The sequence below is a fragment of the Paralichthys olivaceus genome, chromosome 23, assembly GCF_024713975.1.
Source record: "Paralichthys olivaceus isolate ysfri-2021 chromosome 23, ASM2471397v2, whole genome shotgun sequence".
Lineage (NCBI taxonomy): Eukaryota > Metazoa > Chordata > Actinopteri > Pleuronectiformes > Paralichthyidae > Paralichthys > Paralichthys olivaceus.
The window spans coordinates 9,852,904-9,924,992 of NC_091115.1; the positions used below are offsets into that span (position 1 = coordinate 9,852,904).

A 72,089-nucleotide genomic window follows, 5' to 3' on the forward strand; every position below is an offset into this window, starting at 1 on the left:
AGTCCTCAGTGCAGCTTGTGGTACATACTGATATGTTATCCTTGCACACACACACACACACACACACACACACACACACACACACACACACACAACCTCTGCTTCACACCTGTCAGGAAGAATGGAAGTACTCTACTGGTTAATGGTAACAATAAGCCCTTAAAGTACTGAGTGCTAAAAAAACAAAGAGAAATACTTGTTTCTTATACATAAATAGGGAGCTAAATTCAATTCAGACAAAAAGAAACATGTTTTACAATAAAAATACAAAACGCACCTGACAAACAAATACACTACATATTTCTAAAAAACTGTTTATCTTCTGCATTTACGATATTATAAATCCCAGAAGTACAAAGAATTGTGTCCTATGCACACAAAAAAATAAATCTTCCATGGACAAAAAATGTATTAACTGCAAGTACAAAAAAAGATATTCTACAAGTACGGCACAAAAAATATCACGTTAATTTTGTCAATATTTTTCTGCTGTTGTGTCAAGCTCAAATACACACACACACACACACACACACACACACACACACACACACACACACACACACACACACACACACACACACACACACACACACACACACACACACACACACACACACACACACACCTTGCAAAACGCCCTGTCTAAACCCAGGGCTCCCTTGGGTCTGATTAATGCTCTCTCTGCAGGACTCCCACTGAGGGATCAGTCTCACACACACAAACACACACACATGCTGCCACACACTGAGGGTAAAGCATGGAAGCTGCTAACAATGTATTTGCCTCCAGTGCTAACAAGGCGGGGGGACAGTTTCTATATCGTGAAGTGTTACTCCATCAGTGTGTGTGTGTGTGTGTGTGTGTGTGTGTGTGTGTGTGTTTGTGAGAGAAAGAGAGAGAATTTGCACCATACTTCCCCAGCAAATAAAAATAACATGCTGTCAGACCACTCGGTAATAAAGTTACTGTTTCTTCCTCAAAGAGCAATTTCTCTCCCGCTGCTTTAACCAGAGTTACTGAATGGGATTCAGCTGCACTAACGCATATTTTCGAAAACGCGTCCACACACCACGAGAAGCCAAACTGTGGGAACCTCGTCATTCCGTTTTTTTAAGCTCATCTAAGAATGATTCATCTCACAAAGCAATGTGCAATTATCTCCCCCAGGAACAATCCCTGTCTGGGTAGTAAGAGGCAGTCAACAGTTTTTAACCGAGTGATTTGGCTGGATGCTAGAAACATACCTGTTTCCTCAAGAACAGATATTTGCTTCCGATGTATTTTAAAATAACTCAGATTGTTACCCGGATATCTTATTTAGAGCGGTCAGGTGTTTCATTTTCAGATTTTTGGATTCCTGACAGTGATGATGCTTTCACTCTCTGTGACGACAATTGGAAATAAAAAATGAACCCTCTGACGTCTTTTATTAAAATTACCCGCACACTGTTAAATGATTATAGCCCATGATTATAGATGAACATTTCAGTCAGCTTGACATCATCAGACGGTGGGGTATGCACCAAGGAAGAACCCATTGAAATCTGATGCGCATCTGGATCATGATCCAAATTTAGAAGTATTTTTAGGAGGGCTGATCTTTGTTGAGTTACTCTATGCTAAGAAATGCGTCTTTATTGGAATGGACATTTTGACTATTTTATTGAACAGTTTACAGAAAATTTGCTCTCAATACATGACTTCAATATGGTGATTAAGTGACAAATCAGCCGTGGTGGAGGTATGCGCTCTCCCATTGCCCTTCTCGTTTGTTTGTGTGGTTGTTTCTTTGTTTGCAGGATTATCCAAAAACTGTTGATTTTCACCAAACTTGGTGGAGGAATGGAGCCTGGCGAGAGCCCATTAAATTTAGGTGTCGATGCACATTAAAGGGGGAATCAAGCTTTCTTTCTTCTTTTCAGCGTTTTTGTAAATTTTTCAGTGAATACTGCAAAGATCCTGATTCCCCACTGTTAAGTAGTAGTTTTAGAAAAACTGACTAGACATGATATGCAGGAGTGTTCTGCCTTGCCGGAGGTACTTCCCTCTAAAACTTTAGTTTTTAAATCTTTCAACTTTTCTTAGGTGATGAGGAAACGACATAAACAACTCTGTGAGCATTAAGTATAGCAGTACAGTAGTTTTACTATAGAAACCCTTTTGTTACCATGGCAACACATATTTCATGAACATGCCTTACCCGTAAAACCCATGTTGAAGGCTCGTAAAGAAGACGAGACAGTGACTATTATGCATCAGGCTTTAATGAATAAGGAAAAGAATTGTGATTTATGTTATAGCCTTTTTTATTCATTTGATCATGGCACCCCATAAACACACTTTTCTCCAAGCTGAAAGTACATGTCAGGAGCAGCCATTATCCCTCGACTTGAGGAGCATGAACTCACATCTACACACAAGCACTTGGACTCTTCTTCCGCTTAAGAAAAATGTACAGTAGTTATTTCTTTTTCACTTCACTGTCTTTAACCCTCTTCCTGTCTACTGCTGCTAACAAGGCAAACGGGAGAAGAGACAGGCCTGTTATGGTTCACTAGCTACGAGGCAAGTGAAATGTGAGAGGATGGGAGTGTGTGAGTGGTATATACTGTAAGCGAGTATGTGTGTGTATATACAGTAGAAGACAGAACGGAGAAAGGAAGTCGGGCCTGTGTGTGTGTGTGTGTGTGTGTGTGTGTATGTGTGTGTGTGTGTGTGCAAAATAGAGAGAGCAGGTTGCCTAAGTCCAGTTTCCCTCATTGCTTTTTACACCAATTGATTATAACTTGAGTGACAAGTGAGAGGAAACAACACCTCAGCCTGCTGCTGTCAGCTTATGCGAATAACTGCCTCTCCACTCTCGCTCTCTCTCTTTGTCTCTCTCCCTCTCTCCGACATGCCCTCCTTCCTTTCCCTGTCACCGTTTCACTTCCTCATAACATTTCGGGAACCTTTCCTCCTGCCCCCGCCGGACACGAGGTTAGGTAAGAGGACACTTGAAACAATGAGACAGGCCTTTATTTTAAATTCCTGATCTGAAAGTCACACAGCAGTTTATTAAGAGCTGAGCATCAGAACGCAGAGTCAGATAGATCAATAGAAAGATGGTGGAGCTCGCCTGTCACCTTCAAGCCATCAGGCCTGTTACATATCATAATCGCCCGGCGTCGGCGGGTGCCTGCATACCTTGTTGGTGAGCAGAGCCAAGAGGGGGCGGAGAGCGAAAGCTGCTTACAATGGGACTGCTGTGTTGCCATGGTGACTGTCTTTGCATTGAATCAATAGAAAAAAGAGATTCTTGGATTTCACACAAGTCTTTCTTTCTCTCAGTCCTATAGTTTATTTCTTTCCTCCGGCAGGCTTTCCTTCTGTCTCGCTGCCTGTGATGTGTATACATTCAGGCACACACAAACACAACAACCGACAATCTTTTTTCTTCTTAAGGGACTGAAGGGAAAATACAAAGAATCAGGCCAGGTACAGAAATATAATATTTCTGGTATGGTTAAAAAAACTGATATGGACAAAATGGAGGAATGTCAAGGTGGCAGCAACTTTTGACACAGCCCATGGTCGCCTTTGAAAACTGGCAGGTCACGTCTCAAAGTCTTACATCAGAACCTCAAAGACCTCAGGTTTCCCCTTCATTCACTGTGCTACAAACACCTCCGTCTTTTTCTTCACCCGTTCCTGATGAGTAGATAATGATAAAAGTGTAAGGTCTTGTATGATGTGTCATTCCAATTATCCTTTGATGCAAATTAAGATGGAGTGTTAGCGATTAGCAGGTTCCCGTCATAGAATTATGGATGGATAGAAAGGATCCTCGGTGCAGGATCATGATAATTATTCCGTAGCAGGTGCCTGATCAGTGGGAATGAGATTGTTTTATGTGCTAAAGCCACTGTGAGACATATATTTTCAGAGCGCTACATGATTAACACAGCTACGACTTGGATGCTCGGCTAAATGAAACCTTCGCCATGGTAACAGATCAGTTTTGTGGGCTGTACCTTTGCCATGGCAACGTTGTGTAATAGTCTACAGTCACCACCTAATGAGTGCCAGCTAGTTGACCATTTTAGCTCTGTTAAAGTGACTGAAATACCGATGGAATTATTTCTTGCATGTGTAGGTGGAGAGGATGCAACAGCAGGTAGTTTTGTCTCGGAATCCTAATGACAGCAACACATTAAAGATTTACACACATACACAGACGGCATACAAATTCACAGACGGTACTTTTACTGCTATTGCAAAGGGTTCACTTCAGTCCAAGCTTACCCAGCAGCCTCTGTGACACGACAGATCGGGAGGGAGAGGGATTGCAAGACTAGCGGGCTGTGCGCACTGTATGCAAACACCAGGGGGAAATGAGATTTGGCCATTGTGGTGGCGACACTGACAGAACACTCGTTTACCTCCTTGACTGGCCCACAAATTCAAGTTGTATGAGTGGCATGTGAAAAATAAATATATTAATACGACTTCTGCTCTCAAATCTGTCGTCCTCGCTCACTCTTGCTCTCTATTTTTTCTCTGCCCTCTTTTTGAAAATGGGGGTTGGGGGGGAGGAAATTCCATTTGAACAAGTGAGCCTCTGCATCGCTCGTGGGGGAGACTGCCTGAGTAAGAACACACAAAAGAGAGAGAGTGAGAGAGAGAGGAGGAGAGGAGGGAGGGGGAGAACGTGAGAGGTGTCATCCATGCCCCAGACGTTGCGTCTGTAACAAGAACACGGCGGGCGTTCCGCCAATGGAAGCTCGCGCTTGGGCCGACGCACGGAGGGTTTCCACGGCTACCCCCTACCTTCCATCCCATCAGTCCTTCCCATTACCCTCTCTTTCTCTCCTCTACTCTACCCCCCGCCTCTGCCTCGGAATAAAAGTCAAATGGCTAATAAACACAGCGCTTGGCTGTTCCCGGTGACATAGCCATGGTTGGTCAATTTGTCTGGATTCACCCACGCAGCTGCAGACGTGACACACATGCACAAATACACGTAAACATGCATGATGTCACTCTCACTGAAGAGCTTCTTAGCTTCAGCATCACATCGACTGTTACTATAGTGTACAATATGGTCTTCAAAACTGGATACAGACTAGATCCATGTATTCTTGATATGAAAGTATATTGGAAAAAAAGGTTTTCAATTTACAGAGTGGAGTGAATACAGCTAAAAGGTCCTTTAAATGTCATTCTACAGAGTTACGCTGTGTCATGGCACACTGGTCCAGTGCACTGCTGGACAGTTGCCACCTCCTCACTCTCCGGCTGCACCCACTCTCTCTGCCAAGCAATCAAAGAGATTTAATGCTTTGAGTTTTTATTAAATTACATGTGTAGGCTACAGGCTTCTGTCCAGTGTGCAAGTCCAGTACTGCTCCCCCGGCAGTGACGTTGCATGCATTTAATAGTGTTGCCCTTTATCAAGAATATACAATTTACTACTTAAGCACTGTCCACCAGGAAAAGAAAAAAAAAATAACGCCACGTATTGTACACTGTATAAAGAATCTCTGGTCCTGTTTAAAAGATCTGTCTGTCCTCTACCACGTCTCTTTTAAAAAGTAATCTTCAAGTGCACCGTGTCCTTATCTCTGCATTTGAAATGTAAAATGAGCTGCTAGGTAGAATGAGATCACATCAACTGTGCAACGGTGTTTTTGAAAAAGTTGTGTGATATCATTTGAAATATGACAGCCTCAGGCATACAGAGTCAAATAAGGGTCACTAATATTTTGTGCTTGTGCAACGATTTCACAGCCTGCAGTTGTATATCATCTTTTTGTGTGTGTGTGTAAAAAAGTATGCGCAATTCTGAATGTGTGAATTTGTAATAAAGAAAAACACGCACCCACATGCAAATGAATGAAAGCCTTTTCACACGCGCACAAAGTTGTTGTAAAAGCGCTACATTTTATCATGCATTTGAATTTCACACATTCACTTACATTTGGGTGTATGCAATTTTTTACATGTGTATAATTGTTTATATACAATTGCAGGCTGCGAAATTATTCACAATAAATAAACACTGACCCTTATTTGACTCCTGAGAGGCAGCGGTCTGTGAAAATTAGTGTGTGTTCGGTCATACAGAAAATACTAGTCCTTGCATGACAAACAGAAGTGCAAGTACATTTATAGCTGTGCATGAGTGCGTGTCTATTTGTAAATACATGCAATCACAAATGTGATTACGCAGAACGCATACAAACGTTTGTGTATTGCTTGTATCAGGGTTTGCAAGCATATGTTTTTGTTTTTATTCTAGTGGATAAAATTCTACATTTTCACCTGCATTCGGATGTTTGATGTGAGTGCAGAGAGGTGGCCCGCTCGACTGCTGTGAGAAGTGGCACGCTGGGATCATTAATCAGACTCGACGGCACAGTGGGTAGCAGGCAGGCCACAGGAGAACGCTAATGCATGCAAATGTATACTCGTTTTGGGGGCAGGTTGAGCCAAGGACAGAACCTAGCCAGCAACAGAGCGGGGAGAGAGAGAGAGAGCGAGCGTATCACATATCACGGGTGTGGGTGCCTAGTCATTGTGCTGTGGTCCAGTGCAACTGAAGCATGAATAGGGTCTAAATCAACATGACAGTGGAGAAAATGTAAAACAGGCAAATCGTGCAGGAAACACAAAAGCTAACAGGCAAATCCAGAACAGGACCCTTCATTGCTTTAAAGGCTTAGATAAGATGTATTACGTTGTGATTTGGAATCACAATAACCTATCACATCTCATATCAGCAGCTATATTATCCCCCCCCGATGTCTTAGCATGCGATATGAGGATTGTCAAACAAGCTCCTTAAGCCAGACATCACTTAACGTAGCAAATGTCTGAGTAAGAGCTGATTTGCTGCCAACCGAGGCCACAGCTTAGTATCCCACCCCTTATTATTCTGCTCCATCCCTGAGCCTCATTATGGCTGGGATTGTACCTTGGTGGAGATAACCTTGTATGACTTTTTGAGATGAACCTTTTTACAAAAAGGAGCTTAGGAAAGTGAATGGAGCGATGATATCGATGCCGGTGGGCGTCAGCGGTCGCTCCCTCCCACCACCATCGATATCAGCATGTAACAGACGTACGATAAAACCTTTTCTCTTTGTGAGGTTTGACATATAATATAGGCGACATATAAAACTGAAGTTTAAGAGCCTGACAAATACAGAACAGTTTTTGAGACAATTCCTTCCATTTAGCTATTGAAATGTTATTGCTAATGTAAAAAAATCTCCTGGTGGCCCTCTGTGGTATAGCACTTTAAAGCACTTTTCAGATGATGGGGGTACGTCCATTTATGTATACAGCCTACGGAGCTATTAAGTTTAAGCTAATGCAAATGTTAGAACTTATTGAGTGTGTGCAAACTTTGTATCAAGCTGAGTTTTTAATGTTTGCAGATGATTCCTTTCCTCTGCATTTGTAATATAATGCTAGTTATGGGGCCATCACCCAATCGTTAATGTGCAAACTCCAAACTACGTCATTAGGACAAGATGGCAGCATTCAGGATATTTTGGCTTCATTTCTGGCTAATGGAAGGAAGTTGAGACGTGGTGTTCATCGTTATATAAACAGTCTACAGTCTTGTACCTGTACAAGGTGGGGTGGATGATAATGAATGCTCATGTGCATCATAACCTCCCAGTGTGTTGAGTTGATGCTCCGAAATAATGTTGCATTTTGGATTAGTTAATGTAATAGATAGATGGATTAATCTCAGCAGTACAGTTTGCTCTTCCTTGGCTTCCTGACTTCTTTGTTAGTCAATTATTATATGCCCCAGTGTCCCAGTGACATGTCCCAGGAAAATATCTATCACAGAGCTCATGGCTCATGTATCAAGGTTTCACTCTCACTTTTCCCTGGATACATGGAGAGATGGAGGAAGGGATGAAAAGATGGAGTGAATGAGCATTGTTCTGCTCTTGCAAACAGGCCATTTAGGGAGATACCCTGGAGAGCAGAGCTTTTTCAAGGTTGCATCCCGCTCCAGTAGCTACCTCAGTGTGTGTGTGTGTGTGTGTGCGAGCGAGCATGCCTGAGTGCATGTAGTCCTCTGGGTCTCAATAACGTTCAGTCAGGCTGATATCACTCTCCATGTGTGCGTGTGTGTGAGTGTGAGTTTGTGCTCGGCCAAGTGCCAGAGGTTCCCACAAGTCTCCCAGGTCAGGCTGGGGGTCAACAGCTGTTGGCTAAGAATGTTCTCTGTGTTCATGGTGCCTGGCACGTGAGCACGGCCTGGACATGTGGGAAGTATGAAGTCCATGACAGTAGCCTCGACAGTAGCCCAGTGTACGTAAATGATCAAGTGATGTGCAATTTTAGGAGTGTTAGTATAGATGTGGATTATTACTGATACGGAGGTCAAGACCATAAAAACATTGACGGAGATCATTATGGTTTCAAAGCGTTGTATTGAACCAAAAATGTATTTGTGTGGATGTGGCTTAAGATCACACAGTGGGGCAGCATTATTCCAGCTTTGGTTCAGTGTAAACAAGCTAAACCAGCATAATGAGGGCTCAGTATGGCTGGATCTCTGTTTAAAGGAGGCTACTGTTATTGTTCTGTGCAAAATGAATAATCCTTGCAAAGACTTATGGGATATGACTGTATTTGCTTGTATGATTCACCCAAGTTCACCCTCACAAGTAGCTGTGTGTTATTTGATAGAAAAGTCAATGCAGACAAACGACAGCATCGGTTTCAATGCGGCTGCTCAGTCATAAAACTCGACAGGAAAGAGAGACTGCAGCAGTTTGGTTGTGACTTTTAATCTAAGAGGTTAATGCAGGAGATTTCATTTCTGTCCGTGCACTGTTCTCTCCTGCTCAGCATTGTTAAAATATATTATTCCACCGCCCTCGCTCCTTGTTTTTATTGTTTGTTATTCGAGCAAGAAGTATATGGAAATTGGCCTGAAGGATTTCACGGGTTGGCAATTTGCATCTCCAATCAATGCCAGGACTCTACTAAATCTATGTGAGCCTTGTGTGCAAAATCATGTTTTTATAGATTGGAGCAAAGGCTTACGAAGAAACCAGACAAAGCAAAGTTAGAGCCATTATTTCTTTGCATTGTAAATATTTCCTGCGGGCAGAGATGGCAACACCATACAAATGAAGTCACAGGAGAAAGAAAAATTAATTAACAGAAGAAAGTAGGGGAAAAGAACAGTGCGGCTTCAGTTTGATGTTTTTCTTTTTTTTTAAACTCAAAAGACTTCTCCTGTGCTGTTGTGACGAGGCAGTGTGGATTACACTATTTAATCCCTGACATTGCTTCTCTCTCTCTCTCTGCGCTTCTGGGACCATTTTAAGGAACCTTACTTGGACTTGTCAGACACACACACACAAAACAACAATGTAAGGTGTAACACAAAGTGCAGACAGCCGGGCGACCCTGGCCTGTCCGATGCGAGGCAGAGGAGAGAGAAAGAATTAATTCTGTAGCACTTTGCCCCTGGAAGAAACGTTCGAGCTAAACTGAAGCAGTGACCCTGAGCCAACTGGTCTTTTTCCAAGAAAGGCACTGGTGTTTGGTTTGTAACTCAAGGGTAAAATGATTCTTGAAAAATACTCTGTTTTTCCTTTTTTAACCAAATGACCAGTAACATTATTCATAAGATCTGTGCCCGTAGGCGAAACTCCTCCCCCCTCCTGTAATTCTCAAACATATATGTGATGATATGTATGATATAAATTCATCTTAAAACAACGCTCTTGTGCTGATATTACTCCAGGTGCATATTCTACGAAGCCGGGCTGCAAACAATACAACTAAATCTTTGAATTCAAGTCACACATTGTGGTTAATACAGAAAGTTGTGGTCATTAGTGATGCTTCCCAAAGAGTTTCTTTATATTGTTGTTTACTTAGTCCTGACCAGGCAGCACCTGAAGGCTGGTACTTTGAGCTGTGACTAATGCACGGACAGCTGAGTCACCACAATTAAATGACCAAAAATAAATTCCACCAACACATCCCTCCACCTCGTATCTACTCCGACTCGACCAGTTAATGGTAGTTAAAAGGAAATACCCCCCCCCCCCTAATGAAGGAGATGTGACGCTGTTTTGATGTTGTATCTCTCCCCCTATGGAGAAGTCGTCATGTAGCCTGAAACATCACAACAAGTTCTGCAGTCTCTTTATATTGGATTCGGGGTGATGTGTGGGTGGGATGATTGTGCTGCTCTGGCTGAAAAGAAAATATAAAGAGAAAGGGGGAAAGAAGATTTCTAAAGAGTCTAAATAGACACAAATGATGCACTGACTTGCTGTTTGAATGGGATGATTCACTTCTCTGACAATGTGAAGACTCTCTTAAAGGACAAACTCAAGTACAGAGCTGCCTGAGGCTGGAGAGTTCTGAGCACTGAGATAAATATATGTGTGTGTGTGTGTTAGTGTTTTTGTGGAGGGGGGAGTGGGGCATCAGGCTTCTTTCTGCGATGCTAGCAGGCCCGCCTACTCTGAGTCAGGCTGACCAGCTCGAATAGTGTCAAAACATCCCTGCTTGTTGAGGGTATGTTGTGTTGTGTTAGTGAGCACGACTGCTACACACAAAGTGTCAAGATTATATCTTTGCTGCACATAACAAGAACTGTAAACCCTCAAGCAGATTGGCATGTGAGCACTTCCCACTTTGGATCATAGATTCTACAGACTGATGACGCATCTCTTCTTCCTTCCAGAATGCAGAAATTAAGCCTAAATATCCCAGATAGTAACTTCACCATCTAGCGCTGATGAAGTCATTTGTAGCCAGAGTCGCACAGTAGCAAGCCGGGAAGAGAGCAGCGATATCAGAGTTGCAATCACGAGTCATTCTCAGCAGTCAATCACGATGTTTCACCATGTTTTTATAGCATAGCATAACTAAAAACATCTTTGTATACAGTCGGTTGGGATATTAAACCGTGCAAAAAGTGTGTGAAGTGGCAGATGACGGAGATGACAGAGACGAAATAAAATCAAATAAAAAGCTGCATCACCAATTGGTTTGTTCAGCCAAAGATCTACTTACAAAATCAGAGATTAAAATAAGATTTGCTTTTTATAGTTTAGCTCAGCATCATAGGAAATCTCATATTTGATGCCAGAATATTTCTTAGCCGAGCCCAGTCACTTCCCAATGCGTGGCCTGGTTGCTTGGCAACCGTTAAAATTACGACAAGTCTCCCGGAAATAAGTCGCTCTCTCATCTAACATCTAACAAGAAAGTAAATAAGCATCTTTCCTGAATGTCAAATTATTACTTGAGAAACTAGGTCAGCCAACATGTTAGCAGTTTGGAAATGAAATGAACAAGTATTTGTGTGAGCTTTGAAGAAAGTTAGTTTTCACTATTATGTACTGCTTCCAGGCAATTGCAACATCCTCCTTTAATAAAGTTAGAAGAGGAGAAAAGCTCTCACCGTCTCCTGCCTATTCAGTGTTTATATTTTAAGTGACACATCTACAAGTGACTCCTCAAGCAATGTGCAGATGATGCCATCTTGATTTTTTCAAATCTTAGGATGGATCTTTGGCTTTTGTTTTCTACTGGGCAGAATGTGTGTCTGGACTGTGCAAAAGCCTCAAGTGTATGTGGACTAATGAACCCACTGAGGACACTTACATTGTCCCCATGTTGCCTTTCTCTGGCAGATAGCCCTGGGTCTTCTGAGTGTACAGCTGCTCTAACACAGCCACGGAGGAGGCTGAGGGACAGAGGCATTTGCTGCAAATGGCCTTTATAGCCTGCTATGAGAAAACACAACTTTACTCAGTCCATGATTCTCTGTGATTTTTAAACAATGTTCTCTGGCTTAAGGAGAATATTTCACATCCGGCCCTTAAACCACCAGAAACACACTGCAGCCGACCCTGCGAGTTTTTGCTCTAGGGATCAATAAACTGCAGTGTTACATTATAGCACCATGGCTAGCTATGCTTAGTTATACACAATCATACAAAACAGTTATCCAGGATGACTTGTAGCAGGCAGGTAAGGGCTCACAGTTCGACTGAAGTACATTGGATTCTGTGGTGCTTATGTCATCTTTCCGGTTACGCCACCATGACTCTACACCACCGAACACTCCTGTGGGTTACAGATAGGGTCTGCGGTCACTTAAGAGCCCTTTGCTGATCCACTGCAGAGCATTACGTGACCTGGCTGCTTGGAGAAAGGACAGACGTAAGCTTAAAATATCTGCCGGGCTTGACACAGCACTGCTCCAGCTGCACTCTGTAATTACCAGCAGTGCAATCAGCAGACTTGTTAATTTCCCCTGACTGACAGCCACTGACGGCTCAGTTGCAGAAAATGCACTGGTACAGCTTCATAAGTAAATGGAACTGACGTCCTGAAACATTCCTCGGCCTGGGAGGCTGCACTCAGGAAAGTGCGTATTATTGGGAGCACATGACGACACAGATACATCTTCCATCTTCATTGAAACAACAACAAAGCAAAAACGAAACCGATTAAATAGGTAACATGAAATACTGCATTGCTGAGCCATCTCTCTGCAAAGCCCTCATTTTACGTAACATGTTTGCGGTGCCGTGAGAGGTGCCGCCGAGAGGGCCAACACACTGAAGCACTTTCTGGTTCTGCAGAGGTATTGATTTAAGCGTAAGGGCAGTATGAAGCAGAGTAGACAGTCCACTGGCAAAGTAATTGGGCTAAGTGAGCCAGCAGAACTGGCCCAGATAAGTAGGTCACTTAATAGGTTGTTTACGGCGGAGATTTGACGTGATGCATGAGAGAGCAGGCGGTGTGGGGGTCCGGCTGCTGGACGTGGCCACGACTTCAGAAATGTTTTAGGTGCCACCTCATCGATTCACACAGAGGTTTGCTTCTCTTCTTTTTGACACACTTTATAAATGTCATGTTGTATTGATGATGCTGTTATTGACGTCCAAGCCTCTGCAGCCACTCTAGCACTTCTGTGAGGATGATGTATTGGAGTCACAGTGATGCTTTCAAGCATATAGTGCACATAAAGATAGACGACATGATAACTCCCCAAAAGTGAAAACATCTCAATCCCCCCTGGTGTTTGGATGCAGTATAGGTCATAAACCTGACCTCCGACAAAAAATCCCAAATTGTTCTGTTAAGTTGGGATTTTATTCGTTATTTGATGCTTTAAAAATGTCATGATTGACAGCTGACACTGACTCATTATTGGTCAAGAGCACGTATTAATACATTAACACTTGAACATACATTATTATGATTAGAACTACCTTAAATGAAATAAATATTTGACCTGTATTTTGACTTTTTTGTTCGTCCCATCCACTAACATGGTGGAGGAGGCCTTTACTTAAGCCGGCCAACAGGAGGGAATCGAGAGGGTGTGAAACCAGAACCAGCCGGCTAGTAGCCTCACTTAGCATTAACTCTGGGCAACAGGGAAAAGCATGGCTATTGCCATTGGTTTAAAAGAAAGACTTCTGCACACCTCACAAATTAAAATGTTTTATCACAATCTAATGTAAACATGACAGTGGTGACTTCACTGTCTATCTTCTGGCTCGACGGTTATTTGATAGTGGTATAAATCTTTTAATTCACAAATACTCAATAAATATAGTTTCCAAAATGTTCTACTGTATCCAATGATCTCACACACACACACTGAAAATTCTGAAACAACATGAGAGGTTAAGCAATTATGATTCAAGACCTTTCTGTTCTGGAACCTATAACGATTTTCATCTTCCCGTGTACTATTCGTGTGTGTGTGTGTGTGTGTGTGGTGTGTGTGTGCTTGCGTGCTTGGGCAAACATTTCCATGGAAATGAACACTGCAGATGATGAACCAACCACATGATTGCGTTCATCATGGCGAGCTACAGAGGTGACATTTACACCATGACAGGAAATGTGATGAGCTATCAATCTCGCATGCATATACATGTGCACACGTTCACATGCCATGAATAACCATGATGTGCTACGCTGCCGGCCGCGTTTGACGCAGGCTACACATTAGTGCGAAGCTGAGGAAAACTTGATCACCTTGAGTAAATCAGCAAGGCGCCATCTTCCATCTTTTTTTTTTCCCCTCACAAGCGAACATCTATTTTGTTTTGCCAGAGCTCATCAGGAAAACAGATGCTGATGAAATGAAACCAGTCGAAACATTTTCCAAAACACTATAAATCCATTACGGGGGGGGGGGGGGGGGGGGGGGGGGAATACGTGACTGGAGATTCATCACCTGATATGTGAAAAATATATAAAGGCCCACAGAGCATTCTAAAGTGTTATGAGTTTGTAAACTACAACTGAGATGATTTGTTTTCATGATTAGTTTTAAATGCTGCATAATAAATTACTCTGATAGGCCAGTAGTCATTGTTTTGGGGATATTTTGTTTAGAAAATGAATGGTCATATCTCAGTGTTACGCTCTAAGGAGACTCTCCAGCCCTCTGCGACAACCTTCAGGGACCAATTCTGCTTCCACTCATTTCCATAAGTAAAGGAGACGAGGAAATAGTGTCTGCGCTCTTATGACTAACCATTAACTAACTCTCTTGAAGCGCTGCAGTAATATGAAGCTGCTTTGAGCCTTATTTGATTGCATTTTACCGATATGCTGCAGCAAATGAACCATGTGTTGCAGTAATAAAAACTAGACCAGAAAATATTCCAAGAACATCTTGATAGCTCTTAAAGGGCTTCTTGAATTTTTTATTTGGAAAGTAGGTATTCAAAGCTGCATTATTCAGGATTGTAATTTTAACAAAGGGAAATAAATCTATCAATGATATGAAAGGAAATATTTGCAGTTTTAAACCCATAGGAAATTATTACTCATGTCTTTTTGTTTTGCTTTCATGGCCTTGCAACTTTTGAATTTCCCACAACTCTGATTGTATACTTGTAAACCATTGACTGTATATAAAGATGGACAATGCGTCTCCGCTTCCTCTCATGTTCCAAAAACAAAGCCAACATCCTGATATGAACGCTGCCATTTTGTGCATTCAGATCCAGAATCTGTGCTTGTCAGAAAACATTTTTGAGAAAAAATTATTGACCGTTTCCTTTTCAGTTTGATCAATGTTCCTTCTACTAACATGGAGGAGGCAGGGTTTTCGAACTATACTGCAGCCAGCCACCAGATTGCAATCAAAATGCTTTGGCTTCGCTTTAAGGGAGCAGTCATGCCATCCATCCTTACATAGGTTTTTTTTTACTCTTTTCCTTTTTAATTGTTTATTTATATAATTGTTAATCGATTCTTTTTTTAAATTCCTGCAAAGCACTTTGTGATTCCTGGGAAAATAAACATTAGTTCGGAAGTCTTACTTTACTATCACACTTACCTCTGTATTGTGTTAGCTTGAACTACTTCTCTTTGGTAAAGCGTCAGATGTCAGATGGTAATGATGATGAAGATGATGATGAAGATGATGATTTGAGCTCATAACTTCTTTCCTTGTATCAAACTTGATTCCACACAAAGAAATGTCCAGTCGGGGGGATGATTAGCAGGCCAGAGAGAAGGTTCTCGCATTGTCCTGAAGTGTTTTCACATCGTCTCGTACCATGACACTGATCTGCTCTGCTCTTCCAGACAAGATGACACTTCAGAAAAAACTTCTAGCAGCTTCCCAGCAGCAACAATCCACTAATCTACTCATTTCAGCTTCTTAGCAAACAGCTCACTCGCTGCAAGACTTCCCTCTGTCTCTTGGGCTTCCAAACTCTGCTAAAGAGCATTAACTTCATCCAAGAGCATTTGTCCTTGCTGTTCATCCAGTTTAGCTCCGTGTTTCCAGCTGTGACGATGCTGACAGCTCCTCTCTGCTCCCACACTTGCTCATTCCTCTTGGAACATGCTGCACTTTGTTTTGTTGACAGCCGCCATGATGCTTGACAGCTGCTAACAGGTACATGTGTTTTCTTAACCCTGCACGTCGCCTGACAGGCACACAACCAGAAGGCACCTCACTGAAGGATGTGTTATATTCTGTTATGTAATACAATGCTATGCTATGTTTTGTTATGCTATGCTATGCTATGCTATGCTATGCTATGCTGTGCTATGTTATGCTGATATACCACTGTATGTCAATGTGGTGTTTACAGTTTGTTGTCTCGTTCTTAAGAGGCCCCAAAAAAAAATACATTCAACTTAATATTTGACATTTCTGTTCAAACTGACTTTGTCTGATTTTATTTTATTTCATTCATGTCAGTAAATGAACTTGTAGAAATTGGGACTTTCTTTAAAACAAAATCCTTCATTGCGAACATCTTTTAAATTCTTTTATCACACTTTATGGGTTTCCAGGGTTTCTCAAAGTGTTTTTCTTGTTATTCGTTCAAGTGCTCCAGAGTAACTAACCTCAATCAGCCAAAATGAATAAAAAAGACCAAAGAAAATCATATCCTGCATAATCCTGTCTCACATTATCAGTGGTTGATTCTGGATCCAATTTTAAGTCTAGCGTTTTGATGCATATCAAGAGGGCAGAACTCTAATTTTAAATATACTAACATGACTTAACTTATAAATGTAACCACATGTCGATGACTAAATATTCAAATCATCTCACGCAAATTTTGGGTCCCTGCAGAAACAAGGCAACGATAAGAGGATGAATTGATTACCCTTTAAAGCATTATACAACCTGTCAGCATGACACTTAGATGTGCGTTTTTTCAGCATCCACCCTCACACTCCCTCTCAGCCTCCAATACGAATAGATAATTACACTGCGTCATTCGTCTTTTTTGCAGGTTTGTGATGTGTTTTTAGCTCATCCCACATCCACAGCTTGTGAGTCAGTGCGGTCCAACATGCAGAAGCAAGTGGTCCCTTTCTTTTCTTTTCTTTTTTTTTTTCCTGGTGTTGATTCAGGCCCTCTTAAGTATTTTAACATCTCGAACACTGCCACAAAAGACAAAGAAAAAATCCATTTGTCATGTCCCTCACAGTACAATTCATTATGGATGGTGCACTGAACCACCACAAAAGCAGCAATAGCTTGAAAGGGTCAGCGTTTCAGTGTTTTCTGAGAAACCAATCTCAGAACATAATTAATCTTCAGGGAGAGATGTTTTGTGCAGCGCGTTGAAGGTGGAGCTCTGTCTTCATTGTTGTGGGAAGTAATTGAGAATGGATGATGCTCACAAAAGTAAAGAGAAACTGCCCAATGCTTACCTGTGAAAGCATTTGAGGACAAATAACTACAGCGCGGCGAAAATAAATGAGATACGAAAACAGGACCGAGGACATTTATAAATACCGATGCTGAATATTAAAGGTTTGAAAAGAAAATCCATGAAAGGAAATATGCTGAAATAATTTATTATTACTGTCACAAAGGTCTGTACATTTTCTTTTTCAAGTCAATCATCATATTGCACTATACATCTATATACATGAAATGGATTAATATATTTGTTGTGTTATATTGTGTTTTTATATTGCAGCCACTGTGATGTCCAAGGCAAATTTGCCATTGATACAAGAAAATAATATCTTATCTTAAATTATCTTATCTTAAAGTATCTTATCTTCAATTATCTTATCTCAGCTTATCTCATTGTATCTTATCTTCAATTATCTTATTGTATTTCATCTCGGTTTATCTTATCTTATCTCAGCTTATCTCATCTTCTCTTATCTTAAATTGCTTCTCATCACTTACATTTAGCATGTATCATAGCAGCACAGCAGTGGATGGCTGTTATGGTAAATCTGGCTTCAGGGGATGTTTAAATTGAAATTCCAACTACCCAGTTTAAATGGAACATATCATAATAAGGCACTGTCCCCTAGGATATGCAGTTTTTTTCTGTGCTCTCAGAATAAAGGTTTAACTTGTGTAAAAATCACAAAGTTTTCAATTTCTTATAAAAACTGCTGTACTGGGGAGTCATTTGTCATAAAATATGGAGCTAAGAAGACAAGATGGAGCTCCCAGCTTTGGAAAAACATGCTTCACCAGATGTTTCACAGGAGTTCCAGGAGCTGTAGTGGAACAGAGGCGACAGATGCCGGCCATTTCTGCAATGTGTCCAAAACAGGTTTTATCCCTAATACATAAATAATAATAACAAGGTATAAATTGTCCTACACAAAAAGCAAGTCAAATCCATTTTTACTTTAACAGTTTGCAGCTTGAATGTGCATCTTCCTTGCTTCTGCACCTCCATCCTCACAGCACACTGTTTTTCATTCTCTCCAGTGTACAAATTTATGGACAAGGCCATCGTGTGCTGAGCAGCACATTACGATGCAGATCACATAAGTGGGGAAGATTAATGTCACTGTCCTGGCCAGGAAAGACAAACACTCTCCTTTCTGGATATTCTCTCATCCTCCCTCTGATCAATTACCAACACCTCTGAGATCCGGGGTATAAATGCTGCTGCTGCTGCTGTGTGTATGTGCTACTGCAGTTCTGATGTCTTAACATATGAAAAGCTTCTCTGAAGTTTGGTTTTATTTTGTTAGAAAGATTTAAAATGTGATTTACATGTACAGTATGTTTTAATCTCGTAGCTGATCAGTGTCCAATAAACAGACGACAGCATATTCACCTGTTTCATGATTTATGTTGCGAACAGGAAGCTCTTTAGGGAGCTTGTAATTGCACTGTGGGTCGGCCCAATGCAACCACAGAGATCAGACAGGACTCACAGCAACTTGCATGTGTGTGTGTGTGAGACAAATTGCCAAACTGACAGCAGGGGCAGGAGAGAGAGTGTGTGTGTAGGATGATGAAGCGAGAAGAGTGAGCAGAGGAAAGCGTTCACCGATTCATCTCCTCAGTCGGAGCCAGGCAGGTACAGAGGTATGGCAGCCTGACAAGGTCAATATTTTTACTTTGGCTCGTGCGCTCTAATTAAATTACAGGCACACTGCCCCAGGAGAGCGCACACGCAGAGAGAGACATAAGCCTTTACAAACAGGCCACCATCACCACCTCCACAGGTCTGCAAGCCAAACAACTTGAAGCATGATATGTTGGCACGCTCGGACCTTGTAACACAGATGATTCAGAGCAAGTTCAATGTGTTTCAGGCGATTGCAGGTGTAGTGAGACAAAGCAGACCAGGCCTGCATGGGTTCATTTTTCAAACCTGTCTGTGCCTGCAAAGCTCTGTACCTGACCTGAACTGTTATCTCTACCAGTATCACAGGTCCTGCAACACGACTTATCACACATGATTAAACCCACTCACATCCAGTGGGTTATAGCCTCCATGTTGTCACATTCCGGTGCCGGAGTTGTGTTCTTAAAAACGTTCTGTTGCAGCACCTGTGCTCCTGCAGCTTTCAATCTGTCCCCTCACTTTTTAAAAAGAGCAAAGCCACTGACCACATATTCATACAGATATTTGTGTACAGCCGACTTAGATAGTTGTCTCGTGACTACTTACCTGAGCATAGGTGAAGGGGTCAAAGGTGGTGTCGAACGTTCGTGTGCTCTGATGTCAGGACACTGTAAACAAAATGTTTTGTATTTACAGCATTAAAACAACATGATGCACAATAATGAAGAGGAAAGGAAAAAGAATGACAGACAAATGTACATATTTTAATCAAAAAGACGTCTGTGTTGGTAAATAAAGTCTGGTGTTGGGTGCTTTTAAAGGAAGGATATGCAGTTTGCAGGCGTAACATTTAGCAATTGCACACAAGAAGCTAATATGTAGAGCTGATTGTAATATTATATGAATTGGTTTATAATTGATAACATCCGCAACTCCTCTACCAAGATTTCCGCAGGATTTCCGAGTTGTTGCTGCGATGTGAGATGGCGTTAAGGTGTATTTTTACTAATAGAAACACATTTTTCCAATTAATCAGCCACCGTTAATGATTAATTCTCACATTGTACAAATTGAATTAGTTCAAATGAACCAGGAAACTTCACAAAGCTTGAGGCAGCAAACAGCTTCTACAGTGTGATGTGGGAAACACTCGTCTCGTGCCTGTAATGGCTCCTAGGTTTCCTGGTCTGACCTTGACCAACAAGTGCTGCACGCAACATACAGTAATAGTGTGTGCACGTCAACACGAGTTTGTCTCCGGAGGAAATATGGAGCTTCAGACACGAGCTGCTGATGAGCCTGACTGGTGTAAAATAGGCTCATTTGTTTATAGCAGGGCCTGGGGGGCGGTGACAAGAAGCACTGACAAACTGTCAGCCCTTGTGTCACTAATGAATGGAGCTGTGTCGCACATCCACTGGTGGAATAATTCATATTTGGGGGCGAGGATCAGTTTGCATTTTTATTTGAGGACACTTGTGCCACTAAGGACAAAAACCTTCTAAAATGGAGAGTGACGCTTTAAGAGAAAGGGAAGAAAAAAAACATCCAGAGGAAACAGGTAAACCGCTCTGCTATTGGCTGAGCGCACCAGGAAGTCCAGCCGCTGTCATCTGACTTTTACACATGCGCTCCAGCTGCCCCTGCTCTGTCAACACAGCAACAGCGGAAAAAGTCCGACCATGGACCCCAGACTTCAGCTCCCAAACGCCGCAGCATTCATCTGCCTCATCGTCCTCACCTTGGTCCCCCCGGCGGAGGCTTACGACGCCGGCGACGCGCTGGCCCTGCTCCTGGGCACCGTCCTGGCCGTGGTGGGCTTCTGCGCCTGCCTCGGCTGGTACGCGCGGAGGCGGAACGGACAGCTGTGACGGAGACGGGGCGCTCCACCGTCCGGTCCTCTTATCATCCACCCACCCTCTCTGGGTAGCTCTCCTACACTGGACCCTCAGGCACAAGGTTTGTGTCTGAGCGAATAATAAAAAACGTGCCTTACTAGGAATAATGCGTCAAACTGGAGGGGAACCACGTGGATGGAGGAAGAGGAGGGGAAGTGAAACATCCAGGAAGTCCAAAACCAGGAACTTCTTTGTGCTGTGTTGCACTGCTGAGATTTAGTACCAAACACTGTTGCCTTCTATATGAAAAGAAAGAGACTGCTGCAGTTACTATATATATATGTACTACATATATTCTCCTACAGATGCTTTGAATGCACAGTGACCCCTGTGATCTCCTGATGTGTGTGTTTGCAGTGTGCAACACAACAGTGTCATTGTTTGAAGCACAACATCACACGTGTGGTTAAATGACACAAGTGGAGTTGCTGTTGCATTTTTGTGCTTGTGAAACATGGTTTTGGGAAGAATAAACAGATATTTCTGATATTTGAATGAAGTATAATTCCTCACCTGCTGCTATTTCATGTAGAAAGTGTGGACGGAGTGTTTCATGTCTAGCTCCATATTGCCTGAATGCTGCAGGGCTGTCGCAGATCTTCTCAAGAGTGTAATTCCTGTAAATGTTCTCCTTTGCTATTTCAGATGATCCTTATAAAAAGAGTTTTAAGCCCTGGAACAAGGTCGACCAGCTACAAGATGAATTGTCATAACACATTTGATTAAGAGCAAAAACTATCCAAAGGTAGAGTGAAGATTCTACGCATCCCATAATGTGAATGATTCCAACAACTTCCAGCCTCTTCTTGAGTTTGACCTTGTTGTGGTGATTTTCACTCTTTTGGACTCTTTTCCTCATCTCTAAAAAGCAGCAGCATGTTAGAAAGGGAAATCATGGTAATTCTGTGTTAAACGTAATGAAACGCTGAACCATCCAATTGTAGCTTCAGGTTTGTGGTAAACATTTCCATGGTAACAGCAAGCTCCTCCTCAATCAGAGGCGCCACTGTCACACCAGAGGACTGTGAAGACTAGTTTCCCTCCTTGACATCACAAATAAAAAAGTTTTTCTCACAAAGCAGTTGATAAAAGGACTTGTGGCTACTACAGCAGCATCTAACATTGGCTCACAATTCCATAGCTTGTGGTAAGTCTACATTGGATGGTTAAAATATTATGGCTGATAGCATTTATTGAATGTGATTTTAGCTTCTGTTCAGCTCTAAAGTGAAGTCCCTGCATTCAGAATCTGACCAAATTTAAAAACTACAGCACTATCATCTAAAAAAAATAGTGAAATATCAATATTAAAAGTATCCTATATGCTCTGCAGATAAAAAACCTACAACTGTGACTGATGTGTCATGATGTGATGACATTGTTAAATTATTAATATTGTTGTTGCTGCTTCATCATCCAGTGGCTTATGCCAGATAAATGTGGTGGAGTGAAACAAAGCAGAAGTATGTAGCAGTAAATGTTACACTCGAAGTAAACCACTCAAGTAAACCACAAATACTGTATCTCAAATCCAGTACTTGAGTAAAGGTATTTGGTTAATTTTGAGTAAAAGAAATATCATCACTTTACTATTTTTATTTTATACATTAAATTCTGTATCTCAACATGTTTAAGTCCAGTCGGCTGCTGAAGTAAATCTCCTTAGTTACTTTTCAGTGTCAACCAGAGTATAATTATTTGTATTATTATATATTATTTTATAATGTACTTGTATATAAAAAATAATCACTATATTGATGATATTTATATCATCACATATTGAAAAATATGGAAAAATGTAAATAGCATGGCCCTCTCAGCACCAGTTTTTTTTAATCATAAAACATAGAAATCTGCACGGCTCACAATTGCCCGCTGCTTTGTGAATCTTGTACTCGTCGCCAGTCACAGCACATTCCTCCACATGTATGATTATAATTAATTCATGTCTCATAAGGTAGATAAAAAGCCATCCTCCGCACATGCTGTGTTTTATGTATGTGTGCAGCATGTAGGTGTGTGCGTGTACATGTGGCTGATTGAATCGCTATTCACTTGTTACACCGCTCGTGACATCACAGCCCCTCCATACATGGCTGAGAAATCAAATCTTATGAATTTATCATGGCGCCTGGGCAGCTTGAACAACAGTGCACAAAGTGCTTGTCAATTATGTATATACAGTTACAGGGGGGGGGGGGTTGTTCTGGCTTCAGGTGAAGTGTGCTGCCTGATTTAACCCTTTTCTCTTTGGACATAATGGCTGACATTAGTCTGCAGAGTAGACAATAAGCTCAGTGAGGTTTATGTTACCTCATACATCTGATGAGGATGTTTTGCATTTGTGTATTTGCGCTCTCATGTTGTGTGAGCTTTACTTAGCTACTCATTATGGAAAAAATGGAAAGTTTCTATAACCATTAACTTCATAATAACTAAAATTATAATGATTATTATTATCATTGTTATTATTGTTGTTATTTGCAAAGGGACAGCACAAACACATTAATTGTTATTTGACTGATATTTGAAACCTAAAAGGACAAAACAGACAATAAAGTCCTCCTTTCTTCTATAACTGATAAAAATAATCCATTACACTTCACACTACCAGAGTAAACTTAAGTAATTGTAACGCGTTACCATCCCAACAGATGTTACCTTTAGAGAGAGACAGAGTCAGAGAGAGAGAGAAAGAGAGAGATGGAGAGAGAGAGGGTGAAAAAGAGAGACAGAGAGAAAGAAAGAGAGAGAGAGAGAGCTGCTGCTGCTGCAACAAGAGACGAGACGCTTCTTGGATCACAAATAGGAGGATGCGGGGCGCATGCGCACTGGGCTCCGTTTACTGTAGGATATTCACCGTGGAGGAAAAAGGGGGGCAGGCAACAACCCAGGCTTTTTTTTACAAAACGGCTAAAAAACAAGGGAGCAGTGCAAAGTGAAGTCCTCCTATAGGAGGGACACGATATAGGATTATCAACAGGTAGGATTTGAATTGATCTGGTGATCGGCTGTATCTCCATCCTCCCTCTCTCCATCCCTCGCTTTCTCTCGCCTCTTTTTTTTTTTCTCTTTTCCCGGCCTTGTCTTGTGTGGCGGCGGCTGCGTCTCCATCCCTGGGTGAATTCATACAAATAGCGGGGACATGATGGGGATTAATGTCATTATTCTAGTGTAATGGACGCGCGGACCCGCTGCGCCGTTGTGCTTCATCCAGCCGACCGGGGCGCAAGGACGATGGTTTTACCCTGCTGTGTTTTTTCACTGGGATCCATCGGATTCAGACGCGCGTAAAAAAAAAAACACGACTGACAATCGGAGGACGCATTAAAACGCGTAAGTAGACACCCACTGCCAGTACTGATGGGATCAGGCATTGAGATCTAGACTTTATGTTTAGTCTAAACAATAAAAAAAAAATGGGTATTGCTTATGATGTTCTGCAATATTGCTACCAGCAGGGTTGTTGTAGTCACTTCTACCATCCATTTATCCATCCATCCTCATGATCACAAGTACATTTATGTGGAAATGCGCTTTATAGGGTCAGTGTTATTCTCTTATCAGTCTTAATTCTGCCTGATTATGATATAAAAAGACAAAAAAATGGTGCCTTGCTCATCTAACGCCCCTGTAATGAGAGCAATGCTCATCAACCTCAATCCAGTTAACCTTTAAACAGACAAAAACACGGATGCTCTGTGTTATGCATGAGCCCTCCGTCGATTTTTCCACAATGCATAAAGGCAGGGGCGAGTTTTATTCAAGGCATCCGCTGCTTCCTCTGTTCTGCAGGGTGTGAACATGAGGATTTTTTATCCCCTCTTAATGTGGAAAAAATATCCCAAAAAATGTCCAATCCAAGCCCTTGTTTTTTGGGGTATGGGTTGGTTTCTCCTCTTCCTACATGCAAGGGTAGAAATGGGTCTTTTGTAACCCAGTGGAGGCTGGATTGTGCCTTTTCTCTTCTCCTCCTCACCCTGGTGATTTTCCCTCAAGAATCCAGACGTAAATCACGATTGTCACAGATTAATGGTTTTGGTCTAATCAGGCTCCATTACTTGTCTGTCTGTGTCGCTTTCTGTGAGGCACTGTGCCACTCTAAATATGAAAATGTATGGAAGATAAATAAATAAATGGCAGGGAAGCAGAGGGAGGCTGTGACTTATCACAGTCTAGAATATGTGCAAGTGCAGTTGAAAACAATGCAGCTGTTGTGTAAGACCGAACGCTGATGGGTGGATGATATTTTTCAGGTTTTTTTTTTTTTTTAGGTGTGATGAGACAAAGGAACAAAGGATGCCTTAGGGGAGAGGTTGCCTATATGCCTGGAAACCTCTTCAAAGCACATCGCCAAATGGATCTAACGCCTCCCCCCGCCACCTCTAGATCATGATACTTGGCTGAAGCTATTCCGCTATCTTTATGATCCCTCCTCCATCTATGGCGAACTATAGTCATGCAGGGGACCACACCATCTTGCAGAATGTCTCTCCTCTCGCCACGTTCCTCAAATTGACCTCCCTGGGTTTCATAATCGGTGTCGGCGTGGTTGGAAACCTCCTGATCTCCATCCTGCTGGTCAAAGACAAGAGCCTGCACCGGGCACCCTACTATTTCCTGCTGGACCTGTGCGCCTCCGACATCCTGCGCTCCGCCATCTGCTTTCCCTTCGTCTTCACTTCGGTCAAGAATGGGTCGGCCTGGACGTACGGCACGCTGACTTGCAAAGTTATCGCCTTCCTGGGTGTGCTCTCCTGTTTCCACACAGCCTTCATGCTGTTCTGTGTCAGTGTCACCCGCTACCTGGCCATTGCTCATCACCGTTTCTACACCAAGAGGCTCACCTTCTGGACCTGCCTCGCCGTCATCTGCATGGTGTGGACGTTGTCGGTGGCTATGGCGTTCCCGCCAGTGCTAGATGTAGGGACGTACTCTTTTATCCGGGAGGAGGACCAGTGCACATTCCAGCACCGCTCCTTCAGGGCGAACGATTCGCTGGGCTTCATGCTCCTGCTGGCGCTCATCCTCCTGGCCACACAGCTGGTTTACCTCAAGCTCATCTTTTTTGTCCATGACCGTCGAAAGATGAAGCCTGTCCAGTTCGTGCCTGCCGTCAGCCAGAACTGGACCTTCCACGGGCCGGGTGCCAGCGGGCAGGCAGCGGCCAACTGGCTGGCTGGATTTGGCCGTGGCCCCACCCCACCTACTTTGCTGGGCATCAGGCAGAACAGCAACGCAGCGGGCCGCAGGCGTCTACTGGTGTTGGATGAGTTCAAAACGGAGAAGAGGATTAGTAGGATGTTCTACATCATGACGTTTTTCTTCCTGGCTCTGTGGGGGCCCTATCTGGTTGCCTGCTACTGGCGGGTGTTTGCAAGGGGCCCCGTGGTCCCTGGGGGCTACCTGACGGCAGCCGTGTGGATGAGCTTTGCCCAGGCGGGGGTCAACCCTTTCATCTGCATCTTCTCCAACAGGGAGCTCCGGCGCTGCTTCAGCACGACGCTCCTCTACTGCAGAAAATCCAGGTTACCAAGGGAACCCTACTGCGTTATATGAAGGTTTTGCTGTGGGTTTTTTCTCATCTATGTCTCTATTTCCCTGATTGATCTTGATGTGGGCTCGGTCCCACTGTACAGTGCACTCTCTCTTTCTATCTCTCTTCTCTTCATCCTCCAGTTTTTCCTCTCGTTCCTCCTTCTGCGAACCCCTTTTTCAGAGGTGGAAGGTGAACAACCAATCACGAGGCTCCGCTGGAGGTGATTGAGTGTGAAATGTATCAAACATGGAGGCTGAAGGGAATGGGAAATGCGCAGGAGGTCTCTCTGGATCCCCCTCCTGTGTTTATGTTCTAGTAAACAGACATTGTTGGAAGGCCATGCCAATGCAGAGAAGCAAAAAGCTTGAAAAAAAAAGAAAAGATTTGACGAGAACAATGAAAACTAAACCTCTTTCTTTGGATTTGAAGATGCGTTATTCTGTGAGGTGTAAAAATGAAAAGAAAAAGAAAAAAAACGACAAAACAAAGAAATGATACCTCTCAAGGAATCACTGGAAATGTTTTACATTTTTAAGAGTTGCACTAAAAAGAAGATGTAAAGATGCTTTTTTTGGTCAACAGTTGCCCGTTGCGTTTGCAAGGACAACTTTTTCTTCTTTTTTTTTGTGTGTGTGGGGGGGGGGGGGATTTCCCCAAAAATAAACAATGAATGCTTTAATTTGCAACAGACTACACAATCGCTGTAAGTAAAGCAAAACTTAGTGACTGTTGGAATACACATCACAAGAGGATAAAAATGGTTTTAATGTAAGTGATGATCTTTTTATTTCCATTTCCTGTGGGCGGTGGGCGGGGGGGGGGGGGGGCTTATCGACGACGATGGGGGGTGGGGAGTGGGGTTGGGGGGGGGTTACAATGTGTGGTTTTGAAGTCGCAACTTAAAAACTAGAAATGATTTTTCTTGTAGTTTTACGATCATATGTCCCTATAGTGTCCGGCATTGTTATTTTTCTTATCACCTTTGACATAAGAAAAAAAGAGGAAAAAAAAAAAAAAAAAAGATGAAATGATGTTTGGATTTTGGAAAAATAAATTGCTTTTAATAACGACCTTGTGCTTAAAAAAAGACATTGAAGAAGTAGTTAAATGTTTCATCATATCCATGTACCTAAACACTATCATATTGTTACAGTATTGCTGATGCCACTCCGGGTGTTCTTGCCTTAATGGTTATGATATTGTCATGTTTCTTGATTGTTGGGTTTATTTTTTCATTCATTCCTAAAGATTTTTTTATTTTAAGATGCGAAGGGAGGTTTTTTTTTCACATCAATGTGAAAGTGCATGTCCAATTTTTTTAAAAAGCTGGTCCACTCCCATGAGCATCACAGGCCATAACACTGAGCAGCCCATTTTTATTCTGCAGAGGTTTGCTACACCCCACAGAGTGCTCAGAGCACAGGGACTGTGTGTGTGTGTGTGAGTGTGTGTGAGTGTGAGTGTGTGTGTGTGTGAGTGTGTGTGTGTGTGTGTGTGTGTGTGTGTGGATCAGACAACAGTCACTTCAAGACCAGAGCCTTAGTATGAAATCTTGCACAATTTGTAAAAAACTGTAAAAAAAAAAAAAAGGACAAAAAAAGACATTTAAGGCACACCGTCTTGTTTCTACTTTCCCTACATTTGCTCTCTACTGATTGTTTTCAATTTTTTCTCTCTTGTGGCCATTTTAATATTTATTATGTATTCTTTTTTGTATATTATAGATAGATTGTGTGTAAGTATGTGAGTCTTTTCATTTTTTTTGAAGTCCCGAATGTGAGTATAGTTTCAGTTTAGGATTGCATTTGCTGAAAGTTAACTGTGTAATCTGTTGCTTTTTTTGAAAATAAAAGAGTTTCCATTTTGCAAAATTTTGTTTTTTTGTTTTAAATCCCCTCTCAGTGGTTGGAAACCGCACTGTAAAGACAGAGCAGCTGGAAAACATCTGCAGTGCAATCTGCAGTCTAGTGTTTTGAAATGGTGCTTGTTCAGGTGATGGATTTGTCTTCACTCCCCCTGCAGGTCAAAGGTTTCATTCTTCATCTCTAAAATGTGGTTTTCTTGCTACAAACACAAACATATCACGATATGGGTGCTAAATATTTTAATGTTACAAGGTCCATATGTTGTATGCAAATGAGTAATGGTGGTTGTTGGTATTATGTCATTTCTGTTCATGCCAACATCTTTTTATAGAAGAAAATGATAAAGTTTTCAATCATGTCTCTTTTTAAAACACTTCTTTCTGTCTTTTGAATCCTTAGGACACCTAAATGCTAAACCATGTGATTGAATGTGAAGCGAGTTTGACATTTAATGGGAATAATCTGTCCCTGGGCACATTAACAGTTGGTTCTGCGTTAAAGAGGAATACCACTGAATTTCAGATGTAATATATGTGACTCCCGTATGGAATAATGGGAAACCACTCTGGATTAATGAACACCTTCACACTCAGCCCTGCGGCCACAAATGACATAGTGGTTTTGTCCTATTCTCTCTTTTTTTTAAGGTCACCTTGATGTGAGGCTGCACTGGAAATGAATTGGGGAGTGAAAACAGAAATATGGAAAAAATTTATAAAAGTGCATTTAGCAAGAAGTTTGACACCTCAAGTGTCCGAAAGAAAGAAATGTAACCAAAGTTAGAATATTAAAATCAAATTGACCTCATCAGTTTATTTTAATCTGTATATAATATAATCAGTGGAACCACCAAGTAGGCTGTGTTTTCATCTGCATTTTCTTTTCTTTGTGAAACAGGATTACGCAAAATTTACTGGACAGATTACAAAGAAAATTGGTGGAAGGATGCAGTATGGGTCAGGGAGGAAGCCATAAAGTTTTGGTGTGGAGCCAGGATTTTCACTTTCTACACCAAATCGCACAAACTCATAAATATCAGTCCCTTAAACATCAAGATCCATGAATTCATGTCTGGCAAATCAACATAAAAGGTTGAAAAACACTCTTATCTGGATCCTGGATCCTCAGGTCTCTTACCGCATCCTTCCACCAAGTTTCACTGTAATCCGTTCAGTAGTTTTTGCGAAACAAACAAACTTTAACGATAACATAATCTCCCAGGGATTGTTATTCTTAAATTGAGTGGTATTCCTATGTTAAGTCTGTACTTGCAGTATGTTGGTAGAGTTTAAGTTCCATTATTTTGCGATTCTACAAACATTGCAGCTGTTTTCTTTGCTTCTGACCAAAAACCAATAAGTTCCACTCTCCAATTTTGCCTCCAGAAACCATTCAGTTAAGTAATGACCTCAGTTTCGGTGTCTGAAAACACTGAATATGATGCTGGGAATGGCTTGTAAACACTCCAGGTAATTGCACGCTGGGCTGCAGGTATACTGCTGATGAGAAATGTCTATTAGGGATCCATTTTCATTACATTACATTGGCAATTACTGGTTTATTTTGTAAACTGATGATTCCAATTTGGACCCAGAAAGGGCTCAGGCTGATGTTGCTGAGGCATTTATTGAAATTTAAGAGAATAGCTGAAATAGCGGAAGTGCTCTGGTGGCGTTTGATGTTCTTTTCTGTTTTTGCTTTTTTGTGCCTTATGCTGTGATGACTTTTATTTCCAGATATATTACGAATATGACTGTTGATGTTGATGAAACGAGGCAAGACATCTTTGTGGGATTGACTCTTTAAACTCAGGGCTGAAACTGTGCTACATGTGCAGGAATGAACGTCTCACTTACGTATCTTTAGCTCCATTCAGCACATGCAGATCACAAACGGTGTCACTTTTGAGCACAGGCCCATTTTCTGAGCGCCCCAGTAATTCTGTCTACTCAACACGTCTGAGAGGAGATGACATGCAGAGGTGGTCGGCTTCAAAGCGGTTTCATCCTGGTTTCCCCCCACCTCACTGCGAGGCACCGTCTCTCCAGAGGAACATCGAGAAACATATTGTTCATAATCAAAGCAATTAGGACGCTGCAGTCGACTGTACAGCCTGATGAGGGCTGGATCTTTGTGCTTTTCGTGTTTAGATCACGGAATAATAGAAAACGGGTGTTTTCTTTTCAGAGAAAGCTCTGCTGGGGAAACTTTTCATTTAGCGATCAGAAGATATTGCTATTGGATTTTGGCTGCTGATGAATAACACTATCATCTCTAATTCGGTGTCGCTCTCCTTGTATCTCAATGGACTTGCACACACAATTTCTGCTTTCTGGACTGCCAATGGGCTCGCGAAGAAAGCGTCACTCTAGACCTGATTTGCTGTCTGTAATCTGAGTAAATACCATCTGTTGACGTAAAAACATGGGCTTTTTGTTGTTGTTGAAAAAAGTTAAGGGGGGAGCTCATCTAATGTGAGCCTGTCTGCACTCTTAAGCATTTCCTATTTGTATAATGCATGCCAAACCTTAATGAAAGTGCAGTAAGGGTTGGTGCCGAGAAGCACTCAAATATGGAAAGCTGCCTTGAATGGAATGGAGTGGCCGACTCAATCTTCTGACAAGCTACTCAGGAGAAAAGGAAGAATTGCTTTCAGAGTTGGCATCGCTCTGCGCTGCATATTTGTTTCACTGTGTTACCACCACCAGTACTGAGCTGGAAATATAATGGTTCGATGTGCTTTCATCCTGTTTTGTGAAATGTTTTATGGTAGACTTTTTCTCCTGACTTTCTTCAAAAGCATGTTCTCTCAGTTTGACTTATTGATTTCATGTTCTGATTTGCTTAGATTTGCTCTGCCTGTGCTCAAACTGTGCACTTGCGCACAAGATATTTTGCTGCTTGAACAAATATCCTGTGCTCCAGCTTCAGATCCTCTGTTCAAGCTCAGGTAGCTTTACTCTCAGATTTCTCTAATGCTCTTAAATTTTTTTCTATCTTCTTTCTTTGGTGCAGCCACAAATAGACTACCATGTGGAGGGTTTACAAATGAAATCACCCTGAGCTTGAACACAGTTAAAAGTAAACCTTTAGGAGTCCTATAGGCTATTAACATATTTTTCTTATCAATCAATCAATCTATATTCATTTGTATAGTTCATATCGACAAATTACAATTTGCCTCATAGAGCCTGTGCTAGGTGGCATGATCAGGGGCTGAGGGCGGGACAATTTCATTTATCAAACACTACACGTGGCATTCTATTGGTTGGGAGGCCTTGAGTGAAAGCATTGCAAAATAAAGTCACACACTGTCAGAACAGGCAGAACAGTGTGTGATGCCAAACAGGCCTCTGCTCTGCTGTGGAGAGTATGGTCGTCAAAGTCCGGAGCTGCTGTAGTTTTCCCTGTAATGGCTGCGCAGCCTTATGGTTGATGTGCCACTGCAAATTGGTGATGGTCAAATGAATGATAACGCAGGGGATCGCTGTGTGTCTGCATGTGTAGGTGTTGCCAAATAGCTCACTATTATTGTCTTTGTTTTCTTCTGTCCTGCTCCCTCTCCAATCACGATCCATTGTTTTGACTGTGAATAAATCGCCTGTCAAACAAAACATCTGGGACAATTCAAGCAAATGGTTGAACAAAAACAAGTGTCTCTATGAAAGGGATCTTTCATTTGGACCCATGCATGACATCAGCCCCTTTCCAGCTTGTGTTAATGAAATCTGATTCGAAAAATGTGCATTATGTTATCTGACAATAAGTACGCAAGATAAAGAATAATTAGATGACATGAGGTAAAGATGCATGGTGGGAGAGGGGGTCCAATAAAAAAACACACGGTAATGATGATTTCTGTTCCTTGGGGAGGCAGGGGGGACTGGGAGGCAGGGGATGTTGTGGCGTTTATTGTCAGACAAGCTATTACACCAATGAAGCATTGCAAGCGGATGTCTTCCTGTACTGCAACTCTTCAACACCATCCTCCCGACTCCTGCAGCCCATCAAGCCAAAGATAGTAAGAATATCCCCTGCTTTAAATATTAACTGATTTAATTGCAGACGGAGCTTCAAAAGAGTCCGTCCTACATATTTTAACAGTGTTTCTTTCTCTCCTCCTCTCTTGTAATGTGATATTCGGTGGGATGGATAATTTCTCTGGGAATCTGCAAAGAGCAAATTTTTATAGGTCTAGTGATGTCATGTTCGGTTGAAGGTATATCTGGGCTGTGCTGAGCCGTTATCACATATTCTGTACATGGAGTTACAGCTGTCAGCTCACGTGTCAAGGTAATAATAACAATGGCAGCTATATTCATGCTTCTCTACGTTTGGTTAGCACTGCTAGGTCTAACTACAAGTTTAAAGGTTACATTTTGATTTCGTAGGGTCACGACTGTTTCGACACAGGAAGCGACTTTATTGCCACCTCGTTCGCAAAGATTGGAAGTGAACAGGTATTGATATTTGAAGGATCGACTTTATTGCCACCTACTGCTTGTTTGAGCGTCTGTTTTTGTTTTCTCGTCGGATGGAGATAGTTTTTAAAACGAGGGTCTTGAGGACAGAAATATTTTTTCAAACATAGGAGAAAAAGGTATCTGCTATAGTGTAGATCAGGCCTAACTCACTATACATTTGGTTTTCCAGTATGTGTTGCTGCAGAATTCACGTTATTACACCGCACTGTAGTTGTAGAGTAGTTGTGAAATGCACAGCTTTCTTTCTTATCAGGGTTAGAAAATGTTGCACGTGTTCATTCCAAGAAAAAATAATCCACAGTGTTTTACGCCCTGCTATCTGTACAGGTGCATTATGTATAGGGTTGTGACTGAGCTGTTCATGGGGATGTAAATGTCTGAGCAGAATGATATTGGGCTTTGAACGGAGCAGAAACCGCTGCTGCAGGCTCTTCGGAGTACAGGTCAGGATGTAAGCTCACTTCTTTACGGCTAAATCCTCTTGGCTGCAGTGGGAGTCAAGAGTAAACACGTCCCCCTTTGCTGCTTATACTCAGGATGAGTGATGGAGCCGCGGATAGATCACGACTGGTGGGTTAGCACTTAAGCGCATGTACGCCAAAGTTGGAATATGCAAAGGGAGAGTACTGGTCCGGAGTAATCCTCCAACAAGGATTACCCACGTCTGTCATGCAAGATTAAAGTGTCCCATGATACCCTGTGCCGTCTGAGAGCCTGATAGCGAATCAATGCTGTCGATGACAAATTATCTGCGTCGTCGTCTTTGCTGGGTTGTTGTGCGGGAGATTCTTCCACATCCACTTCAGATGTGAGGAGGTTGACCAATCAGGAGCCAATTGGTCTCACGGTCTATGTCGAGTGTGTTGACAAAATCCTCTTACACACACACACATACATATAAAGACATGTGTATAGTCAGCGGAGAGGAATAGCAATATTTGCGTCACATGAAAATTCAATAAGTGAGTGAGTGTTTTGGATGCCGTCGGTGGTTAAATGCTTGAGCGCCAATCGAGAGCCTCGTCGTTTCATCTCGCTTCCTCCCGCTCGCATTGGATTGAGCTTCTTGGGTAAAAACCGACAAAACTAGCAGGCTTTTCCCAACAAACTGAAATATTCACAAGCTGCTGTGTGGCTTACAGGGGGTTTGCAGAGTATTATGATTCACAAGGAGGAGGATGAGACTGCCGCGTTGTCATGGCGCTGCGTTTGCGGCGAGGGCAATCTGTCACGATGCAAAAGCCAAACATGTACGTTACGCTGCCTGTTTACATCATCCGACCAACTGCTTACATCGACTCCCGGCGGGGCACATCTGCCCCCAGAGGAGAAGGGAAAATCAATATTAAAGAGACAGAAGCTGAATGTATTGTGGATAAATGTGCATTCATCTTTTTTTTAAAGCTTGGCTCATTCATTTTCTCCGCTTTAATAATGTTGATCAGAGAATGGCGTCATCATTTGTTTATTTATCAAATTTTTTGCATCATTGCAGTTGGGGAGAGTGTTTAGGGGTGTTTATACAGGCGATTTGTTCCCACTAATTCTGCATGTTTGCGATGTATCCAAGGGCTTTTGGAAGAGAGGGGGAGAGAGGGAGGAACAGGGGAGGGAGTTAATCCACTCGTTTTCTTATGTTCCAGCCTGTTCAGCACATTCTCTGCCTCTCTCTCTTCTTCCCGTCCCCTCTCCCTCTCTCCTTTATTTTTGGAAACATCTCATTCTCGTGAGTCAGGCCCGTCATACTCACAAAGGCTCAGACGAGTGAGCTCTTACCGCCACCTCCTCCTCTTCCTCCTCCATCCTCCTCCTGATATCGGAACAGAGGAGGAGGAAAGCACAACTCTTCATCTCTCCCTCACAGACAGAGATGGAGAGGGGTGAATTAATGCCGTGTGAATTTTTAATTCAGGGTAGTTATGAAGTCGACAGGTGATGGATGGGTGTGTTTGTGCCCGCCGGTGTGATAACTGGCTGAAAAAAAGAGGCTTTGGGACGGTGACAAGCAGCAATTTCTAACCCGAGACGGCAAATTTTTAAAACTTGCCATATTTATGCTCTGTTTGTGGAAGCGAAATCGATGTGATGATGCAACCGCATTTTGGGCATCCATCTTAATTTGTCGGACGGCAGTGACGGGAACACTGACTGATGATACCTGCGATGACTGATAGTGCTGTCACCTGCGGTTCTCTTGTCCATTTGTTGTTTTGTCTGCACTTTATATATGTGTTTGATACAAAAGTCTGAGACCACTTTCTTATTCAATATCAAAGTTTTTTCTTTTCCTTGTGGCAGCAAGCAGACAAGCTAAGTAGTCATGTTTTTCTGTAAATATACGAGATCACTTCCAGGAAAGACAGCAAATCAAAGTTGCCTTGGAAACAACAAATTATGCAACAAATCATAGATTGTATATTAAGATGGATGACGCGTCTTCACTTCCTCCCACTATCCAGAAATGAAGCCAAAAATATTGTGGATACAAACACTGCCATTTTGCACCCATGATGTGCAGTAACGAAGCATTGTTTTAATAAGTGTCCTGTCCAACTTCACCTCTGTTGCTAGGCAATGAGCAGTAAGGGCCAGACAAGCTGGTGATGCCAATCCTTGAAAGACTCTGTAGACCAGAACATCTCATTTCAGTTTGGCCTTCGCAGTCTATGCAGCCCAGGAAGATTGCCTCCTTCGAAGGTTGCAGCCCCTGAATTGAGACAAAGCTGAAGTGTAATTTCGACTCTGTAGTATGGCTCCATATCCCATCCACCAACATGGAGAAGGCTTCAAACTTTATGACCTATACTGCAACCAGCCAACAGGTGGCGATCTTCACTTTTGGGGAGCTGTCATGTCGGCCATCTTCATATACAATCTACAGAAGAACTCATGCGTCATTGGACTCTGAATACAGGATTACATGGTTTGACGTTGCTTGTTTGTGTTACATATAATCCACAGAAGAGTATATTTGACTCAGACAGTGTTTCTGTTGTCTGTTGCATGTGAGACCAGAATGATTCATCTTTTATTCTCTGCTGAATATAGTCATTACCTGCTGTGACAAATCAAACATTTTCTGTACATGCACAAAAATAATAACAACATAAATAAAGACAGACTGTGTTGGATAAGGATTTAATTTGGCTACAGGCAAAAAGCTGGATGTGGAACCATTATTTAAATATGTTCATTATTCCGCCATTGCGTTCTAGTTTGAATTGATCAAGAGAGAATGCATGTGAGACTCTGGTTGAACTTTCTACAGATGCTCATCTGCAGGCATCGTCACTAAATCTAATAGCAGTTCTTTTTTTCTGTGTCTCGTTCTACTGTAAACACGGTCACAGCAGTGAAAAAGTAATTTTCCACTTTCTGTGTTCGAGGGATTCAATTTTCCTCCTGAAGAATTATTAGGTACAAAGATAAAATAACCTTCTCCTCAGATACTGATTGCTCTGCTGCAGAGTTTAAACTCTATAGTTCTCACAGTGCAGGGCGTACACTTGAAAGTTTCATTTTATATTCACCTTTATGTTCTATGTGCTTAATTTGCATTATAAATTGACACCACTTTAACTAATTTATCTGCTAAAATCCACAAGAAGCCATTAATTTTTTTTGCATTGCGTTAGGAGAGTAAGGAAACAGTCTTGAAACAGAAAATGGGCCTCGAGCAAAGCAGCGGAAAGCCATCATCATTAGTCTTCAACAACAGCACGACGCTGTGAGAGTTTCCCTCTGAATCACCGCTGCCGTCCCTCCGGCCGCTCAGCCCCCGGTTATCCATGAGGGGAAAACATGCTCCCAGACACACGGCAACAGAAAGCATGCAACCCGAATAAATCACTGCGGTATTGGATCTGCTTCGGTAGCGTACATGACATCTGCATGAACAGGCTTGTATTGATATCCAGCTGATATTGATTACCTCCCGCTCCTGCCTGTAAAAGCTGACACACGTGAAACTGAACATACAACACAAGGCCATGTCGTCTTTATGTGAAATAGGTTGTTCCACCTTGCAGACCTTCTTTATTTTTCATTACTATGTAATTCTGGTTTATATTGTAAATGTGGTGCATAACACAGTCCCTACATGCTTACAGTTTAAAATCCCACTACGCCATGACGGCAGATATGAGCTGTTCTGACCTGTGCTGCCCCGCGGATGAACGTCCATTCGTCAACATGATTGTTAAGGTTTAGGTACAGTGAACTGCACGTCACCTCCCCTGTGATTTGTTTTTATACCAGATACATCATCCACTTGGGCTTAAGTCGTTTCCCGTGAACCTGTGAGATATGTCCCTGTCCACATCTTCCTAGAAACACAGGAAATAGGTCATTTTGTTTGTCTTTCATGTGCGATTTTAAAGGATTTATTTTCCACAAAGACAAAAAGTTGTGAACTTTCAACTGACCAGCTGAAGAAATGGTATTTTCTTCTTCTTTTCCCCTTTTGCTTTTTGACTTTAAGGGCATTTCACACCTGAAAGTTCGACTCAAGCTTAATGTCTTAGATTGTTTATATTTGATCCAATTAGTTTTGGTTTATTATTTATGTAGCTTAGTACTTTTCCTTGAAATAAGAACTTGCGTAAAGACATACTTGACCATGACTACTTTTTCATAGACGCCAATATTCGGACTATTGAGCTTATTCTGAATAAGACGTTATTTTGATAATGGTGTTTTCGTGAGTTGCTCATAGAATGTATTCCTCTCATATTCTTGTTTACATGTTACATAGCATAGTCTTACTATGACTCATGGCTTCATTATGTCTACCATGTCATATGTCCAATGTTCCCACAGCCTTTTCAAAAATATCTCATCCAAACACCAAACTCCACCTTTTAATTACTTTTCTTATTCTGAGTGTGACCTTATTCATTTTAAGCTACTCACAAAATGTTGTTTACATGGCAGTGTTTAATTCAGACTTTGTCTGCAGCTCCAGACCAAACAAGGTCAGTGTGAAAGCCACCTTAAGTTTAATTCATAGAAGATATTGCTTCACAATTTCGCTTTGGAGAATAGGAGCGAGGCAGCTGGGAAAAAAAATATTTTTTTCCCCGCTCACCTTGTAAAGCAGCTTTCGGATTGTTGCCACATGAGTTAGCATAGCAACCACTTAACATGGTAGGAATGCAATTTTAAACAATCAGATTGCTGGTCTATAATTATGCATTATATAACTCGTGTTATAGAGACATGCATGCATGGACGAGTTTGGCACAACAAAAGCACATTATTGTGCTGGGATACAGTACATGAAAGAGCACCTCAAATAATAAACAGTAACAATGGGACCATTGAGAACCTTTTTTGTAGTATTTGTATTCCAGTAAATACGCAGTTCTATTCATGACAGATCAGGTCAGGTCAGGCTCGTATCACGACTTCACACACTCCTGCTGTTGCTTGGTGACTGAGGTGTCTGATACTGTGTGTTCCATTTGGTTCGGCTGTTTAATATGTAGGGCCTCTAGTGCTTTGCTCTTCTCACAGGGGATCCACTAATGGTTGTTACTACAAAACATCGCCAAAGTTAAGAAAAACAGTCAACTGACATAGAAGGTCAGGAAGGACTGAGGCAGAGTATTAGAGCCAGACATAAAAACATGAGAGGAGGAAAATGTTTTTCAGTTTGCATTTGGAGATTAAGTTCAAAAATTAAGAGAATGAAGTAAACTCCTCTGGTTCATCAAATCCAGTTCGACAGTTAGATCATTTTTTTCTTTCCAGTAGTTTATATCTCAAAATGTAATTTTTCAAAAGTAAGTTACACCATTTTTCCCCCAATGGTTGTTTCATTCGTTACTTTATATCACGGAGTTTTCATCTTTGTTCAGACTCTAACATCAAGCCAAGGTTGGTTGTCGCTTGCATTAGGCTCTTATTGTGAAAAGCGAAACGTATCATTCATCAAACATAATATTTATGACAGTAACATTTCAAAATAATAGGCTAAATTTTACATTCTGGGATTGCTTTCTATACTATACATACTAACCATGCCATAGATTACATAGACTAGATAGATAGATAGACTAGATTACACTATACTATACCATATCATGTTAGAATATACAGTACTATGCTGTACTATACCATACTATGTGCTATACTATACTAAATGACTATAAATCTGGCCAGGAAAGTGAAAATATTCAAGTTCTTTTTGGTGCCAACCTTCCATTTTTCAAGGGAGAACACACTCAATTTAATCCTATCAGCAACATCTACTGCCAGCCTAATGGAGTCATAATGTCAGGGATGTTGGATTCTGTACAATGAATAGATGTCATTCTCTTTAGATCCATCCTTCCTTTAAAATGGTGTATGAACAACTCGAGTCGAAACATTTTACATTATGGATCACAGGAAGTGTTGCCAATCTCACACAGCAGACTCCTCACTAGCATCAAAGCCGAACCACAATGTCGTCAGTTTTCGGAGAAATCACTCAAATGAGCACATTTATGCTTCTCAAGATATTTCCAGCCATTTAATTTGTCATTTGTCGACTATCTTCATCTGTGCTCTCATCTCGCTCTAACCAGAGTTGAAACGGCCACTTAAGAAATTGAGTTTGTTTTCTGTCCCTGTGTTTGAAACCAAATTAAATGCAATCTCTTTGTGTCACTTTGAAGACGGATGTGGGATCTTTCTGTGGACTGTTTCGAAACAGAGTGCAGTTTAATTTCTTCTAAGAGTCCCTTTTATGGCTCTCCACCTAGGCCTGTGCCGTGTCCGTGGCAGTAAATCAGTGCAGCGGCCTCAGTTTATCTCCAGGGTCGTGAGCTCTCCATGGCTAAATTTCATCAGAAATTCTGAATATTCACTCCAATTATTTCCACAAGCACTTGTTAGAGCGATCAGCCTGTATAAAGATCCCATTTGTGAAAGCATAATAATTGTAGTAATGTTTTCTTGTTATTTTGAGTAGTTGAGTAACATTTGTGTATTACGCTGCGTTTTTGCAGATCATAACTGAGATGTTAAGTCATCTGACTGTCCAACACAAAAACAAGATGTTTCCACACTAACCGGCTACAGCTACAGCAACAGCACATAATATACATCGCTGAGGCCCCGCGATGCAAATGCTATAACAACGTTATGTGCTGTCTGTATATTGCTAACGTATGAATACAAAATGATGCACTAAAGAGCTTTGTTCCACAAATTGGCTTTAAAGCAACACTTTGGAAATGTTTCAGTGGTTTTCATGCAGAGAAAAGACAAAGTCTGCTTGAACTGAGCAGAGGATATTCCTCATGATCTCCTGAACCAGAAGAGCTGCACTTTTAAATACACCACACTCTGTTTAGCATTTTAGATATTGTAAGCTTACCGCCCCCCTATTGCGGTCACCTAGCAACAGCGCCGCAGTTGAACACAATGACAAAGTTTTGATGTCCCTTGGTGTTCTCACTGTAACGTTATTCAATTAAGTTGAAGCCTGATATGTTTAAAAGTGTAGGCATCATGAAATTATCTCTCTAAAAAACAAATTGTCACCATAGCGCAATGAATCCTGGGAGGGGTTGGCCTGAGAAGGAGAGAATTCATTGCTCGGGGATGGAAGAACGTGTTTGTCGGGCGAAAACTCGCAGTAAACTTGGAACAGTCTTCAAATGCGGCCCCTGAAGGAGGCAGCCCCTGAATTGGGACACAACTGCAGTTCTGTTTATTTCCAAAGAAACACAAAACAGCTGTATTCCATAAAGAGCGTATTAATGAGTGATAATGTGTTGAAATAAAAGACGGCGGACAATGAAACTTGTATATATGAGATTAGTATGGAAAACATTGCTTAAAATACTGGAGGGAATGCAGTGGTAATATAATCAGTTCCATCAGCAGCAGAGGGCCATGGCACTGATATGATTATACCTTCTCATCCACAGCTCCGATCTCACTGTTCCCTGATATGGAGGTGACTGGATAGTGCATGAATAATAATGTCACAGTGTCCTGACGATTAAGCTTGGCTCGGAGTGGAAATATAATGATCACAAACATCTGATTGTGCTGCTTTTTTATAATAATTGAGTACTGTCACTAGATCTAAAAAGATAGTTGAAGTGAAGCAGTGTGTGTTTGATCCCTTAATATTCACCTGAGCAACACAACAAGATTATTTTGTGACGCTAATCTCTCCGAACAGGGGAAGTGCTGGTCCTGGCTCATGCTGTTGCTAGGCAACACTTGAAAACCAGTTTAACTTAATATTTTTTATCTTGAACTCACAGTGGGAAAGGCACAACAGCTTTAAAAACCTGAGATAAAGAGGCCAGAGTGGTATGGACAGATTCTTCATATATGTGCAACCTTATTGTCCCTGTGGTGTTGCACAGTTCCTATAAAAATGCATCAGCGTGGCCTGTGGTGTTGCTGGAATTGATCATGCACTTGTCAAAAGCAGCCTGAACTGGAGGGAATGCTCATTGGTACAAAAAGTGTAGTTTCATGGTGCTTGTTGTTCATCTATCAGGCTAAATTTGCAGGCAGGCGTGGAGGCACAAAAGCTGGATTTTTGAAGAAATAGAGGAAAAGTGATGCTCTGACCTAAATTTCAACCCGGGAAGCCATGGCCTGCATTTTCAACATGACAGGTTGCTGAAAGGCTTTGGAAGTTCACAAGGAAAAATACCCAAATGCAAACTACCAACTGTCAGACTCAGCAGCATAAGGAGGCAGCAACAGTGACAGGTTTTCTCCACAGCAGAAATTGCATTTCTTTGCCATCACTGTCACCAAACTTAAAGCTTTTGGGGAAAAGTTTTCCGCTTCACACAGCAGCTCTTGCTTCATGTCGACAGACGAGTGAACACAAAGGTAACAGCATAGGTCAGTGTGGTTTAATTAAAGGAGCGCTGCATAGTAATGGTTCATTATAATGGTTGTTTCAGGTAAGAACTCCTCATTTAGGTTTCATCTACATACTAATTCCATAAATGTCTGTCTGTCTGTCTGTATCTGGAACTGATATCTGGGTCTAACAGTTCATCTCATCAGCTTCACACTTGGCCTTAAATCTGCACTGCATTAGGAAATGCAGTGCAGATTTTGGAATCATTTGGACGGTTGATACATTCAGTTGTAGTAAAACTGGAATAAACATTCAACCAGCGCTCTGTAGCAGTCAGTGGGGGCGGGGCCGGATACACTACAACAGCTGACAGCAATTGGGAACTTGGGTATGGAGATTGAGTCGATTGCTGAACAACATATGAATAAATAAAAGGAGTTGATTCAATCATTAAAACTTATATTACATATATGCCTGTCATTAACAGTAACAAAGCAAATTCAGTTTCATATAGACAATAGAATCTTCACTGTAATTAAACCAGCTAGGATGAACACAAAGTTAAAATCTCTGCACACAACGTCCAGTACACAAGTGTTTGAGGAGGATTCACTATAATTCTGAAGTAGCTTTGGAGTATAAACACACGACAGAGTAAAAAGCTCATTCCAAACAGGCAGGTTTAGAACGGGCACTGCACCAGTTAACAAAAATGGTTATAGACCCATTTGGGCTCAGCTGTATATCAAGCTAGGTCACAGCAGTGTCATAGCATAGCTGGTGAGTAAGAGTAGGAAAGTGTGTCGTGTAGTATTTTACTGAATTTCGTGGTTTGGCTTCATAGATAATGAACCAAAGGCTTAACGGGGGAATATATTTCCCAGGGTGCTTTACACTTGCCTGCTTCTGTTTGGTGCTTTCCCCCGGGAACACTGAAGAGGTTCAATGAGGCGTCGTTGCTGTCAGTTGCTCTCTGATTGTAAGCCGTCTGTCCTAACTCAAACCCACTGAGCAAATACTGAAAATAAACCTCATGCATAACTACGAATTCTGTATTCAAGAGATCGTATATAAAAAGGTACCGTGAGTACAACCACAGAGCATGAAGAAAAGGAAGACGTCTTAAGAATAGTGATAGTAATAAGTGATAATTCTGCCTTTCAAAGCTGAATTATGTCTGTGACAGGGTAATTAAAAGAAGGAGAGGAGTGCAAAAATGCAATTCTCAAAAGCCACTGGGGGATGGTATTCTGTTTCTTTGCCGGTCGGGGTTTTCATTAAAAGTGCAGCAGCTGATAATACATATTGGCAAACTGGCACACGGTGGTATTGAAAATGAAACTGTCAGGCTGAGGTAGGATGTCGATCAACGGAGGGAGAGTATTTCTGACTCATCTCATCTGGTTTCTCTGCCTCTCTATCTCTCTCTCTTTCTGCCACGCATCCTCAGACATATTCTCATCTGCAGTCTCACCGCATTGTGTTTTGTAAGCCATAAGGTGAGGCGGCCTGAGTGCCTCAGAGGACGTCTCACTCTCTTTTCTTGTTAAACTGCTGCTCCCATGTCAGAGGAGGGTCTGAACTTCATTAGCACAGAGCAACTCAAAGACCTTCAGGGTTTGTTGAGAATAACTTCTGGTGATCATGCTACATTTCTCGTCTTATTGCCAGACTGTATATAAAGATGTCTTTGTATATCGATTGCCCCCAAGTGGTTTGCTACACTGCAGGTCATAAACCTTGCCTCCTCCATGTTAGGAAATGGGACATGAATCAAACTTAAAGCACACGTCAAATAAATATGATTCAATTATGGATGACACATATTTACACCCAAATTAGCGCATATGGGTCTTACCCTCACCCAAAATAATAATTGTAGCCAATAGACAGGTTAGCTCAACTTGCTCTCATTTGCAAATGAGTTCTCTATTTAAAAAGGTAAAAAAAATCCCTGTTTCTTCAGCATAAAGATAAATCACTAGCTTGACAGACTTGATGGGCATACAGTTGCTAAGCTACTGGACAATTGCTGTCTGGGAGAAAAGGTTTAATGAATGTTCTGAAACTACTTCTCAGTGGAAATTACAGTTTTTCAGATTTTACATTCAACAGAGCCAGACATTGTTTTCAACTACAAGCCTGAAGCCTGCATGAGGTAAATATAGGAACAACCTTTGATATAAAACTTTGGGATTATGTATCCATATTTAGGAAGGCGTTTAAACCTGCATCCAGATGTGACGGTTCAGTATTAAACCCTTTAACACAGTTTAACAGGGTAGACAACACCTGCAGGCTCCAAAAGACCTTCCTGTGGCCTTTACAAACACACGGTGCCTGTAGACAGACTTGTAAGCCCTGCATCCACAGCTGTGTGATCCTGATCCGAACCATCGAGCACGGAGAGGAAGCAGTTTGATTACCAAGCCGGGCTCCATCCATTCCCACCCTGACCGCAGACATGCAGGTTACAGTGTCCCTGTCTGCCTTATCTCCCGGAGCACCGGCCCGGCTACAAGCCCGCAGCTCCAGCCTGGCCTCTGCTCAAGATAAAGCCCGAAATAGACCACTCTCGCTGACAGCGAGGCAGCGCCCGATAAGATTGTTGTGTCCACAGCTTTAAGCCAGGCATTGGTAGGGGAAGGCATGGGGTGGTGTGCAGAGGAGGGGAAGGGAGGGAGTAAGCAAAACAGTGTAGTCATCATTGCATAGGGTTGATGGGGTGTTGTTGCTGGTGCTCACCCTTTCACCCTCATATTCAGTCAAAGGTAAGAGAAGTTGTAGCTGTATGCACAAATCTGTGTTCCTCTCTCCGTTCTCACAGTGGAGGCCATTGATTTTGCTTATTGACCCATGTAGTTGAAGCCCCAGCCAATTCGGTTGTCGCGACTTACAGCGATTACCTTGAACTATGTGCACACTTGCATGTGTGGATGCAGTCTTGAACCCGTGTGCGTGCATGTCTTTGAATGCTTATGCCAGCTGGCCTATAGCTTATTATTAAACATCTGCCAGATGGCAAAGTGCAATAGCGCATCTGAAACGGTTTTCTTCTGTTGGCATGCAGAAGCCAATCAATAGCTGTGTGTCTTAGTAAATTAGATCATGTAGACAAGAGGCAGTAGTCAGCAGAGCCATCCCAAAGTAACCCATTGCCTGGTTAGTTCATTCTCCATTAGACAACAGGCTGGAGTAATTGAATTGGCCTTTACAAGCTCAGGGCTTGGCCTTCACTTTTTTGCCTTTGACAGCATTTATTCAGGTTTGATAACTTTATTCCTCCAAGAGCCAGTGTTTGAGTATTTTCATGTGTCTAGAGAAAGAGTCATGGTTATGACCCTTTCAAATGCAACCAAATGCACTCAGCTTGTTGTTAGAAGCCTGTACACTGTCACCTCACTGCATCTTGTGTTTTAAAGGAGACAAATTAGCTTTTTAAAAAGCTCTTCTTTCCTTTTGAATGTTATTGACATTTTGAGCATTTAAAAGATCTGCAAAGTAAAAATCAGAAATCACTGCTCCTGAAGCTCCTGAAACAACTCGTCAGCAGATACTTCCAGGTTGTCGATGATGTGACAATGACGTGATGATGCCCAGTATTTGCATATTGCATATTACACAACTATCTAATCTGACACACCAGAAGCCAGTTAAAACAGGGCGGAGGCAGACATTTCCTGCTTACCCTGGAGGTGGCTAACAAATCACAAGAGTGGGCCAGCTGGGTTTTATCAGAAGGGGGGGCTTATAGAGACAGGAACTAAAACCAAGTGTGACGTCATAATGCTCCATATTTTCATAATACATATCTTGCAGCTAGTTTGGCACGCCCCCAAAAACAAGGTAATTCGATAGCACAGGCTCACATATCCAATGCTTGCCAAGCAATAAGACAAAAAGTTTCCTTTAAACAAATATGGAGGTGGCTGATTTCAACGTTGCAATTAACGTAAACCTTTGTACAACTCAAAACCCTTTTATTCATGCATAAATAACTTTGGTGTTCACATTTAAGACAGACCTCCAGATGTCTAGGCTGCCAGACTCAACAAGACATGTCTGTCATATTAATTAAAAGTAAATAAGCCATTGAGGCAATGATGAGATGTGAGTTAATTGTCTACTCCAAGGCAATCAATGAGAATAGCAGACAGTAAAGAGGGAGAGAAATGGAGGAAAGAAGAGTTTCTGTGCCTCTCAGTTCACATAGTTATACACTAATACAAAGCACAGCACAGAGGCTAATTAAGACAACATCAATATCCTTCTGTCTGCCTTCATCCCCCTTCCAGCCTCATTATTTCATAACTTCAGTATCAATTGCTAGACAGCCAAAGCGAGCAATTTATAATGTTTTATCCAATGTGGTAGCTCTAGAATTATTTTTTTTTTACATAATTACAAACATTCATGGCAAATTTAGGCTTAAAACCTCTGAATATTGAAAAACTGAGGTTTAAGAGCCTTAAATGACTCTATGACCTGTGCCACTACCTCATGGTATATCTGCATCAAATTATTTAATTCCCATCCTTCTATATATTTATGTATAGAAGGATGTTTTCCACATTCTTGGCTTCACACCTGGCCCAGTTTAAATATAGTCCTCTTCCCTTTATACACAGAGTAACTTCATTAGAGCGCTAGCGAGCTTGGGGGCAAACAAACAATCTTTTAAAAAACATTTCTTATCATCCTTCCCCCCTCTCGGATTTTTGCCAACATTTCACTCATGAACACATGCAATGTTTATTTCTTTTTTTCCACTTGCACTTGCACTGAGGTAGGGGTTGATGCCAGCTCAGATGGAAAAGGAACAAATGTTTCGTTAGGAGAAAGCATGATGAAGTATTTAGGCCCTTTTTTTCTATGGGCAGCATCTGTTAGAGACCAATTCTAGCACGCGAGCAGCATCACAGCCTCACACTTTCATTGTCAGTCTTTGTATGGAAACAGATCAATTGGTCTTTAGTTACTTTCATAAAAGTTCCTATATAATGTTCTGACCTGCTTGTCTAAAAGGTATTTATCTATTTAATCTTTTACTGATTCTTTTCCCCAAAGATGCAAATTAGTGTATTAAAGCACTCCAGGCCCTTCACTGCATTTCCTAGAGTTATTTCAAACCCCAAAACAATGGATGAGGTGGCCTTTTTATTATTTATATTTAAAAATAGAAATCTTCATAATGCAAACATAATTGCTGCAGGAGTGTCCCGTCGCTGCAGCTCTAAAACGGAAACAAGGAAAACTGCTGTCCCAATGTGCAACCCAGGGGGCGGATATGAGACGGGGTATTTTTCTTCAGCAACTGCAAGTGTCTTTCTGCGGCAAAAACATCCAGTGGTGTGTGTGGCCATGATCCCATGTGACGTGCAGTGCAATCAAGGGAAAGGGATTGCTCAGAGAAAAAGACAGAGGATGGCAACTCAGAGGGAGAGGGGGAAAGAAAGACAAAGAGAGAGAGAGAGACTTCCCCTGCCCTGCAAGAGGACACGTGTGTTGGATTCATGCTTGATGAGGAGGGGAACCCATACACTGGGTCAAGGGTAGTTGTGACTAACCATGTTTGGGCACTTCTCAAAATTCATTTAATTAATTATTTAATCTATGTTGCTCAGCAGTAAACTACTACCTGAACTCGCAGAGGCAGTTTGGCCCAATGCAGATTAAATATAAGCACGACGAGGGAACATGGCTAATACCTGAGCTTCTCTCTGTCAGAGTGGCTGCGTGGGAGTTTGGTTTATCGCGTCCAGGAAAGTGCTTCAGTGTGTTCGGAAGGCAAAGTGTGATGATGAAGCTGTGGTTGCTTGAGCTTAGGATAAGTACATACAGTATTAGCTGTAATCCTTTCCAGTATTTCCATATAGGGCCTCTGTCATATGCATGGGACACAGTTACTCTGAATTTGTGATATTTATCATTCATAATTATCCAAAACCTTTGTGCTGGATGTGCATTAAACAAATGTGTCATCATGACATCATATCGACTGGACTCGCTTCAGAAGCAGGGTTTTCTGTGAGCATAATAAATAAAACCTTTAAAACCACAGAAAATGACGTAAATTTCCACTATTCTTTATATTGCACCATTTATCTTGCCATTCTCCTTTAATTCAAGTAATGCCTCAGATCCGGTATCTAACCCCCTCATCTTTCTGCCCTCCATCCTCTGCTCTCTCTTGCTGTCATCCTTTATACCCTCGATCTTTTGCTTATCCCTCTATCTCTCCCTGTCCCCCTCTCCCTCCATTTCTCTTTGATGATGGCGGCCGTGGCGCAGGAATCCACCGCCATCCATTCCAAGCAGCAGGTAATGGATTGAGCAAAAGGACCTGCTCTGGCTATGGATGAGCCGGCCCGTAGGTGTCTGAGTGGGCGTTCAAATGGATTCGGAGAAAGCTCGCCTAGAATAACACACTTTGTCACCGCGAGCTTTGTCTTCACAGACCTCCCTGTGTTCACTGTCGGCGCCACCCTCCCACCGGCCCCATCTTCCACTCCATCCTTTCCCTTCAAAGAAAAAAACGCTTTAAAAACAAGACAGCTGCGTGCCAGAATCGTATTACCTGAAATGACTGAGGGATATTTTGATTTTGTCTGGATATTTCTCCTTAGCGTGCCTTAGTCCCAATGATGTTGCCCTTTGTAAGGGAAATGTAACATTTTGATTATGCAGGATGTACTCATGTTCAATTCCCCTATGACTGAATCTTTACAATGTAACCTTGATCGTGCTGAATCCTGTGCAACTGATTGAATCTTGGCCTGATTGCCTAAACTAAGGCATCGTTGCCGTGATGTCATCAAAAGATCCTGACCTTTGGCTTAGAAACAACCTCAACCAGAGGGGGAGGAACGAGCCAAAGGTATAAAGAGAAAGAGCAGCTTCCCATCGGTGCTTATTACAAACCAACCTTTGTCTTGTGCACCATGCTCTGAGCATTCAAGTGTGACAATACTGTAAGAGATTTGTGTCTCGAATGCGTAATTGCCACGACACCTTGCTGAGGCTTCACTTGTCTTCGGACAAAGACGCAGATCAAAATGATCATAGAAACATCGTCAATGACGCAGGACTAGTGGAGATCAGTGATAGCGAACAATATCCGAAAAAACCACAGGGATATTGCAATCTCCACAGACTCCTTGCAGATACCTGGAAACCAATATACTCCAACATCTGGTGATGAATTATGGATGGAGATGAAATGCATGTAGTCGGCCTGTCTCTCTGCGGGGGATGTTATTTACAGTCGCTCAGAAATATGCTTCCCATCACGGCTGCTGGGATTTACTACATGACACGTGTGTGTATGCAGTTGTACGGTTATGGATTATTCTGAAGCCATAAAACACATAAACAGAGCAGATATGTTCTGGTGGAACATTTCCAGTCACATCTTAATATTTATAAAACTCGATTACCGCCTAATATATCTCTTTCCTCTGATATAATTGCTCACAGTTATTTCCTCTCCGACCGGAGCCCCGGTAATTAAAATGTGTTTATCTGTCAAAATAACCTTTGTTGCCAAAAATGAAAAATGATGGCCTTGTGCCAGACAGAGAAATATGTGTGCACATGTGTGTGTGTTTACATGTTTGCATACGAGTGTGCACGCTGGCGGAGATCCCAATTTGTGTGAGTCTGCATCTGCTTGGTGTGTGTATATGAGAGATGATGGAAGGGCGGCTGACCCTGCCCAGAGGCAGCAGCTACCCCATTGTGGAGGGCCCAGACCTTGTTTTTCCCAAAATGAATTATGAAACGATGACAAGTGTGTTGTTTTTTTTTTTATCCCCCTGCGTCAATGATAACAGAGGCCGAGGCCGAAGACCTGAAGAGCAACAGAATGAGGCTGGCATTGCAGAGATTGCTTGACAATAAGATCTCCACAGTCAGACAGCATGAAGGTTATGAGTCCTTGTTAACTTTAATAGACTTATAATGTGGAATGGAATTCTAATAGACTTTGGTTGCATGCTTTGCTTTGTGACTGATGCAACTCAATTAAAATGGCTGGAGAAAGCCATTTAAATCTAATGAAATATTCATTGCTTATAGGCAGTCTGGTGTATGTTCAGACAGCTCATGAAGAAAACATTATGTTTATGTCAGAGCCGTCATTTAATCATGAGTCGTGTACCATATATAGCTGTTTTAACCCCCAACATGCAACAGAATGACACACACACACACACACACACACACACACACAAACACACCCACAGTGGTGTCTCCATGATTTCAGAGGATAACGTAAACCTTATGCTAAAAAGCCAAAACATTTGTTTGTCGTCATCTGTTCATATCTGCACTTTTCTATTAACTGTACGATCCTCCTCTAATCTAATACATTTCCTACAGACGAGGTAGCAGCTCCTTGTGTAAAACTGTAGCACAGCTCCTGTAATAAAACAGCAAAGGGAGAGAGCGAGAGAGTGAGCGAGAGAGTGCTTGGCTTTTACTGCAGTGTGTGGGCAGCTGTCGACTGCACCCGTGCGCTAACCTGCGCCCGTCGAAGTCACACACGCCACCCAGCCGTCGTGTCAGGCTCCGAGCTGCCACACCGATGAGCTAAAAAGTAGCACGCCTTCTGTGCTGCAGAGAGCCTCATATTCAGCTGTTACATTTCATTTCTAAGGATCTGTTAAACACTGAACCAATGCAATGACATGATCCAGATTTAAATGTAGGAATTTGTCTCAAAGATTGAGTCATATTGGAAAATGCCCTCTGATTGGAAACTTGATGTAATGACACAAGACAAATGAACCGGAATCAACCTTATCAACCACCCCACCCCCAGAATCTATCCACAGTAGGATCCTGTCCCACCTTCATCTTCATATGGGCCAAGACTTGATCGCATTAACACAGTGATGAGTCTTGTTTGATTGTTAATCACTTGCATTTGATGATCTCTTTACTGAAATATACTGCCAGTGCTAATAAATGTGTTCATATCTTTAGTTTGAGAAAGGCCCTCCCAAAAAAACTACTTGTCATACAGTAGAAAAGTGGCTCCGAGCAGACAAAGCGCATCACATCACACACGGGTCCCTCAGGAGGTGATTTGCCTTCACCGTCATCCTGACTTCTGTGTATAAAAGGCTTCATAGGAAGGATGTTAAGCTGAGAGGAGAGACGAGTCTTGCTGAGTAACCTTGGGGCCAATTTACTGCCATAACTTGAATGTTTGATGAAAAATGACACAGTGGGTCTACGTGTCAGGGGTCATGAACTAACTTCACATGACAGCCGCCGGAGTGAAACTGAAATATATCGGTGGATTTTCACCTCCGACAATCACTCTCAACTTCACCCGTGGGTACAAGATTGTTAAAGACGCTGAGGGAGGTTAGCGTTTGTCCATGTAAATATCATCGCTTGCACCTGGAGGTCACAGGTTCTGCTCCGTCTACTCAGAACACATCAGGAGGAGAGACGGCCGCTCAAAATACCGTCAGTGTTTCATCATTAAGACTGTGGTATGCGCGGAAATGTCAATTTGCATAGGGTGTCATGCCCAGCCGGAGGGTGGCAGAGGGTCTGTCTGTCACCCCGCGTATGTGTCTCAGGACAGGAAGTGGCTGACATACTCAGGAGGTGTGAACTCGTGATTAATTTAGCTCTTCCTGCCACTAAGATTACCAGGGTTCCAGTTTAACTCTGATCAACACGTTTACAGGGAACGTCATCTGGTGACACCATCCAGTGTTGTAACTTGATAACAGCGTGTTTAATTTGCTTTGGCAGCTTCTCATTGTGTAAAATATTGAAGTGATTTGCCGTTTCAATTGTGTGTTATAGACAAAAGGCACTGCATATAAAGCCTATGGGTGAGTGCTTGAGTGGTTTCCATTCACCTTCCAACACTAAATTTACTATCTGAGGGTTTCCCAAAATCAGGCTGGATTAGAGACGAACAATATGGTGGGAAGTTGAGTTTTAGCCATTAACAGCCCATAATGCATTGGTTTTTAAACTCATGCACTTCAAGGACCTTTTAAGATAAGATAAGATAAAACTCTATCAATCCACACACCGGGAAAATTCACTTACAGCTGCAGTCAACTCACAAGGAGGGAGACAATACAAATACTAAAAGGCAATAGAATACAAATTAAAAATGAAATTAAAAAATGCAAAATATGTTCATAATCTACACATTTCACTGTATAAATATTGTTTGTATAGAAATTGTATTGATTAAAGTGCAGTGGCACAGGATGATTGCATGAGCATGTTTGAGACTGAGTCGAACTAGACCACTGACCCCATCCTAAGTTTTTTGGTTTTTAGATGTTTTATTTCGGTAACTCTGCACCAAAACAGTCGGTGTGTTACTTATGGAGGAAATAATGGTGAAAATAAATGACTTCACATTTTGTAACCCCCTCAAACACCCTCTGGGCTCCCTGGACCCCACTTTGAGACCCCACTGCCCTAGCGTACTGTCATGTCGGCCTCTGCTGTGACGAGCAGCACCGATACTCCAAGCCCCCTGCCCACGACCTCTGCTTCACACGCCCGCTTTTCCCTTTGAAGAACTAAAGAGCGTTTGCTTCACAGAAGAACAGCTCAGAGGAAACGTAAACATGCGTGGGCAGGACAGTGCGCATGTGCTCGTGTTGTATGCAAAATTTCCACAAACATATGGATGCACACAGGGCTGAGTAAATTGCCGGTGGTTTGCATTCACGGGAGGTGAAAATGAAAATATTCTCTGTGCCTTTTTTCTGCCGCGGTCACCTCATTGAAGATAATCACCTATTGAGAAAACAGATAAACTGAGATAAACTGGAATATCTAATGCTGTGATGATGAAACATTTTAGATTCTGTGTGTGTGTTTTGCACTATCCTATACTGCACACACACACACACACACACACCAGTCAGGCCATGCATGGGTGGCTTCCTCTTCCTGCACAGGCTAAAAACCTATGTTTAATTTCCATTTTCCTGCCGCATTGGCTGTCCTGTAAATTATTAATGTCCATCTGCGACAGCGGTAGTTCATTTTCAAAGCTCTGTATTTGTGTCAGATGGAAAAAAGAAAAGAAAAAAGAAACAAAGTGAGATGATAAAGTCTCAGAGAAAAGGGAGATAGTGGGGGAGGAAGAGAATGAATAAAGAGAGAAAATGAAAAGGAGGTTTTGAGATTAAGCGGACGAGTGGGAGTCGTCTGTGCCGTTTGTCACGCATGACAAACTAACAGGGGGACAGGAGAGGGCGAATTCTGCTCATTTCAGCACAATACAGAGTTGGCGGCAGACGAGGCGACAGCGTGACGGAGGGAACGAGAAGGGAAACGACAAGCGAAAAGGTGCGACGCCGGAAGAAAAAGGCCCAAAAGGTAATCAAACTGTGTCATTAACGCCATATTCTGCTTCTGGAGGCCTCTCGCAGGTCAGGGGGGGGGGGGCTCCCCATGTGCTCCTCTCTAAAGACACAAAGGGAAATGTTATATTTAGCTGAAACCAGTATTTTGTTTGTTGACTGGAAGCGACGTTGTCCTTGGAAAGCAGCCAGAACACTGCAGCACGGGCTCCCCTCCGTCTCCATCCCTCTCGCCATCCTCTCCATGCCTCCCCTTCTTCCTCAAACACCACCCCTCTTCCTGTCACTTTCTCTCCATCTTTCTATCCCCCTCCGTTATCCTCCTTTTCTCTGTTGCACACAAAGTGTCTCGCAAACAAGCCCAGTGCAACAGCATCCGGCAAAACAACCTCCTCCTGTAGCACGCGTGGAGGAGGGGGTGAGATTTATTGTGACGCTGTTTGGAGACGTTGACGAGAAAATTTAAATTTTAAATTAAAATCCCTTGATAGGAGGAGGAACATTGCTGCTGTGACTTGTCTGCGTCTTGAGGAACTTAAACACAAAGCTGAGATGAAAATGTTGTGCCGTTTTCCTGTCTTTCTGATTCATCACCAAGGCAACAAAGTGATGGTGCATGATGGGAGAGAGTGGGAGTCGTAATTTGGAGCGCAAACGCTCAACATTACAAAAGAGTGTAAATGTGTTACTGACCTATATTTTCAGCCCACATATAGAAACCCATCCCATGAACCAGATCCCTCCTGCGTATCAGCCCATCCATCTGCTCTAAGTCCCTCTCCCCAGAGCCTGGTGGGAGGTAACGCCGCTGTGACAGGTGGAGCCGGACCGGAACGTGATGCATGGAGAAGTTGTCACACGTTGATTCTTTGAGCCTCTGCCTCGTCTCCCTCAGGTATCGTATCACGTGTACGTATACGTGTTTGTGACAAAAATCAGCAATGTAATTATGTTCGTAATGACGTCAATATACCGATTACTGTCACCGCCACGGGATCCAGGTAAAATCAGGTAACAGACAGGGAAGAAGGCTTCAAAGTAGGTCAGAACACTAACTTCAAATGTTCAACTTCTGTCACCTCAAAGACTCTTTATAATACCTTCATGTTCCAGTCTGTAGAATTCAGTGGCATCGGGCGGTGAGGTTGCGATTTGGCCTCTGTAAGAACAAAATTCCCACAATGTGAAATAATTGTCATTCTAATAATCAGTACAGTAAAATATGTGATGATGATTTCTGTGGATTTGGATCATGCATCTGTTTTTTACAAGTTGTAGGCGGCATCGAACAGTTGTTCAACTAAACATCAGCTGTGTGTTTAATGAACACTGTTTATTTAAGACTTGAGATTTTGTATTGCTGTCTGTTTCTGTATATAACAATACTTAAACAGTTTCCATGGGCTTTTGTAGAAACTTGGCAGACGCTGTTGTATAAAGAGCTAATTCGAAGGAAACAAAAATGATGATTTACTTATTGATGAGGGGTTATGACGGGTATGGCCAGCTGAAACCGCGCTGCTTGCATGCCAGCGGAAATAACGTCACACGCAATGGTGAGCTAGCTGCAGGACTGAACAAGAAGGATAATCACACATCTTACATCAGCAGTCATGTGATCATTTCTCTGTAAGGTATGTAATTATCTTTTTCAAATAATCTAATTATGCATCATGCACAGGGTCAGAAAATACATCATGATTGTTTTCACGTTTTGCATCCTGACCCAATAATGGACTCTGTGTTAAATCCCTGACAAGCAGCTTCCCTGTCTCTCCAGACATGTCAAATGATGAACCTTCATAAATAATTTCCCAGCACGAACATATAGCTTCTTCCCGGAACATCATTTGCATTGAATGTTGCACGTCAGCAGATAACACAGTATCCTTGGGCTCATCAGAACAATCTGCCACCGCTCCTCTCTAATAACATCCAAGCACAATGGGGAATAAGTGTTGGCTGCAGCACGGATACCCCGCTCTAACGCACAAGGTTGATAACACACAAATCACATGGAGGTTAAGGACGAACAAAAACTCATCAGAGGAATTCCCCTCTGTTCAAAAGTAGGTTTGTTCTGCTTGAACAATGACAAGAAGGAGATGAAACAAGTGGTAGCAGGCGTGGAAGAAGATATTAAAACATTTAAACCCAGCCAGCACGTTAAAGATTAGAAACACAGTGCTGCACTGTGTGTAGCCCATAGGTTGTATAGAGATAATCTCTAGCAGTGGTGTTGCTGGCGACAGGTGTATCTAAACAGCACCAAAATTATAGTGTGTCCACTAAAGTCTCATATTTACATTAGCGACAATTGGAGCTGAACAAATCTTTTTTTATATCTGCATGTAAGAATGGACAACATGACAGTCCAAAACATGGACCGGTCACGAAAACAAAAAACAGAAGTTGGGATCCGACCACACCCAGAGTGTTGGAGTATGACTTCATTCTCTGCTAAAGACGTCTTTACTCCATTATATTTTAACCGAGAAAATTGTTGGCCGCTATATTAATGTTTAAAAATCTCATACTTCTGTCAAACCTCACAGCACTTTGCTTTTCACTCGTAAATTGAATCTTTTTGTCACGATGAGTGATGAGGATTTGATTTCACCTCCAGTGTCTGGCAGGATCTTGTGTATTTTGTGACGGCAGACATTAACGCAGTGCCAGTCCTGCGTGTTACTCCCATAAAATAATTGAAAAGAAAGCCAGAAAAGTGATTTGTCACCATTTTCATCCCGTCCCCCACTATCACTGTCACTGATAAAGAACATTTTCTGAACAGTTGGTAATTGAGTTTGGGGGACTCATGGCCTCCAGTGCACTCTCAATAGACTGTCCAAAACCATTATTCCGATTTTCTGGAAATGAACCATCTATGAACTCCTTTGCCTTGGGATACAAAAAATAAATGATTCAAAGCTTTTAAGGAAACATTTCCCTCTCTCTCTCTCTCTCTCTCGCTCTCTCTCTTGCTTTTTTTATTCATTTTTTAAACAAAACACAAAAAAGAGATCAGGCCCTGACCTTCAAGCTGCAGGTTTTGTCATATGGTGATGCTTAAATGCTGCAGAGACTACAGAACTTCACTGTGACACTTTCACCCAAGTGTATATTGCTGAACTTTGTCGGAGCACAGAGAGTTGTTTCATCTTCCTCGACCCCGGGGCCACAGGTCGGCACTATAACAAATAAGCTGTGTCCCAATTCAGGGGCCGCCTCCTTCGGGGGCCGTGCAGACAGTGAAGGCCAAACCATAATGAGACGGTCTGGTCTACAGAGGATTTCCGTGATCCACGTCACCAGCTTGTCCCGCCCTTACTGCTGTGGCCTAACAACAGGGCTGCAGTTAAATATAACGAACCCTTAGTTTTTAAACACGTGCATTTAAGTTGAGTTAAAGCGTGACACCCAAGCATTGGAAATCTCAAAGCTTGCCAACATCATAACCTATTTGAAAAAATGCTTGTCGCCAAAGCACAATGAATTCTTGGATAGGTTGGCCCGAGAAGGCTCCACCCATCCACTTTGTTCCTTAGAATGGAAGGGCGCATTTGTCAGCCACATCTGGAGGAGCTTTGGAAATTGAACTTTCTTCAAATGTAGCCTCTGAAGGATTGAGACACAGCTATAGAGAATCCAAAACTAAGATGTGGTCAAGATGAAAGTTTTCTACATGATATTAAAACAAATGCACACATAGAAAACTACTATAAAATATAAATGGCAACACATTATCACAGTTAGTACATTTCTCTCCTCTATGGAAACAAGACAAGAAAAGAATGGCTGCCTCCTTCATGTCCAGGCTCTATCAGCTGGTTCGGAGGTCTTCCACCTAAACACGCTTATCGCAGTCAACAGACAGAAAAGAATGTGACACATGCTTTTGTCTCAACCTACGTCCACCGCTCCTACTCCCCCCCCCCCCCCCCCCACCCTTTCTTTTGTATTCCCTTCTATTATCACGACGCTTTCAGAACAAACAAACATGCACCCACCAATTAATGCCGCCTGCCCGCGCCCTCTGTGAACCTGTTTGCTAGAAAATATATCAGTTCAGTTTAAAACACGGCTGTGATTGCGGAGCCTGGGAAAAGCCTCCAGTGAGATGGCCCACATCATTGCTGCAGCTAAACAAGAGCTTCCCAGCCATGATGGGGAGGATTTCAGACTATCAGAGTTAAGAGGTCTGGCCCGTGTACTCAGAAGATGTCCAACTTAAAGCAGCTGTCTATGGTCTGAGGCTCCTCCTCTGTCGCTTTATCGTTTACTCCCTTCTGCCCTCCTCATGCCATCACACACACTAAATGTTCATCATCCACAAGTCAGGGATTTTTCCAGCATGTGCAGAAGACACAGTGTCAAGTGAGGCTGGTATCATCCTTCAAAATGTGATTAATGAGCTCGCTAATGACAATTTCCATACATGTGTTTCATGTACGCCTCACTGTGCAATGTCGTCTTCAACAGAGTCTTTGTGTGCCGCGTAATGAACGACTCAAGACTTCCTGTCCTCCCTCTAAATGAAGATGTATCATCATCACGTACAGAGACAAAAAGGTTCAAACCGTTATCTGGCTGCTTCGCTCCAACACAGCGATCAGGCACGCTACGATGCTGCCGTCCCACGATCTGGTGAGGGGAGCAATATATACAATATACATTATACACCCAATGCTTACAATGTATTTCATCACTGAAATGTTCTACTCTTAAAACGTCCATAACTTGAATTAAATCAGTGTATGTTGGATGCAACATCTACCTTGCTGCTTTTTATAATACCCTCCACTCTACCATGTTGATTGATGACCCTAAATCTGCATTGGCTTGTTACATCGTCTTCCATAGTAGAGTTTGAGATGTTTATGAGCAGCTGGTTTATCTGCGGAGGGACAGTTGATATATTTATTGCATGTCTACATGTATACAACAGAAAGGAAGTGGTTAATCTTAATGTGGAGACATGAAGTAAAATGAGGCTAATTTATTGCAGAAAACACCAAAAGGCAGGAGCACGGTAACAGTGATACTTGGGGGGGGCGGTCTTTGGTTATACTGCCACAGTGAATGTGCCCCCCCCATGGGCAAGTAACCACTCTTGAGGTAATTATAATACTATTGGTACCATAGCAATCTGGTGTGAATATGCAGCAGCTGCAGCATCAGAAGTGACAGAGAGCAGCTGACCATTAGCAGTTGTCAGTTCTAATGCAGAGGAGATTAGAGGAATGTCTCAACAACGCTTTCCCGTCCTGGTCCTCTTGTTCTTGTTCCAATGAGTAATTGGACATGACTTGCGTAATCATCCAGAAAATGTCAAGTTTTGAAGTAAAATTGTTGTGAAATGGACCAAACTGGCTTCAGTTGTTGTCTTTTCCTTTGTCGGCCTCCTCTTCTTTCCTAGACTGTATCTTCTTCAGTGCTGTCAGAGCTTAACAGCGCAATCGGCATATCTCCTCAGCCCTTTGTCTCTTCCCATGATGCTTCATTTCCCCTTTGATAACCTTTCCACTCACTCCTCTGAATTCCACTTATCTGCTTTTGTCGACATCATCACTGCCAATGTTTCACTTTTTCTATTTTACCCAAGAGCCTCTATGTGACGGGATCAGTGTAATGGGGGTTTATACATGGCAGGATTTTTAAGTTGCTGTTTTAAACCAGGCATTTTATTTTACTGTCTGTTTTTTGGATTATTTGGTTGTTTCTTTACTTTGTTAATGGTTTTTATTCATTTTTGTCTTTTTATCATGTGTGTTCATCGTGTGGGAGTGTTTTTTTTTTATTTGCCCCTAAAGAACAGGACGACTGACCGACCCCGAGCTGCAATCAGCAAAGTGGCAACACGTGTGGTGACTCGTGTCTGTTCAGCGTGAATACTCTAGCCTGGGCCCGTAAGCGTGGTCATAACCACCCAGGAAAACTGAAAGCAACTTTCACCTTTTAATGTGAAGGGCATCGGGAGGCTTGGCTGCGGGGCAGTGGATGGAGAATCTGGTTTGCTGTATCCGCATGAGGTTGCGTTCATCTCTCCATGTTGAGGAAAGGCAATGGCAATCATAGGACGAGAGAAGATCATGGAGCGGCCTGTGGGGGAGACAGTCAACATTCACATTGGACCAAAGGTTTCACTCCCTGAGAGACAATATCTGACCAAGACATTTTGTGATTAGTTTTAAGCGACGTTTTCGATTAAGTCACTGTGTTTCTTTTTGTTGATGGTTCTTTCCAAATCACCCTTTTTAAAAATATTTTTTCTGTGGTTTAAACTCATCTCTGATTTTAAAAGAAAACTGTGTAGCCTTTTTAGAGTCCTGGGGCTTTTCAAATCCCAAGGGGGCTGTGATTTCAGTCTATTATCTTAATATTTATTTTACTATCAAGCAGCACTCAGTTTCAGTCCTTTTAATCTGTTGGACCGACTCCTTCCACACTTTAGAAACCCATTTACAGGCTAAACCACTGTACTCCCACAAGAAGAAACTCTCAAGTGTCATCCCTTAACACTGATGTATGCCACTTTTAATGCACACTTGCAAGTCATCCAGCTTCCTCCACGTCTCTGCATGTTTTCCAGAGCACTGCATTTAATCATGACTTATCAGAGGCCCCAAATTCCAAATTATGAGTGAGAGTTGCCAGCAACCCAGCGTTCTGCTCCACAGCATCCAAATTACCTAATTTCTATATCACAGCATGAGAAGGAGCGCAGTTTGACAGCCTTGTACCGTTCTTTATTGATAACTAGGGCACCGCGGGGGGAGAGAGAAAAAAAAGTGTATTTCTCCAGGCCATCTGTAGGTGAGTCATGACCAGAGTACATTACGGAATGATATGACATTATCAAATGTTGGCCTCCTGGCTGTGAAGAAGAAGAAGAAGAAGAAGAAGAAGAGGGGGATGGGTGTCAGGGAATGAAAAACTAGGATGATGGAGGATGAAGCGAGTGAAGTCAGAGGGAAATTAAGAAAAAGACCAGAGTTTTGGTTTCGGTAACCAACACATTTTTAATTGCCAACACATTATGAGCTCTAGTAGCAATAATCAAAGCCTTCCAAAAACATAGACCAGGGGTCACTTATAGGCTAACCATGGTCCTGATCTGGACCTTGACACCATCCTATGTGGACCAGGAACAATTACCGTTAAATCATTGAGTATTTGTATGTGTCTATTTTAACCAGTGCTGCTTTATGGCATGGAAGAATGAAGCAGCTTGGATTCCACTGAAAAAAAATCCAGGTGGTCCCTCACTGAGGGCCAATCAGCATTTAATATAAGCGAGCCAGTTGAGTTTCATATTGATTATTGCTGATTAATTTTGAGATGTATGGTCCCATGGTGCAGACAGGAGGGAGCACTAATGACTAAATTGACGCACTTACAATCAGATGAGTTGAGAGGGCCGAGGTTCAGGCACGTAGAGAAGCAAAACTCCAGTAAATCCAAACTCAGGCGGCAAAAAGGGACACAGGCACATACATGTGGACAAAAATAGTCAAATGAAGCATGAAGAAATATCAGGGAACATAAAACAGACACACGGACAAAGATTTGGACGGCACACAGACTGAAGACACAAGGAGGCAGGGATGATTGGACACAGGTGAAACAACTAGCAGCAGACACACAGGGAAATACTACAAAATAAAACAGGAAATTATAATCCTAATAAAGGAAAGTCTAGTCCCAAACTGGCAAAAGCCATAATGAAATTCATACAAAACAAAATTAGTCAGAAGAAACAGTTCCATAAAAGTGCAAAAAAATAATTCCAAAGTCCGACAATTTTGTAGAAATATCCATCTTTCCATCATCTACTGCTTGTCCTTCAAGGGTTGTGGGGGGGAGATGCAGCCAATCCAAACTGACATTGGGTGAGAAGTGGCCTATATCCTGGTCATCATTATCCTGGTCGCCAGCGTATTGCAGGGCAAACATACAACATAGACATAAACAACTATTCTTTGGACTGTGGGAGGAAGCCAGTACACATATACACATATACACATATACAGGAGAACATGCAAACTGCACCTTTAAATTCACATTTGAACCAGGAACTTCCTTGCTCACCACCGCACCACCACGTTGAATGACCATCTTTAAATGTAGAAATAATAATAATAATTATAATAATATGCAGTTTGTGCTGTGATGCACTGCTCTGCTCGTATTTACATTTATACTACAGGTCAAGCTGTTCCTGCTGCTCTCGTCTCTTTTGCATGATGGTATATTTTGCTTGGTTAGTGGTTGAACACTGTTTTTCATGATGCATTATGGGAAACAATGAGTGCACTATATAGGGGACAAAATACTACAAAAGCACAACAAAATGGCGACCTGACTATATGGTGAACAGAGTGATTTTGGGCACGGCCCTTGCTTTGTTGCATGTCCAGTTGTCTCCTTGTTTCTCTTTGTCTTATCCAGTTCTTCTTGTTCCCTGGTGTTCAGCTTACAAGCTCAGTGAGTTTCCTTGTATGCGTGTGTCCGTATAACCAGTTCTGTTGCCTGCCTGGGATTCTTTGCTCATTGATCTGATTACCTGTAAACCAAACCCTGCTACCATAAGAACTGGGTTTTGACCCTTATCCTGTCTCTGAGTCTGCATGTAGAGTCCATGGCCGTAAATCCCAACATCCAACCTTAAAGACTCAACCCCTGAACCCTCACAGACTTAGATGACATCAGCTGATTAGTGATTGAGTGTAATAGTCAGCAAGGGACAGCACGTTGCACAGTTTATATTTTATATTTTTTCCTTCACAGCCAAGATGCCTGAGGGACAGACTGACAGATATATCATGTTCCAGGCTAGTGTGTGGACGAGAGGTTATTTTTAAATAATGAATTCACTCCTACTTGAATCAGCAGAGATGTGTGTGTTTTTTCTTTAAATGTCACCGTCAGGATCGGTTGGTTCTTCCATGCTTGATTGTTTATTGTTGTGTTGCCACTTGTTTTGTTTACCCACATCACAATGCTATGGAATTATAATTTACTTCCAGTGATTGATTACACAGAGGGACAGTAATGACTTTATTTAATAATCATTTTATTTATAGAGCACTTTTAAACACAAAGGACAAAGTGGTGCACAACAAGAAAACAAATTGTCGAAGTACAGAAGGGAGTACGTAAATAATAATAATAATAATAATAATAATAATAATAAGATAAAAGACCAACTAGCCATAGCACCTCAGCTAAATTCAGGAATGTAGCTTCCAATTAAAGTAAGTTTTAGCTTACATTTGTAAAGGACAATCCTGAGCCCCCCAGACTGTTTTTAATCAGTGTGACAGAAACATGAAACATTGATAAATTCAAAATAAATCTCTTCATACCACCATCAAGAGTTTGTCAGTAAGGACTGGAATAAAACATTTGTTTCATGGATGCTGGTTAAAGTGAAATTGTGTATCTGTTGCAGGTTCATTATACAGAATGCTAGCTGTGCTCTTTTTATGACTGAAGACTCGACAGCAGATGAGCCATGCCAGTGATAGCTCTGCTGGGAAATAGAGAGACGGAGAGAAAGAGGGGGAATAAAAGGTGAGAGGGACACTGCAGAATAAAAGGGCGAGGTTCGATTTTTACTGTGTTTCACCCTCTAACCCTTTGCAGAAATGACTTTTTTCCCATTGGGCAGTGAATCCCCCACCGCCTCTACCGGCAATTTCCATCCAGACACATGTTTGCTCTATGCCTTTTTCTGAATGCTCCCACTCAGCAATATACAGCAGAATATAATATTCAAAGTATTCCTTGGCTATATGAGGTAATACACTGAGCTTTCTATTTTAACCACAGCCTCTTATTTGCTCACTGGGCCTGGACTTTGTAATAAGTCCACATATTGCTGCGGGGCTTGTTATATATTTTTCTTTCATTTCTTTGCTTTTAATTTCTTCCAGACGCCCCCGTCCGTCGCTTTCTCTCTCTCTCACACACACACTCTGTAAAAATCCCTGCTCTCTTTCAAGTGTTCTCCTAATCTAGTCTAAGAGAAGAAGAGATCTCTCAGTTGACACAAAAAACGTTTAATCTCTCTCTCTATCCTCCTCCTCCTCTTTATATTCCCTCCGTTTCTTGATATTAGGCTGAGAGCTCACGATGACTAAAACACATGTTTAATCACACAAGATCACAACAGCTGTTCCAGGAAGGTTTTCATGATCGAAGGTTGCCGTGGTGACAGCTCAACATGTCTCTATGGTGATCAGCATTCCTTTTCTAATGCCACTCGGAGCGAGAGCGGCTGAGGACAATTTCATGTGTCACTGCTAATGGCTCCGACGGCTCGTCTGAACGTTTTATGACGGGCTGGTGACTCAGTGGAGTTCACAGAATAGAGAGTTCCCATGGATGTTGACGTTAAATTATGCGTATACTGTACGTGCACAGATTTACACAGTGGCCAGTCGAAGACAAACGGGCAATGGAAATGATTCTGATGGATCCATTAAAACTATAATACTTGACTTTGGTTGAGTTGATGATGCAAGCAGCTACAATGACTTGTATTAGATTGTTGCAAGGGCCTGGTCACATATACACGAATGTAAAAGAGCCAGGGGGCGAATGAAACATTGGCTTCCCGTGATGAAACAAATTTGCAGCGTAACTTCTTTGACTCCTTGAACTTTGAATTTCACTTTGCATTTGCATATGTGTGAACGTGCCCTGATTTGCTCCCATTAATATCTTGGACACGAACGCTGCCATCTTGCCCACCTGGAGCTGCGGTATCAAGGTCCAATAGATACACATGCATTTGATCAACCGTGATGTTGACGTTTCACAAGGTTTTTATAGCATCAAATAACTAATTCAAATCAAATTTTGGACATGTGAACATTTGGACATATATCCCTGTAATAAGAAAAAAATTATTTGACATGTACTTGGATTTGTTTTGTTCGGTCATTGTCCCTTTTATGAACATGGAGGAGGCATGGTTGCAATGCAGCTTCACCTATAGGGGCTGTCATGTCGTCCATCTTTACATATAGTCTATGCAAAACACAGATACAACCCCTTGATTTATACATATTGTATCAGAATACACACATCTAGTGATTTGACAACTTTAAAATGAGTCTTTGTAACTCAGCAGCCTGTTGCCCTTATTTATCATTCCCTCTGAATCCTTGTGATTCCCTGAGCACTGATGTGTTGATGTTTATAATGAGTTTCCACTAAAAGCAGAAGATTATGCCCCACATGCGTGCGTTGGAATATTTAGACTCAGCAAAGGGGTCGGAACTCCCTTGATATAAGTCAACTAACATTAATCCTGTTTTAAAAAGTAACCGCTCACTGGCATGTCAGCTGCGAGGTTCAAGCAAAGCACACGTCTGGAATTCAGAGCTATTTAAAAAGCCTGTTTTTCTGCAGCGCTTCAGCATCAGAGGAATCGCTGATGGAAAAGCTAATGGGGCTTTTTAAGGTTTTGAATGACACGCTATTATTTCAGTTTTGAATTCAAACTCGTTGCTGAGTTGGTGAGTGAGGTGCATCATTGCCTCTCAGTGGGAGGTTACAGTCACTCTGGGTTTTTAAAGCAAATTGACGCAAGAGTGATTTCACCTTTGATATAAAATACACATTAAGAGCCAGAATAACTCTGAACATTTTAAAAAGCCACAGCAAATGAAGACATTAATGGTGTTTCAATGCACTGTTCGAAAAAACAAATGTAATAGGGTAATTGAAGGACGCTGTAGAAGAGATGGTACTTGATGTTCCATGTCGATAGTGAGGAGACTATTTCTGTACCAGAGCAGATAACACATTAAACCTTTTTAAGACCTTTTCCAGCATAAACACTGACCTTTTCAGGACCAGTAAACCTCACGGGGAACAAGCCCGGTCCTTATGAGGCAAAACGTCCTTGTTACTGTTAGATGTGAATTGTGTGCATTAATTGGTCATGGTTAAGGCTGTCCACAATGAATGGAAGTCAATGCAAAGTCCTAATAAAGATAGCTGTGTGTGTGTGTGTGCGTGTGTGTGTGTGCTGGACTGTAGAAAGTACATCACTATGTGTATTAAAGCTAATTTAAGTCATAAATCATGATGTCATTGGAATTCTTAATTTAAGGTACCGGTCACAAAAAATATACAACAATCAGCAAATATCACTTGACTTCCAACATTTAATTTATCACATAGGCAGCTAAAATGATAACACATTACATAAGTATTGCCATAACAGCAGTTTGATAAATTCATATATGTTTAGATAAGAGAGAGTCATGAGAGCAGAAAAGGCAGGAAAATGTAACAACTAAACAAGTACTCAGCTTTATTTAGATGTGGAGGTTATTTACACACGTCTTGTAAACATGGCACATTATTGTTGTATTACTGTTGTACTGCCCACACTACACAACTTGATATTTCTTATTGTGAATCTTGAGCTACAAAATGAAACTTCCTGTTACCTACAAATAAAATTGGGGTTTAGACATTTTTGGAAACATTTTGGACAAGTCAACAACATACATAGCATAGGTTGAGTCAATTATTGGACATTTTAATGGAGAATTGTTTGTCATTATATCTTTAACGCATCCATTGTATTTTAATTTATGTTGTCATGGACGTTTCATCATAATTTGTGCATGAATACAGGCTCCTGTCAGTCAAATGTTTCTACTTTTTCAACTAAAACACGTGTCACCCATCAAGCCTTTGTGAATTTATGATGGCAGATCACCTAACACAATTTATTCACAATTTTTATACCTCAATTAAGTGTATACTTTACACACATATACACACACACCTACACACCTGTATTTCCTCAGTCTTAATCTGTTGAGGTAAATGCAATATTCAGGTCAATCATGCATCTCTGTCTTAATGTCTGTGCTGTTATCACTGCTCTAACAATGCATGAAAGTGTTTAACTCACCTTAACGCTGTGTGTGTGTGTGTGTGTGTGTGTGTGTGTGTGTGTCTGTGTGTGTGTGTGTGTGTGTGTGTGTGTGTGTGTGTGGTATCAAAATGATTTAAAGAGTGAGGTGAGTGAGAGGAAGAAGGACAAAGAAATGGCGTGAGTGACACAATGGAGGAGGGAGGGAAAGAGACTCCTCACATCGAGGAGTGAATCATCGGCGAGCGCACAGAAGGTGTCCTCACCCTGATGCTACCGCTCGTTATGCGGGTGACACATTTACAGCAACATTTTCCCAACGTTTCATTTGCACTCGCATTTAAAGCACAGCTCCTTTGTTACTGGTCGCTTGTTTTCAGATTGCAGACATCTAGGTTCTGTCAGACACACACACGCAGTGATTATAGTCATCTACAGAATTGACACCACCCTCTTCACACCGAGACAAATGCTGCCTGTGTGTCGACACTTAGTCAGTCCTCTGTCTCCGTTGCACAGTTAACGCGCTTCGGATGATCAGGCAACAGCACTTCCTGTGAACATTTGCGTAACACTGGTGCGGAGAGGACTGCAGGGGGAACTGCAAGGGCTTGTGGGAGTTGAACTACTGTCACTGCAGTTGACCTTATGTGACTGTTATTTGTCTTTGTAAAATTCTTCTGCTCACCTCCACTCGCTCTGGATCAATGACTGTATATTCCCACGCTCTTAGCTAAATGCTAATACCAGCTTACATGCAAAACAAGTTGGTTTAAACTGTGTTTTTTCCCTGAACGCACCTTGTAGTAGGATATCAGCGGACATTTAGGCTGAACTTGGTGTAAATGACTTGAGTCGAATATGAATCTCAGTGCTTGGGGACACTTGGGTGACTTGGGTGACGCCACACGAGTGTGGGTCACCATTGATGTCAACTATAAATAGTTTGGGGAGGCAGCTTATTTTTTTACATTTTTATATTCTAAGTCTTAGTTTTATTGCAAATGTGTTCTTATTGATCTTTGATTTTATGTCTTTGATTTTATTGTAAAGCACTTTGAGCTGCATTTTATGTATGAAAGGTGCAGTATAAATGAAATATATTATTATTATTATTTTGGACAAAATACATTAAAATACTAAATACTACAACTTTTCATTTCAGGACATCTCCTGGCCTTCACCCCCCTCCCCTCCTCTCTGTCTGTTATCTAGGTTGGAGTCAGTAGGTTTCTGGCCGACAGACTGGCCAACAGATGCTGATTTGTCAAACCTGAGAGAGCACAGTGAGACTCCTGAACGCTGCCCTGTTTCTCTGGCATGTGTTTCTCTGCTACGAGGCCCCAGTTTACGCTGGTGTGGACGTACCGCCGAACAGAACGGAGGGAAATCAAGTGACTAAATCTTTTGTTTCTGGTCCATCTGCCGATGAGAGGGCGAGCACGACCGGACTGTGTTCACACTTGACAAACCGCTGACTAATCCGGGCCAATTACGAGACAAGCACATTAAACCTCAGCGACGGAGATAGGAGTCGAATCCCTCATTTGTGAAACCGCGTGTGTTTAATGAACAATGCCGTTATCATCAGCGCCGTTGATCACAGAATTAAAATCCATTCGGCGGAGGAGCACGGTCGGCTTTAAGGGAGTGTACGGCGTTTCTCACAATGACACAAACACATTCATTATTTGAGTCGTAATTTTCCCCCCATCCGCACAATTAATGAATCAAACTTTTCATTGTCACAGCTCAGTGGGACTGAACAGATCAGGTTATTAAAAAGTCACCGCCCCTTCATTCGGTGATCTCATGCAAAGGGCTGAATTAAATTGGTAATGTATGATTGCCCTCAACTGGTCGTTATAATCAGAGTTCTTGTTAATGGAGAAGCAGAATGTCTCCACACCTTTCAGGTGAAACTTAATATCAAGCGGAGAAACGTCAGTAGCTCTGATATTTCCTTCAACAGCAAATTTTACCTGGAATGAAACCTGTTATTAAAGAATCATTTTCACATTTCAGACGCTGTCTCTTTCAAAGTGTTTTATTAGAAACTGTAACTGCGACAAGGACATCTCCTGTCTGTCTCTCATTCAGCTCTGGCTTTGAGATTAACTTTGTCAGATATTTTCTTATTTAGTCCTAAGGTCTTTACACAGTGGGGGTGGTTTAGATTCTTTCTTTTTTTTCTATTTTTCGTCAAGGTCAACTTTGCTGCAAATCAAAGCATTAGCCAATCAAAGCAGTAGTTTAGACCATACAATAACGTCTCCAGATGCTGTTCTGTGTTGATAGGATCCCAGTTTAGTGGACATTGTTATTAGAAAAATAATAATTACCCGCAAATCTAGTTCTGAAGTCCAAGGTCCGCAGGAAAGAGCTCCTCCCCCCACAGAAAACTCTGATCCTGAAGCTCCTGAAGCTCCTCATCATTAATCCAGTAAAGACTTCTGGGGTATCGTGATGTCACAATGAAACGTGCCAACGCGACATCGCTACCCCACATTTTTTGACATAACCCCTAACAAAGTCAGGTAAAGCGGGAACATAGGCCGACACATCCTACACACGCTGGAAGCAGGTGACCAATCACAACAGAGTGGGCCAGCAGGCCAATCAGAGCAGACTGGGCTGTACCGTCAAGGGGTCCTTAAAGAGACAGGAGCTCAAACCAAACATTTCAGACAGGGGCTGAAAAGAGGAGGTGCAGCAAAGGACAGTACCATGAAAGTGATGTGATTTGTCAACATTAGCTCATGTAAATTTGAACTCAAATTAGAACCATGAACCTGAATATGAGTTTAATATGTCTCCTTTAAAAAGCTATAAGGTTTCTGTTTTTCATGAAGAAATAAAATAATATATAGAGATATTGTTTTTTGCTGTTTTAATAGTAAATACTACATCTTTTCCCTTCAACAATATTGTGCATTGATATACTGTAGACACAGTAAGCTGTAAATTACATCAGATTGTCTCTGTCTTCTTCTCTCAGTCGTGGAGATAAGGGATTGTTAATGCATAGTTTACGTTAACAGAATCTACAGTAATCTGGCATCATGTCTGCAATGTTGACAGGGAATGAAGCAGTTTTTGATCGGATCCTTGAGAAATGACACAAACTCTTGGCGGGTGACGCATTGTACTTGTCTCTCGAAGATGGTTTACCTTTTGAGCAGGAGGTGACTGCGAGTGGTGGATTTCACTTCCCTTCAGCATCAATCAGCAGAGGAAGATTTATTTTCACATCCTCTGAGTAATGCTGACTGAGGCTCTTATGGAGTTTGCTGCTGGGGAAGAAAGGTGGAATTTTACTGTAATAGTCCCTGAATTTACTTTTTCCTATTCTCTACTGCTGTCCTGAATAATCCAGTTTGTTTTTGACGCCACCATCCAGTGAAGCTTTACTTTTGAATCGAAGGACATTTTCTTCTTCTGAAGGAGATGCAAAAGTCAACAAGTCCTCAGGCCCTATCTGCTTCTCTATTCTGTCTGCCGCTCCCTCATCAACCTCTCTCACCGTTTCTTTTCCTCTACCTGAGGCCTTTTTTTTTTCCCTCCAAAATTCATCTCAGCATTGATGGATGTACCAGGCACAGACGACTTTTGATTTCGGGCTTCTGATTCTGTCTGCCTCTCCTAACATCCACTTTGGGTGCAGCGCTCCATCACATTGATTTCTCAGAAGATGAAACTCTGATTGAACAGACCTCTCACCCCCACAGACATGTGTCTTGCACCATTATGATGCATGAAGGAGGACTCCGATGCTCCCCACCACCTGACAGGCAAATTACATGAGGCCAGTCACCCAGCACACGCTAAAATCACCTATATTTAAGTTAAAATTAGTTCTGTCTCTCAGTTCCTCCTGAACCCTAACTCTGCAGTGTCGAGATGAAGGATACAGAAAGGTAGTCTGTAATTAAACGGCTCAATCACAAGCATTTGCACAGTGATGCTCACAGAGTCTGATAGATTAAATCCCCAGTGAGCCAAAGAGTGGAAATAGATTCTTTATTTTGTCCTCTGCTCTTTTCAAGACTTTTCATATCACTGCTCATGTTTTCATGCGGTACTCTTTGTACTTGTACAATGATCCTGCAGCGGAAGTTCAGAGCCAAATGAAGGAAGAAGTGTGGCTTTATGCAATGAAGCAATAATTAAAGGTGCAGAGCCGGGGATGGTGGCCTTGTCAAATACGAATAATGCCAGAGCCCAAAATTCACAGTGTGTCTCAAACCAAACATAACTGTTAAACCATATATGTAATTATTCATGTGGTGGTAGTGAACAGACCCTGAATACTCACTTGACATTTGAATACCAATGAAAATGATTTATTCATATTAGTTCTGAACTTCGTGTTAATATGAATGTTTATAAAATCCATTAATTAATAACAACTATCAAATAAGGTGGAATTGTGAGTGTACCGGTGTACACATTTTTCATACCTCTTCCAGACCTTTTCCAGCATAACTACTGTCACCACGTCAGGACCAGTAGACCTAAGGAGGCAAAACGTCATATATGAGGTCTTGGTTTGTGGCAAGATGTGAATTGTGGTCAAGTTACATTTAGGGTTAGGCATGAAATGGTCATGTTTAAGTTCAGGGTCAAGGTTTTTGTTATAAGCTGTCAACAAAGAATGGAAATAAGGATAGATGCGCAATACTGTTTGTGTGTGTGTGTCTTGTGCAGTCAGGCACATGCAGGTGGTGTGGAGGTGTGTCTGACATTAGAATGAAGGTAGCCTCTGCATAATTCAGACAAGCCTGTCTCCTTTAGTCCCCTATATCCCTCCCCTCTCTCTCTAGCTCTCTCTCTATCCTCACATAACCCATCTTCATTTCAGAAGTAACTCTCTCGCTCTTTTTCTCCCCCAGGCTGCATCTGTATCTGTGTTTTCTGAAGATCTTTTTTGCTGTAACCTTCAAGGGATCATAACATATCTGCACCATTCATGAGCTCTGATCAAGTTGTGTGCAGCGGTGTTGCCCTTCATCTTCGACGATGGCTCATTGAGCACACTTTGCACGTGCAAGCACACAGACACATTTTGTGAGAAATTACTTGATCGCCGGTTTCTTCAATTATGCATGAACGCAACATGAAGGCTTTAATTAAATAAATGTGACAACTCTTTCATGGTGTTATTTGTCGTCTTCTTCATCCAGAAATAAATGGACATTCAGAGAAATTAACAGACACTCTAATGTTCTAAATAACTATCTTGCATGAGGGAAGCTCTCCCTTGTGGGATGTTATTCATCTGCTTTATAAGTCAGTGGACACACACATATACACACACGTAAACCCTAACCCTGTGCTGGTGCATGTTCACAGCACTAACATATCTTTACTGGGCAAATTCATTTTTTTTGTAGTTGAAAGACCAAAGGAACCACATTCCCAGGCTATCAACCATCACAGCACTGCAATCCTGCTATTGTGGAGTTATAAAAAGGTTTGGATTAAGATCAGTCAATCTGCTCTTTGTGTTTTCTTTTAAAGAGATGCAGGCAGTCAGACTTCAACAGAAACACCTTTCCAAGATGAAACTGATGCCGGTGTGCAGGAGCAGTACAATTGAATTGCACAAATGTGCTGTACTGCTCACAATAAAAGGAAGTGGGAGTAGTTGGTTAAAGCATTGACATGAAAGAGACGCAGGAAAACATATGAATGTGATTTGATCATGGAAATGTGCACAGCATAATGTATGTATATGGAAAACTCTAAAAATTTCTTTGAAGGAACATTTCTTCACAGACATATGCAGGGGGGAAAAAATCTGATTTTACATTTTGCCTTTGCTGCCCTCTTAATGCACAACAACCCTGATCTTCCTCTGTTACATAAGCTCTTATCGTGGAAAACCCTTTTCTGGTGGTGTAAAGAATTAAATATATATTAATATGTTGAAGCAGTATTGAAGTTATTCACTGAGGATCCTGAGTTCAAAATGGATTTCAATTCATTTTCTGGTCAATTAAAAGTTGAGGACTATGAATTAGGACAAGAGGATCACAGCACATTTCAGTGTTTACAGCCCACTCTCAGACATAAACACATCGTTGGGAGGGTTGTTATAAATTGTGTGTCAAAACACATGGCAGAATAAATACTCTTAATTTATTAGATATTCTGCTCCAGTTCTCAGCGTGAGTAACTTATTTTAAATACTTTGGATTTGAGGTTGAGGTGTTAAGTTGTAGTATCAAGGTCCTGCCAATATATATACTTGACCAGTTCTGTAAATCATGAAGTTTCTCCCTGTTTTTACCATCGAACAAATAATAACATACCTGAAAACACTTCAACAAACACCAGCGTTATACCTCAAATGACAGAAACCATTTTTTGTGTAATATTTATTTAACATGTA

At 41.9% G+C, this 72,089-nt stretch overlaps 2 protein-coding genes across 5 annotated transcripts; both read left to right on the forward strand.

The window, feature by feature from the left end:
- The first annotated feature begins 19,572 nt into the window (after positions 1–19,572).
- LOC138406732 (small integral membrane protein 30) lies at positions 19,573–21,211 on the forward strand. Its single transcript, XM_069519392.1, has one exon. The coding sequence runs from the start codon at positions 20,507–20,509 to the stop codon at positions 20,693–20,695; it is 189 nt and encodes a 62-aa protein (XP_069375493.1). The 5' UTR covers positions 19,573–20,506; the 3' UTR covers positions 20,696–21,211.
- A 1,737-nt stretch (positions 21,212–22,948) lies between these two features.
- gpr85 (G protein-coupled receptor 85) lies at positions 22,949–28,132 on the forward strand. 4 transcript variants are annotated; one of them, XM_069519389.1, is made up of 2 exons: positions 22,949–24,058; positions 24,979–28,132. In XM_069519389.1, the coding sequence occupies exon 2, from the start codon at positions 25,148–25,150 to the stop codon at positions 26,279–26,281; it is 1,134 nt and encodes a 377-aa protein (XP_069375490.1). In that variant the 5' UTR covers positions 22,949–24,058; positions 24,979–25,147; the 3' UTR covers positions 26,282–28,132. The 4 variants fall into 4 exon arrangements, with proteins under 4 accessions (XP_069375490.1, XP_019947736.1, XP_069375491.1 ...); XM_020092177.2 differs by having other exon boundaries at positions 24,997–28,132; XM_069519390.1 differs by having other exon boundaries at positions 23,491–23,705.
- The last annotated feature ends 43,957 nt before the right edge of the window (positions 28,133–72,089 follow it).

Bases quoted from the DNA above. Each gene is read 5' to 3' on its own strand.
- LOC138406732 (XM_069519392.1), top strand. From the start codon at position 20,507: ATGGACCCCAGACTTCAGCTCCCAAACGCCGCAGCATTCATCTGCCTC.
- gpr85 (XM_069519389.1), top strand. From the start codon at position 25,148: ATGATCCCTCCTCCATCTATGGCGAACTATAGTCATGCAGGGGACCAC.